Source organism: Aulonocara sp. 'chitande type north' Nkhata Bay, linkage group LG4 (genome assembly GCF_057382095.1).
Source record: "Aulonocara sp. 'chitande type north' Nkhata Bay isolate Kocher_YH1m ecotype deep benthic linkage group LG4, A_spYH_male_GT1.1, whole genome shotgun sequence".
Lineage (NCBI taxonomy): Eukaryota > Metazoa > Chordata > Actinopteri > Cichliformes > Cichlidae > Aulonocara > Aulonocara sp. 'chitande type north' Nkhata Bay.
Window position 1 is genome coordinate 21444931 of NC_141347.1, and position 60948 is coordinate 21505878.

At 39.4% G+C, this 60948-nt stretch overlaps 1 protein-coding gene across 1 annotated transcript; it reads left to right on the forward strand.

The window, feature by feature from the left end:
• Positions 1-8180: 8180 nt before the first annotated feature.
• fam20ca (FAM20C golgi associated secretory pathway kinase a) lies at positions 8181-60253 on the forward strand. The gene is made up of 10 exons (XM_086289089.1): positions 8181-11543; positions 11990-12174; positions 15723-15801; positions 50696-50788; positions 53259-53374; positions 54761-54941; positions 55075-55184; positions 55267-55348; positions 56168-56227; positions 56817-60253. The coding sequence occupies exons 1-10, from the start codon at positions 10993-10995 to the stop codon at positions 57073-57075; spliced, it is 1716 nt and encodes a 571-aa protein (XP_086145215.1). The 5' UTR covers positions 8181-10992; the 3' UTR covers positions 57076-60253.
• The last annotated feature ends 695 nt before the right edge of the window (positions 60254-60948 follow it).

Sequence of the window (60948 nt, forward strand, 5' to 3'; positions counted from 1 at the left end):
GAATCACTGAATGTGATTTTCAGTGATTGTTATTTTTATTTTAACAATATGCATTATAAAAAAAGGCACAGCTGCAACAACAATAAATCACATTCTCCTATGTCCTCAAGTGCAAAGACACAAAACTAGTCTCTGTGATAAGCATAATAACCAGTGAGTTGAATGGAAATCTTTTTACTATGTGTTCGTATTTTTTTTTTATTAGAAGCTTAATAAAGCTTCTAATAACGCTCTCATTTCTTTGTGGTGAGAAATAGGATTCATAAACAAAAGTATGCACACACAAAGAGACAAAAAGGGTGAAATCTGACCTCTGCACACCAAGAGAACAAACACTGTCAAACGTTATAATGAGACGTGGCCTTCATTGTCATTAGTCTGCTTCTCTTCAGACACTTGACGTCAATAGAGGAAAGATTATCTTCTATCTCAGATCTTGGCATTGTACAGACTCTGGGCCACATCCGCCCCTTTGTTTGTCCCTGCCCGTCCCACATTAGGTCAATGAAAAATTAGGATACAAGCGTAAATAACTGTGCTTAGTTTGTGCAGAGCAGATTGCTGTGTTTCAGGATTACAGTTTGAATGGTCATTCTGAGAATAAACAAACAGAAAAATACAAGAACCTTTCCTATCAAAGCTTTCCACATTGAGGGATGGAGCACTCGAGACCAGCTTAGGTGATTTCCCACCGAATCACAAAAAACAGTAAGCCATCCTCTGATGGTCTGATGGGGACAAGCAGACAATTTTGAATATTTTTTTCCATGGCTATGGACAACAGCTGGGATGTCTTCGGAGGATTACGGAGGAGCTGGAAACAATGTTCTCAGTAAGAGAGACTACAACAGACAGTGAAGGCTGGGCCTGAAATGGAACAAACTACAAGGTGTTACAACCAGAGGTGGGACCAAGTCATTGTTTTGCAAGTCTCAAGTAAGTCTCAAGTCTTTATCCTCAAGTCTCAAGTCAAGTCTCAAGTAATGTCAGGCAAGTCAGAGTCGAGTCTCAAGTCACTGGTGTAAAAGTCCAAGTAAAGTCACAAGTCTGAAAGTTTGAATTTCAAGTCCTTTCGAGTCTTTAAAAAAAAAACGAAAAAAGTATGTTGCAGTTATGCTAAATGTAAATATTAGACCATGTAATTTTAAAATCTGTGTTTTTCTCAACACATGACAAAATAGTGAACTTAGAAAATATACACAAATTGTGAAATTGCACCTCTTTAAAATGCAGCTCAATTAAACTTAGCTCCAAGAATAATTTTCACCGACAGTTCTGAGATAAGCTGCATGTTATTCTTGGATGCGGTTGTAGGACCGGCTTTAAAATCGCATGACAAAAATATCATACACATTAAAAAAAACTGTATCACCAACGTAGCCTGGACAACATTTGCTAGTTAGATGAAGTCAGCTATCTCATCGTAGCATATTTATATGCATATTTATAATCATACGGTTCTTGGAGTGAGTGCATACACTCATGAAGTTTAGTAACTTCAGGTCACTGCAACAAGCCCAGGTACAGTTTACCGACGGATGGGTGCAGGACCTTGAAATGCACCGTGTAGAACGAAAGACCATCGTACGTATCATAAGTTTACCAGTCTCACAAATCGTCATCATAAATACACATTCCTTAACCGTTTATTAATAGGACCTTTGAGCTCAACGGTAATTAATTAGTAGTGGAAATAATTTCTGGTACCCATCACAGAAATGTAGCAGTGACAATAATACTGTATGCTGTAATCGTACTGGGCAATTAGTGATACAAAAAACAACTGTTTTATCCTGTGAATAAAAGTATATGTTCTTGTCAATGTACCATAATAACAGAAGCGAAACGCAATATTGTGTCAGGACAATTCACTATTTATGCACAATAAATAAAGGAGCATAGCGCGACCATTTCTGTTCAGCGCCAGACTTGCTTGTAACCTATATCACTAATGATGTTATGAAAATGACGTATTAACTACTAAAAAACACTGACCTTCGTGTAAATGCTTGGAGCAGACTAACCTGTGAGCTGGAGTGTTCTGGGACGTTATATTTGATCTTTGAATGGCTGCGATCCAGGCCATCCGTCGCGTCTTTGTTACTTCGGAAACACGGCTCGAACAATTTCTCTTCAACGACATAATCCGATAACAACCGATCTCTTTACCCGTCGGCTTCCCGTGGCTGTCATGCGACCGGCTATTGCAGTTAATAATACAACAGCTTCTTGACATTTTTGTGTTTCTTTTTATTGCTGTATAACTGATTTTAATTGAAAGCCTGCGTGCGCTAGTACCGCTTGCCACGAGTTCCCAGAATCCTTTGCGGTTCTACCCGAGAATGACGTCACATTTTCAATCTCTATATAATATGCATGTTAAATTTTATATTTGGGGTAAAATATCAAGTCTTTTCAAGTAAACAGGTTCAAGTCCAATTCAAGTCCCAAGTCATTGGTGTAAAAGTCCAAGTCAAGTCACAAGTCTGAGAACATTTTTTCAAGTCAAGTCTAAAGTCATAAAATTAATGACTCGAGTCTGACTCGAGTCCAAGTCATGTGACTCGAGTCCACACCTCTGGTTACAACCAATAGATTCCCAGATCTGACAAGGAAAAATGTCTTGGTCTTTGTTTTGTTTTGTTTTGTTTTGCTTTGCTTTGTTTGGGGGAGGGGGGGGCATTATAATGTACAACTGCAGGTGTTGTGTAAGTAAAAAAATGTATAAAAAAAGATAAACCATGCTGTTGATGTTGAAATTAAAATAGTTAACTTTAGCAGGGAAAGAGCACTGAATTACAGACAGCTTGTTACGCTTTTGGAGGAGCATGAGATTAAACATGATTACATAGGCTACCAAACACCTGTCCAGTGGCTCAGCCTAGGCAAAGTGCTAAAGAGAGTGTGTATCCTGAGAGCAGAAATTTGAGTTTTCTAAGAAGAATGGTAAATGGCCTGTATTTATATAGCGCTTTACTAGTCCCTAAGGACCCCAAAGTGCTTTACACATCCAGTCATCCACCCATTCACACACACATTCACACACAGGTGATGGTAAGCTACATTGTAGCCACAGCCACCCTGAGGCGCACTGACAGAGGCGAGGCTGCCGGACACTGGCGCCACCGAGCCCTCTGACCTCTGACCACCACCAGTAGGCAACGGGTGAAGTGTCTTGCCCAAGAACACAACGACCGAGACTGTCCAAGCACAGGTCCAAAACAAAAAGAATTCTCTCAATGAACAAAAATAAAATACTGGGTAACTAAACTACAAGGAAAAACAGCAATTGCACTTTATATAAAGTTAAGTATTTGAAATTTTGCAAAACCATGGACATTTTGTTTATGATTGTTTTGGGGAATCTTAATTAAATTGTGGTAAAATGTTTGCTACTATGGATTTTTTGTCTCATGTTGCTCCGTGGAAAATGAACTGCCCACCCCTGCTCTACCTGGTAATTAATCAGGTATTGGACACAACATTGAGAATTGCAATAATCTTCAGTCAAGAAAACTCCAGCCAACAATTGGTCTTTAATTGCCAAGGTTGTTGTAAATATTTCAATTAAATTATTTATGAAAATAAGTAGGGTTGAAGTTATCAAACAGTGAGAGCAGAGGTATTGTACACCAACAAGAAAGAGCAATTCAGTTTCAAATTCAACAGTTTTATTTGCACACTTTGATATGTGTGCCAGGCAAGGTCATGGATAGATAGTAGGCATGCAAAGTACAGGACACCAGAGTTGGTATTCGTATCCTAAATGTAGGTTTAGCCGACAAAAGCTCTGTGGTCACTTAGAGAATGTGTTGAATCATCAGCAAAATATTTAAGCAAGCCACTGAAAAGAAAAGAATACAGCAGGCTTTCTATTTCTTGTACAGTTAGGCCCAGGTTTTGTTATTTTTCTTCTGTGCATGCCAACAACAATTGTACATTACTGTAACATCAAAAAGGCCTGAAAGACCACATAAGACTACTAAAGAGCATGATGACAGAATTATTTTCCTGGTTAAGAAAAACCCCTTCACAACATCTAGCTTGAGTGTTAGTACTGTTTACACTGAAGAACAAGAAGGCCAGAATAGCTGCCTGAAAAAAAAGCTTTTAAAGCGTCTGCATAGATAGCACCAAAATTAGTTTGTATCAGAATGGCAGAAAAGGTATGGAGAAGAAAACAGAGAGAAACAGCTCATGATCTGAAGCTTACCACATCACTACGAGAAGCAGCAGAATGAATTCTGGCCTACAGAACAGGGCTATACTCTCTGCTCAGAGTCAGCCAGACTGATCGGACAGCAGTTTTTACTGACGACCCAACAGTATAACAAAAAAGAAAGGCCAACCCAAGAATTTTTCAAGGCAAAGAAACAGAGTAGTTTTTCAAGAGCCTGATCAGTCACCCACCTGATCTCAACACTATAGAGCTTGTTTTTCAGTATTAAATGTAAAACTGAAGGCAGTGACCAATGAATAAGTAGCAGCCAAAGGTGACGGTGGTAACGGCCTAGCACAGCATCTCAAGGGAAGAAATGTAGCATTTGATATCCACGCACACCTTTCATCACACTGAATTGAAACTGAAAGTCTGCACTTTAACCTTGATGTTTGATGTCAAACTACAAAAAAGTGTGTCCTTGAAGTGTGCCCACTTCAAGAACCTCTAAGTGAGGTTGATAAGCAAAAGTGTGCTTATGATATAGTATCTACTTCTCCCTTATTCGAGCATCCAACAGTGGAGCATAGAACCTGTCAAAACCAGAAATGTTGATTATTTGCCCCGTTCTAGATTTCTGCATTTTTGCATATTTGTCACACTTAACTTCTCGAATTTTAAATCCAGTTATATCTATAAAACTGCTATTAATATGCTATTAATGAAAAGAACATAATACCAACAGTTAAAAAGTGTGGTGCAGGCAGTTATTATGTTTAGGGGGCAAATACTTTTTCAAACAAGTAGGTTTGGGTAGCTTTTTCTACTTAATGAAAGAAATCAACATTTAAAAAAAAAAGATTATTTAAAAACATGTGAAATAACTATTATCATTAAAACTGAGTATGTTTGATATTAATAAGTATAAGTGGAAAAAAATGGAGACCTTTCAGCTGGCAATGAAGTGAGACTTTAAGTAACAACAATACTTTTTGATGAACGATGGACAGTTGAGAGTTCACTGGTCAATCACTCTGCTGCACTCAGATGGACCAGTGGCTGTTGTTACCTTGTCAAGTCTATTTTAGGAAATCTATCCATGTACACCTACCAGTTCACACAAAACATATATCCTTTCTATGACTCATTTTCAAGGTCACACCCTTGTGTTTTTCAAATTGAAAATCCCTGAGCTCAGTTTTACCCTGTGAGTCTTTGAGATAAAGAGATCAACACAGCGGGACCACTGTAGAGCTGCTCATGGCATCAGTGGTCTCATTATTCTAATTCTGCAGCGTGCTGTGATTAGCAAAGGGTCCAAATGAAAGATGTAATGTGACCCATGTGGTAGAGTAATGTTTTATATAGAAATCCTGCACATTAAAACGACCATAACATGAATGCATTCATTGTATTCCATTTGACATTATTGTGCAGTAACTGAAATTGAAAGCATGTAAAAGGGTTCAGTTTAAGGTCACGTACTTAGACACAGACACACAAACACCCTACAACAATATATTACTGCTAAGTTAGAGCAAAAGAATTTTAATAAAAATGGGTCTGACCAAAAACAAGTTTTATTGAGTTAGTAGGTGGAATTATTTTAGCCTGAAGTACAGACGCCTAGCCTCATTAATGGGCCCTTTTCACACAACTTTCCTCATATGTCCCCAAAGAAGACCATTTTCAACCTGTTTTCAGTCATGTGAATAAATGTGCCATTACTCAGCACCCACTCTCACAATAATTTTCTCTCTTTCCATTTCTGTCAGTAGCGTTCAGATTCCCTCAGCCACGCCTTCCTTTCTTTTATCCTGGCAGCAGTGTTGACACGCCATTTGTCAAAACAGCGCTTTTATTGCTTTTACTTGGTCACATTATTCTCTAATTATAATCTATACTTGTGACATTTGCACAGCCATTTCTCCCTCATCTTGATATTAGCTGTGCAACAAATCATCAGGCTCATATAACTGCCTACCAGGTTTATATGTGACTGAACCTACCTGTGCTTCTATGGATAGCAGTAATAAAAAAAAAAGATGTATATTTATATAAATGGATCAGAAATGTGTTTTGCCTTCATCCAGTACTAAAGTTATAAAACCTATGTTGTTAAATAACCAGATTAATTTGATGTTAGTGTAGTCTGGAAGCTCAAGTTGAACTTTGGAAAGTCTACTTCCAACCCGAGGAACAGCCGAGCCCTACGGTCAAATATTCAGACACACAGACAGAGAAAAAAAATATTCATCAGTGGATTCCAATGGACCCCACTAGACCAGACTATGCATTGATTTTTTTTTCATCTGTTCCCTTCCTCTCCTTCCCTTCATTTTAAACATAAGGCGATTCATTCTTCAATTCCCAGAGCTAATCAAAATGTTATAAGACCAGCTTCCACTATGAAATGCAGCATGACTGCGGATCCCCATGTAACTGAACTTCTCCATCTTCAGTCACTTTTCCTTCTTTGGGTCAAAGGTTACCATTATTTCCAGAAACAAATTAGATGCAGAGAAACTGCACTGGGAATGATGCCTCAGGACCAAGAAATATCGTATGTGTAACCTGAAAAAACTGCTGCAGTATTAGTAGCTTTAGGAATGAAGTATTAGAACCTTAAAAAATGTAACTATTATAACCTAACACAATAGGCCATGTGAAAACCTGAATAAATTGCTGCTAATTCTTATTATAGGTCATTCAGCCCTCTTGCCTTTCCTTCTCATATCTCATGATATTATTGTTGTAATAAGTATATTAATAAATACTATATCACTGGGAGTTATTTGAGAAAACTAATGTCACAAAAGCCTGGATGTGCTTGTGAAACTGGATTGTTTTATATAGCAGTACACAGACTATTGTTTGCTGTTGGCCATGACAATACAATGGTGCAATGCTTTTATAAAATGTTCTAGGTGCAAAAAACAAAAAAACAAGGGGCGCTCGTAGCTGACTGCTACTTACGTCATAATAAGCTGTATCACATATTACTGGGCTTTTGTGGATATAAATGAGAGGCTATTGTTGTGAAAGTAAAATGATAAGATGTTTTCGTAGGTGCTGTAGGTGCGTAAAAGCAAAAAAAAAAGAAAAGAATATTAGCTTGTTGCTTCATGGTTGCCAGGTAACGTGATGGCATCATGATATATCATGAATAACTGAACTTTTGTGGATAGAAATTAGATGTTCATGTAAAAAATTATACTGTGCTTTCATTAGGAGCTAGATATACATAAACGCCCATTGTTAGGTGGTTGCTAAGCAAGATGATAATGTCTCAAATAGCTGATACACTGCACATGTGAACCTTTAAGGACCAAAGATGTGCCTGTGTGCAAAGTTTTCAAATTCTGATCATATACAAGGACTTTGCAGCCACAAAAGCAAATAAACACACAGCCAAAGGGATTTCCTTTATTACACTAAGATACTGAACCAATCAGGCATAACATTATGATCACCTGCCTAATGTTGTGCTGGTTCCCCTTTTGCTTCCAAAAGAGCAAAAAAAAACAACAACCAGCAATAACTTTATTTGGCAATTTGAGCTAAAGTCTTTTGGATCGGACCACAAGAGTCAGCCTTCGCTACCCACATGCATCTATGAGCCTTGGCCCGCCCGTGAACCCATCCATGGTTCACCACTGTCCCTTCCTTGGACCGCTTTTGATAGATGCTGACCACTGCAGATTGGGGAACATCCCACAAGATCTGCAGTTTTAGAGATGCTCTGACTGAGTTGTCTAGCCATCACATCTTAGCCCCTAAATCATACATATCTATATGCTTCCCCATTTTTCCTGCTTCTAATGACAAAAATGTTCACTTGCTCCCCATTATATCCCACCCAATAAGAGGTGGAACAATGAAGAGATAATTAGTGTTATTTACTTCACCTGCCAGTGGTCATAATGTTTTGGGCAATTAGTGTATAACACATCAGTGTGCATCAATTACCGTTTCTTCAAAAAAAGGTGGAAATTTTATCTTTTTAATTAGTTTCTTGATATTATAATTCCACATAATGTTAGGTTTTAAAACTGCTTGCAATTTGAATATCTTCCTAATTTCAGTGGATTCTTATCATGTGTGCACGTGCCAATTTGTTTTGTTTGGAGCATGAGATGAACTGGGACAGCAGGCCTGCTTTGGGGGAACAATTTGTTTGCTTGTTAGCTTTAAGATCTTGTTTTATTTAGATGCACAAATCTGGCAGTGGCATGAACTCCAGCTCAGTGCCTCTGGGAAGAGGGGCACACGCCAAATGAAGCTCTTCCAATTGAGCCCACTTGGTGAGCCTTCTACACCATTCAAGCACAAGCCAAAGAAATATGTTTAATTTGTTCAATTTATTACTTTGTGTATTTTTTTTACTGCTAAGGACTTTACTTTTTTCTTTTTTAAAATCATATAACAAGGTTAAATAGAACATATTTCCCTTTTTTCTGTCAGTCAAAAAGTATAGATTTTACAATTTGAACTCAATAGCACCTTCGGAGTTGGGGAGAAAGTCTAGTCCCAGATATAAGTGCCAGCTGCAGAAATTGCTGTAAATCTTTTGTCCCTGTGAAATTATAAATAAAATATGTTTCACTAAATAGAAAAAAAAATCACCTCTGAGAAGACCAGCTGGTGTGTTTTCACTGCACAATTTCCACAGCTGTGAGTTTTTACTTCTGGACAATAAATAACCAAAACCTTTTTGAACATAACAAATTAATCAGGGGATGAAAATTGCTGCTCTCTAAAATAGAATTTAAGGGAACATAATGGAATAAGAACAGGCTTGGTTACTCCTTTAACATCACAACTCAAAATTACCCCATTACAAGTCAGAATGACATTTACATTGGTCATCAAGGGAGGATCTGTGAGTGACCCAGCAGGGATCTTCCACTGATCTGTACAGAACCTGTGATGAACCAAGTGGAAATCTAGTTAATTTCCTTTTGATTCATGATTCGTGTGGCTTACATGTACCTAAATATGCATTAAAATAGATTTCTGATAATCAAACAAACAATCCATGTAATTTGAAAGCCTAAAACGTCTGCAGCTCTGTGCAGCGATTATTTCTTTCTTGTGATTTTATTTATATATAGTAGAATGTACAAATCCTGACAAACAAGCTATTACTTGCTACTTGCTGTTTGCTTCAAAAGCAACATGCTGTCAAAGACTCCAAATGTCCAAGCGCATTTAAAAAGAAATAAACAAGATGATAGCTTGATAAATATGCCAACACATTTGGGCATTATGTGACTTTTATTATGTGGGAAGTACATTTCCTTCTGAAACAGAATTTCGAGGAAGCATTTTGGGTTGGATTTATTTTTTTCCTCTGATGCCAGTAACCAAAAACAGAGTTACAGTAAATGACGACTTTATGCTCACGCTTCAATTAAGGTTAAGGTTTCCATGGACACCGCTCCAGCTCCATATTACCCTGTGACTCTTGGATGTCAAAGCAGGGATTTACAAGCACCTTTTCTTGACTGTAACAATGCCACTGAAAGACTTCTGACCTAAATGACAATTTTCCATGTTTCTATAAATTTTATAAGAAATAGAAAGGACTCACCCGCTACCACCTCAACAATAACAACAATAATAGTCATGGCTAATTCACAATTAAAATTAATTTCTTGTATTTCTTCAGTTCGAATAATTTTTGTCTAAAACACTCGTTCCTTCATCCCTCTATTGAATGTCCCAGTTTAATTTACCCAATTCCTTATTTTGATAATGATCTAAAAGAACACTTCAAGCACATCCAGTATGAATACATACCCATTGCCCTCCGTGTGATATAGGATGCACAACGTTTCAGGTAGTTCCAACGCCCTCTGGCTGTGTGCAGGGGACTTGCAGCCTTACAGGGTTTCAGCATACAGCTTTTTATCCCCGAAGCTCGCCTTTCATGTCACTAGTGCTACTTGTATGTGCAGACGCAGCCAATCTCTTCCTCATGACGCCACCGAGGTTGGGCTCAGAGGGCTTCGATCATAATATTTAACACACCCACTCTGGATGGACACTTGGAAGGAAGACAAAGCAGTGCTGAGAGGAGAAATCACAACCAGGATCCCACACACCTGCCGGCCAGCCTGCCAAGCCAGTCTCTGATTTGACTTCAGCGACGTTTGCAGACAGCAGCAGCTTTGTGAAGAAGCGGGGCAGCATCCAGGCATCTTGCAGCGGATCACCTGTTATTTGTTTTTTGGTTTTTTTTTAATTATTATTATTATTCCTCTTTCTGTTTATAAATTGATCGTAAATGTTAGGAAACCTGTGCTTTTGTGGACTACGTTATATCAGTGTCATCCTGTTACTTTCCTCTGAAGACAGTTATGACGCGGTTGACATCTCACTCCGTGCTGGCAGCGACACAGGGAAGCAGATTTGAAGAAGACTATTGATGCTTTTAGCAGGACCCCACTCCCTTCTCTTAGCCTAAGATACATCTTCAGTGAGATTTATTTAGTCACTCGTCCTCCTGACACTATAGGCTATCCTGCTCAACAAGGCAATGAATGAAGAGCACTTCCTGAGCCAGCAAAGTGTCCGGGTTTTTACAATGTCTTGGTCTTTCCACCTGTCTGGGAATGAATCGTTGGGACTGTTTTAAATATTAAACACCGCACATAAAATGGGCTTTTTAAACATAGGCTGACGCTCATTATGTGTGGAGCGATCATAGAGAATTCCCAAAGTAACATCGTTGTCTCGTCCTCAGAAAACAGTGTTAGACACCAATGTCGGTGCTGTAGCTAAGGTGCGCTTAAAGCTTGCTATAAAATATATATTTATAGAGGCTAAACATGATCTTGTTTCGCAAATTCAGAGTCTTGATACTTATGGTGTTTTTGGTTGCGTGCACCATGCACATCATGATAGACTTGTTACCAAAACTAGAGAAGCGGGCGACGGGAGCGGAGAGCGGGGACGGCGGCTGCCAGTGCGCACACCACACGGGCGGGGAGTCGCAAGGCTGGGGGAAGCAGCGAGCCAGGACGGCGGCTGAAGCCGGCTGGCCTAATAAGCACACGCTGCGAATCCTGCAGGATTTCAGCAACGAGCCGAGCTCCAACCTCACATCGCATTCCCTGGAAAAGATCACCACCGCCGGGGACAGGGCGGACTCTTTCCGGCGGATGAAAACGTCGGCGGGGAAGGCAGATGACCACAAGCCGCTGATGGGAGACGCAAGCGGGGGTCGGATCGTCCCTTCCCGTGCTGTCTCACGACTTTCTCGCCTGTTTGAGCATCCTTTATACAAGGTTGAGCTTCCGCCTCTCACGGACGATGACACTTTGTTTAACGTCAACAACGACATCAGGTTTTATCCCAGAGCAACAGGGAACCAGGGATGGTAAGCCGACGAGATTTAAATTAAACTTGTGTGATTTAAACGAGTCCATGAACAGCTAGAGTGCTCTGACTTCAACATGTTTGCTCTATTAATAAGTAATTTTGTCACCCAGGTCTTTTACTTTTATATAAGGTTTAAAATCACTCCTGTTCTATTCTATCATGTCCATTCAGAACAACAAATCTATTTTATTTCCTTATCAGTCTTCACCTCTCTCTCTATCTATCTATTTTCTTTGTTTGAGCACCCAACTTGGCCTCTGCTTTCCATCATGCTGGATTTTGTTTTCTTTTCATTGTCTTGGATTATCCATAGCCAGCCAGGCAGCATTTTGTTTTTTGTAGTTTGTTTTTTTAAAAACCATCTGTTATAAGCTTGTATTGTTCTTTGTCTACTCCTTCACCATTACTTATACCTTCCCACTCTTCTCCTCACTTGCTTGTCAGGCACAATGAGGACGGAAACGAAGACGAAGAGGAGTTCTCTCCAACTGAAGAGGTGACAGCAGAATCCTACCCCAACTGGCTGCGATTCCACATCGGGATCAACCGCTATGAGCTCTACTCCCGACACAGCCCTGTGCTGGATGCCCTGCTGAAGGACCTGGTCACACAAAGGATCACCAGCGTAGGTGAGTCAGTCAGCTATGCTGAAAAGGTGTATGTGTGGGTGTGTGAAGTTGAGGATTTGATGGGGTCTGCAGTTAAACTCTTTTATCTGGTCTGTGTTGATCAATTTCTAACTGTTAGATTCTGTCCTGTCATTTTGGCCTACAGCAGCAATGTCCCAACTAACTTAAAGATATTTTCCCTAATTATACTCAAGGTTCAATGTTATACTAATGTGTGAAAAATGCAACTTGGGAAGGCTTTTTCACCTTGGTATGAACAAAAAAAACCAACTTTGGCATAAAATTTGAAAACTGTAAAAAGTGGAGTGCCTCTGGACCTGCTTGTTTTTGTAATGACTCCTAAATTATTTGAAGTGTAACAATTATATAATCAGGATTTTTGATAGAAATTCATTTGACACTCTTACACTGGAAGGATAGTGCTGTATTCAAATTCCCTTTTGTTTTTTGTTCCATTCAATCACAGTATTTCACTGAGATCTGCATTGTGTCACTAAAAATTAAAGTGGAGCACCAGGAATTTTTTTATCAGAGAAAAAATAATAAATACAAAAGTTGTAGGTTTTTTTTTTTCATCTTAAATCAGACAAGCTTAATAACTGGGAAAAACTGGAAGAAACATTTGAGGAGAACTTCCTCCCCATCAACTCTGAATGTCACAACATTGTTTTCATTTCTAAACACCCATTACTCTCTTTTGGAAATGCTTTTCTTTTAAAGCAGATTATAAATGAGCGCAACAGTAAGAGCTGCTAAAAAAGTTGTTGTTTTCTCTATGTAATGAGATCAGATGTTATAAGGCAGATGTGCATTACATTGTTACCACTGTGGCCAAACTTACTTTGAGTAAATGTGAGTAATAATCATGACCACAATCCCAAACTGAGACCATTTGTTCCCTTTTAGGATGAAAATTTTTGTCGAGGTGTTTCTGATGTTTTTGTTGTTGTTCTTGTGGGGAATGTTAGTTACTTATGCCTATTTAGCCTCCAATACTTGTTGTATTTGTCTGGTGTCTCAATATTATTACATCCTCGTTCTCTCAAAGAACACTCACAATTTCTCGTTCTACACATCTCCTTCACTTTAGCACTCTCTCTACCTTTAACCCTTCTTTTCTGTTTTTCAACAAAAGACAATATAATTGCTCACGGCCAGACATACCTACAAAGATACTGTTTGTCTGCAGTGAAGCAGTGCTCTATGTCTGTGTGGCTTTATGTGTGTTTATATGTCCGTGTGTGTGTTTGTGTTAGTGTGCACGCCCTGGAGGCATGCATTAAAACATTTGTGCCCCATAATTAGCACAAACACTTAGCTGTCTCAACAAAATGACAAATCAGACACAGCATTAGAAAGTTTTCTTCATCAGCATTTTCTCCTCACTAGTGCCCCCCCCCCCCCCCCCCCACCCCCCCTTTCTTCCCTCCTTTGTGTCTGTCTCTCTGTTGGGGCAGGCTGTGGCCTTTTGTTCAGTCTTCAGCTGCACTCATAAATCATACGCACAGTAACATGAGGTGATACAGGTGAGAGCAAGATGGATTTATCATTGCTGCATGAGAGGGGGAATCTCAGAGCGTTGGGCGAGGCCTGGAGCATATCTGAAAGACCTGCGAGCAGGAAGGTGTAGAGAATAAGACAGCGACATCGATTCACTTGTGGTCTCCTGGAGAAACAGAGCAAGATAGATGGTTAGATCAACACAAATGCATACTCTCGGGAACAGCTGAGACAGATGGGAGAATCTTAAGAATGTTTTGTTGTGGGTTTGTTGCTGTTCAAGTCATGTGTGATTGCACGTCAGTGCAGAGACAATCCAGTGAAACAATCAGCCAAGCTTTAGCGGGATTTTTCACTGCGGATTACCTTTTTCTAGTTCTCGATTAGAAGGTGGATTTTTATGAAGGCCTGCGCTGAGCAATGAATTCAAGAATTGTGGCTTATGTGTTCAAGGTCATGGCATTAAATCATAGTTCAGTCATTTGCAATCTCTTAAAGGTTTTAGATCCGTTGTATAGCTGCACCAAGTTTGAGGATTACTCTAGGGTGCTATTCACTTGACCTGGCTTCAGCAAATCTGTCATATGTGAAGGCCAAATGCTCTCAGTGTATTTTTTTTTAGCTTTGCATTCACTCAGCATTCATCCTCTGTCATAAAGAAAAGGCACTGACCTGAGGTTATGTAGGTTGTACTGTTGTGTGCAACAGTGTATGTAAAAATCCAAAAGCTTTTGAAAATGAGTCACGGTAAATGGAGAGGCTTGCCAGCACTGAGTATGATGAATTCAGACAGACAGAGCATAACAGAGAGAATGTGAATACAAGGATGACATATCCAACTAAAAAGAGAGGGGGGAAAGCAGAGGAACACACCGTGAGAGCTCTGAGAGAAACAACAAGAGAGTCAATGAAGACAAAAGACAGCTCGGTGCAGGGGGTAGAGTGCAGTCAGCTACTCAGCCAGCAATCCAGTCAGTAAGTGGGTCCACTACAGGGGGCTTATGTGGATATTGGGGTTAGGCAGAAGTGCTGTGTTGTGTAATATGATCAAGTTAATGCGCTGTAATAAATGGGCAAATACCCGAAAGCTTGTCCATTGTGACAGAAACACAAAGCAGTTGGGCAGGCCTGGCGGTCTCTTTGTTTGAGTCGAAGGAAAGCGGGAATCTCACAGTGAGCCTCCATCACCCTCTGGGAGACACCATGGACATGACTGATAGTCAGTGACATATGCCCTGGCTCATCTCCCTGAGTACAGGAGGTTAATTTGTCTGAATGAAAAAGGAAGTCGCTACAGTGAATCCAGTGTGCACAAGAAACTTGCTGACAATGTGTTCAATTCATGAAGGCTTACAGACAAACATCTGGTGAGACTCATGTTTCTTATATTATGTAGCTTGTAGCTAAACACGCATGGATGGAAGTCTACATTTAGGTCACTTTATTGGACAAACGGACAGATAGTGAGGGGTCGATTGAAATGGAACAACAGGTTCAGGCATCCTGGAGTCAAACCATAATAATGTGCTATGTGCCTAAAATATTCTCAGCAATGTGCTCCTGTTGAGGCAGCGTGTGTGAACTTTATGTACTAAAATTGAAGGGGCTTCTTTTCCTCAATCACTGATATTTTGTCATTCTCAGAGCACCATGTTCTTCTAAAGTTGCATGCATGCTGCGAGAACACACAGTCGCTCTTTTCCATTCAGATAAACTGTCCGTTTCATGTTCAACCCTCTGTTAAATCCAGAACTAGCCAGAGTTTTTAGCAGATGCTCTTCAGGCCACTTTTTGCTCTCGGTCACACCCAGCTCCTGACTGGCACGATTGCATTTACAGTGTCTAGGAAATTGGCCAGCAGATGTGATCGTTCTATTATGCATTCATGCAAAATTGCATTTTTCCATAATGGCAAATAACAAAACAGCTGTGCATGTTTTGTTTTGTTTGTTTGTTTTGAGTGCATCCATGTGTTTGTGCATGTATGCTTATGCCTCAGACAGTTTAGTTTAGATGCTGATCTAACAGCTCATTTTGTTTCCTCCCAGCCATGAAATCTGGAGGCACCCAGCTGAAGCTGATCATGACTTTCCAGAACTATGGACAAGCACTGTTCAAGCCTATGAAGTAAGTAACACATGAAGTGACTGCATGACAACACAGGTAAACTACATTTTATATACGTTAGGTGTAACAATTGTTCCTGGAACTTTCTTATTAAACATCTAACTGCAGATTATACTCTTATACAAGTTTTTCTATAAAAAGTCTGTTTGATACACTCAGCTTGATTTACCAGTTGCATATGTTTTAAAGAGGGCAACACGAAGTCTCAGATGAATAAGTGCCAAGCACTGTCATCGCATCTCACTGCGTGTTCACCTACACATCTCCCCTCCTCCCTCATTTTTTTGCGATCTTCTCCTGATGGGGAATTGTCTGTCTTCTTTTTTAATTAACATCAGCAGGCTTATGTGTTAATTAAAACGAGCATTGAGCCATCGTGAAAGCGTCTTTGGGGAGGCATACATACTGGCAATGGCACATTGCATTTGAAAAAGAAATACCCCCACCCCCACCCCCTCCCTCAGCTGTCTGAGTTTTGCCCAATGAATTCCCATGGCGACATGGATAAACAGCGTCCAGGCCAACTGGGCTGCGATCAGAAGTAATTGCTCACGAGCCAGGTTTGATTGCTATGAAACGCTGAATGGTTTTCTACATGAGAGCCTCAGTGGAGAGTATTAGATTTTGAGAGAGAGAGGGACAGAGGGAGGAAGGGAGAGAGGTAAAGCTTTATAAGTTCATAATGTCATAATTCAACAAATCGTACAGGTGTAGTTCAGGATGGTTCTTTATTTCAATTGTACCAAGCCCTTTACCACATAAGCCAAAGTCACATAAATAAGAGGAACAGTGAAGGATTAGGAAAGCAGACGTGTGAATGCAGTGCTGGCTTGACAATGAACTGTGAAAAGTTTGGAACTGTTTTCTTGGACTGATTTATGGTGAGAGAGCCTGCAACATGTTTTCAAAGTTTATTCAGCGAGTGCAGGTGTTCAAACTCTTCATTTGTCTTCTTTTTACATTAGGGTAGTGGCACTCTGTGTGCTCAAACAACTGGTCATTGTGTCCCAGCTTGCCAAATTATTTCAAGGTCAATTAGTGGATGAATTTTAGAACATGTGGCACTGTTTGCAAAATTAGCGTCAGAGAATATGTGGTTCAAAGCACAGCGGTCTGAGGATGTATTTTAAACACAGCAGGAGCCAACACCCAGCAGGCATCATCTAGTCATAGTCAAGTAAACTAAGTTTGGTGATTACCCTGGGTTTCTATGTGTCTGGCTGGGTAAATCTGATATTACTGGTCTAATCATTCAGGGGCTGCTGCTAGGTAATACGGGCGCTTGCATGGGTAGTATCTAAGTTTAATGAAGTAATAAGTCAAAGGAAAGGGGAAGCTTAAATATTGTCAGCAGGGATTTGAAATGTTACACCATCCACCAAACTTTAAAATGCTAAAGAATCTGTGATGTCTTAAAGTAGATAAGTAAAGCAGTCAGTTGCCATCAGAAACAGTTTTGACAGTTTCGGAATCACATGCTACCGATTCCCACGGCTCCTTATTTAGCCTGTCATATTTTTTATTCAAGCCTCTTGCTTTGACTGTCACAAACTGTCTCAACTGTTTACAGATGTTATACAAAATTCCACAGAGCGAAAATACAAAAATATCAGTGCTTACTGAGAGTCGTAATGTAGAAACATAACCTTTGTCTCTGCTTTTGTTCAAGCACGGTGTGGCATTTTGTTGTTTCTGTCAGTGCACTGATGTGTCCCACTTTTATTTTAGGAACCAGTGCATTCTGGGTACAGTAGTTCAGTGCTTTCTTGTGTCGACTTGTTTTTCTTCACCTGTCCCTTTGTGCAGCATCAAGTGGTGCATCAGAGAGACTTTGATGTTTCAGGCCTCCTTTGAGCCAAATGCAAATTTCTACACTGCCATAGGCCAGGAGCTTGCACAAGCTGACAGCTTGCCAGACACCTCCACAAGATTTTCTTTTTCCTGTGCAGAAAAATTGTCAGTTTTTTGGGGTTTTTTTAATCTGTCTAACTGACTTTATAATTATGTTTGATGATTTAAAGTATGATCCCAGATTGGAGTAGAAGGTGCTAATTTAGTCTTCAAACTACAATTTGTTTTTCCCCACAAAAAGATTTCATTACTTTTCCCTTTAAAGAGACAAATGTGTGTAATATCCTGCATTACCAAGCATGTACAGATGTCCTTGGTTTGGGTTCTTGTAAATCATATCTAGAGCCAAACGGATATGTACTGTAAGGCCGGAGTTTTAAGGCTGATATCAGTATTGGGTGATTCCAACACATCGGGTGATATTTTATTCTTTAAAACATAAACAGATTTTTGTAACATTTGTTATGTGTAGTTATTTATTTACTTGTTTACACTCTGCTTGACTATGCTCAGCTGGTTGTTGTGTTTATACAGTAGCATACCAGGCAAGTTGCAGAGTACCCCCTGGTGGAAAGACTCTGCAACGTCAGCACTAATAACGTGGTTGAATGGTGTTTCTACCAACTCATCTTTACTTTTTAAATTTTCATTTATCAGTCATTTTAAATGCCGATACCAATAGATCAACACTTAGTCTTTTATCATATGCAAGACATACTTGTCTCCAAACAGACATGTCTCCAAATAAGTATGAAATGTATGAGTCAAAAAGAGTCCAATTTTGGTGGTGTAACTTTGTGGCCATCTTTCCTGTAGCCAGTGAAAATTGATAGAAAATAGATTAAAGAAACTGAAGTTAGGAATATAAGATGGTTGTAAGATAAAATGTTCTAAGGCTGTTATGGAAATAGGGGAAACTGGCTTGACGGAGTACTGACAATGAAAGACAAATGAGTAGTTGTGGTAATCCAGAGGGTTGGGGCGAATTTGTAATGCCAACCTGTCAAAGAACTGGGTCCTCCAGCTAGAGCCATGTTTACAGGCTGAGAGAAAATACTCCATGCCAAACCTCCATGTCTGTCTGGCTTATGTCCCTGGTGCCTATCCTTCCTATTCCCTGTCAAGATCCCGGTTACAGTGTGTATACAGAGCTATAATGTTTATGTAATGCTAAATAGATTTGTCAAATGGAGGTTTGAAAGTTTGAGAGAGGAGGTAAAAGCCTCTGATATGCAAAGAAATAATTGATTTCTCCTTCACATCCTATCTGACAGCTCTGTTTCGACTCCCTCCCTTTGATGTTGTTGATAGTCTCACATTTCAGAATGGTTTCAGAATTGCAAGAATGATACTGATTACCTTTGATAATGTACAAACCTCAGTCCTGTTGAGAGCTGTTTTATGAAGGTGGGGGGGGGTTTGGGGGTGCAGTCCAGCTCCTGAAAAGGTAAAGTATTTTCAACAAATGCAGGTTAATAGATTTGTTTATGCTTGCAAGCATGAACTCAAAGTGCACACCTGTAACTATGAGCATAAACACAAAAAACCCTCTGCAATTCAACACCATGACTTAACTGAAGCCTTTTCAACAATTTTGGTGGAAAAGGCAAAAACTACTTTTGAGATCTTATCAAGTTTTCTTGGTCTTGGGTTGTTCCTTTGTAAACATAGCCACTGTGGGCTCGAGAATACTGCTGGCTCTAATAAGATGGACAGATATTGAGAGGTGCCATCTGAGCTCAAGGTTCTGTGAACAAACACAAATCAGGCATGTTACTACAGACAGATGTTCAGATAGCTGTAGCGCACACACACGCACATACGCATATTTACAGACAAGCTGCAAAGAGAAGGACTCTTTGGGGGTTATAGAGTTCGTGCTCCTGCCATCAGGGACGGCTGGTACTGGAAAATCCGCGAGCAGTGAGCCAAGCTGCAGCTGTAGCCACTCACTCAGAGCTGTGGGTATATTACAGAGAAGGTGATGACTGCAAGGCCACACTCTGCCTGCACACACAAAAGAAAACTAGCTCATTCACTTCCTACCACTCACCATTTAGCACTCCCCTAATGATTTTCACTGTGACAAGTCAAAAAGCCTTGAAGCGCAAAGAGAGACTTTAAATGTGATGAAACGTCAAATCTTTTCACATTAACACCCCTGTCGTCTCGTCCGTGATGAAGTTTTCTATGATGATTCTGACCTCAATCTTGCATATTATGAAAAGCTTCAGCTGAGTTGTCAAATCTATCTTTTCACTTGCTGATAGGTTATGTAAACTTTAGCTGCATGATTTAGTGGCTTTATCAGCCCTTTCATATGAAGGGCACTTGGCGGGGAGGGATTCATCAGGTTTTCAGCTGCCCCTGCAGCACTGTCTTAGGTGCCAGGGGACAGAGCAGCACCTTGGGATGCCAAGTAATTTGTCTGACTGGGATGTTGCAATCAATGAGAAACTGAAAAGAGCTACTGTGGTTAGATCATAAGGGAACAGAAATAGAGGAGGCTATAAATTTCAAGTGAAGTGTGACGTACGCCCACTATGTAGTTTGTTCTGGAGGTTTCTTTCTTTGCTAAGTGTGTGTATGTGTCTGTGATTGGATTGTTTTTAATGTAAGAATTTATCATTCATTCAGAATTATTTGTGCATCTATAGAATATTGAACAAACTGATATTCAAACCGTGTGTGTGTGTGTGTGTCAGAAGAAACACTATGAAAAATAATGTAAGATTTATGTGGAAAAGCTGATTGCATTGTGTCCAGCCAAAGAAACGGTTATATGTTGTGCAACATTATTGTACAACATTTCCTAGTTGTGTTGACATTCATGTTGACGCCATTGCTTTTTTTGTAATGTTGTGAAATTGGTTAGTTTTTTTTAAGACACATTGGAGTGCTATTAGTGTACAGATTCGGTTTTAAAGTGAAAAATTAAAAGCACTGAATCTCATTGTTCTGGTTTATTGTGCAAGTATTAGGCAAGAACTAGCTTCTGAAACAGATTGAAAAAACAATAGTAACTATTTTAGCACTTAGGATCTGCTGTAGTGAGATTTAACGATGCATGTTACCCAATTTGTGTATGATCAAAGTTCCATTTAATTTAGCAATAAATCAGCTTGCCTCTTGCTGATTGGCCACAAAGAGGCACAACACAACACAACATAATAAAATACAACAATCACAGTGTTGCCCTCTGGCACATTTGCATGATCACAAAACCACTTAGCTCTTCGCTAATTAAAAGCACAAGTAACTGATCAACTTTCTCCCACTTCAAGCACTAAATTGGAAGGAAAATGCAAAGCTCCACCTAGTGGTTGGAGGTATTATCAGAGGTATCACTCCAGCTGCAAGCAGCCATCTACTGTAGAAGTGGCACTAAGTGTGGTCTTGTGCTGCTGTAGCAAAACTCCATCAAGGTTAATTTAGAGATGCGCTTCTGCATATCCTGGTTATAATGAGTGGGTATTTGACCTCTGACATTAACATGGCATTTTCACCAGAGAACCGCTGCTCACTGGATATATTTCTATACCACCCTGACCATTCTCTGTAAACCATAGAGATGGTTGTTTGTGAAAGACTCAAACTCACCTGGCACAACCAACCATGTCAAAGTCACCTAAATCATCTTTTATCTAACTTTAAATATCAGCCGGCTATTTTAACCATGTCTGCATGGCTAAATAAATTTAGCTGCTGCCATGTAATTGGCCTATTAGACATTTGTACTAACAATCAGTTGAAAAGGTGTACCTAACAAAGTGGCCATTGAGTGTATATATGGACGTTTAGGAAACAGTGGCATAGGACATTGAAAAAGATTGCAGGTTTTGCACAACAAGCAACGGTACTTGGAATAAAATGTACTTTTTAAGCCTATTTTACCTTTAAGTGACTGTTGTCTAAATGTAGCAGTACCACTGAAGTAGTAAATGTACTTGTAATTTCTTCTCCTGCTATAAAACTTTACATTATTCTGTGTCATAAGCTGAGGAACTCAAACACAGAGAAATATATTGTACTCTGCAAACGACATCTGCAATCAAACGTTATCTGGAGGGTTCTAACTGTCTTTTATGTTTCATTGTCTACACACACACAGATATACACGCTCAGTATTACCGTGTCAGGCATTCACAACATCTGTTTTTCATGCAGCTTTGTACTCGCAGCCAGGCAGCCTGCAAGGGCCTGAACCCAGCGACTCTTCTTCAGGCTCTGAGCATGTCTGACTCCTTCTGTAGGTCTTTAAGATTAATTTGTTCTTTAAGCCATTTTAATGTGGCTCAGGATTGCTTATATTACAGAGGCTTTTTCTCCTTTCCCTTTCTCTATACACCTCTTTTATCCCCTATCCCCCCTTTCTTCATTAGATGTTGTATCAAAAACTTTGTGTAGTCAAGCTTCGGGCTGATACTATCATAAAAGTTAATACTAAACACGGATTTCTATCTCATACATACATTTCCAGTATTTTTCTTTTGCACTCAGATGTGCTCTGATTCATATTTTTCTTTTCTATGAAAGCAAAACCCCTTAAAGAAATTCTCAGTTTCTCAGCTACACACTGTGTTGAAGCAGAAAATGTGGGTTATTTATATTTAGACGTTCAAATTCAAAGTCTCTTTCTCGATGTGTGTCTGTGTGCTGTGTAATCAGTGTGTGGGCTCTTTGATAGGTTGACCTTTTGTAGGCTGTGAGATGAGCTGGTTAATTAGTGCTGTACTTTAACAGCTGTACAGCCACCTGCCTTCAGTAATTTATCACATTTTCCTAGTCATCAGCACACACTATAAGCGCTGTTTGAGTTGGGAATGTAAGATAGCTTAGTGAGGTCTTAGCAGAACATTTACTGTGAAATGATTTGATTGAAGTGTCAATCATTTCTGTGTGTTCTGTTTATTATCTAACTATGTCCCACCAATAAAGGAAGTGGTTGGGTGCCGCAGCACTTGCGGCTTTTCTGCATAATTACCACTGAGTCACTTAGTCTTCCATTTGTTTGCTGGACGTTCTCAAAAGAATCCACTTCTTTTCATGTCCCTCGTTTCTTCTCGTGTCTCGCTTACTTCTGGGTTCTGTCTCACTCCGGTGTCTGTTCTCGATTCGAGAGGTCCGCAGTGTAGCAGCTGGCACCAAGCGGGCCTGCATGTCGTCTCAAATCTCAAGTAACTTATTTATTTATTTATTTGTTTTGACAGGCACACTCTTGTAGGCTCCCAACACAGACACTAAAACGCAGAGGACCGTCTTATTTTAGACTCCCGAGTCTTAAACTCCCTCCCCTTCACGTCCTCCCTGCTCACGCACACAAACTTCACATAAAGACTTCTCTCATGAATGTTTTACTAGGTCAACTCCTGAGGAAGTCTTGTTTTCATCACCATCTCTCCCTCCCTCCCTGTCCATCCCTCTCTCTGTCTCCACCTTCCATCCGCGCTCCTTTTTGGACTTGTTTGTTTGATTCGCTGAGGCAGTACTAATCCTCGGCTTGTCACTCGCCTCTGTTTAGAGCCTCGCTGCTCTGTATTTTTAGGTTCTCTACATTTTCTCTCTCCCTCTCTCTGTTTAACAAGTGTTTAGGCACTCACAGCGTAATGAGGCAGAGCTGCGAGTAGCCTAATCGTAATGCGATTACAGGCCAGCCGAGTTGCAGGAGATGACTGATGTTTGATTGCTTAAATGGTCATGTGTTGTTGTTTTTTTTAACCACATTGCAGCAACAGCACATTCTCAGCTGTCAGCAGTTAACTCAGTGACTACAATGCATTACCATCATCCAAAGCCACGCTGTGAACACATTTACTCACTGTTACACTTCCTCATGAGACAGACCCTCATTTTTGACAAATAGGTTTTAAATTTAATGTGTAGATTTAAAAAAAAAAAAAAAAAAAAAAAGTAAATATTTGAATTTCAGACCTACTACAAGTACTTTTGCATCCTTGCCTCTAGGTTCAGCCAGTGCATGTGCTATACCACGTACAAGCATATCATATTTTTGTAATTATGTATTCTTGTTGTGGCTCCTGACATTGCCACTGCTGTGCATGGCAATGTTGATCATGTGTGCTAGCATATCATTATAGTCCAAAATACTAGATGGGGGGAATTCCTAAGCTTCCCGCTAGGAATGTCGCTGCCGCATTTGTCCTGAACGCTGGAAATTCATTTCCCTTCAGGAGGTGATTTCTAGACATTCCAAATAAACATTTCTTCGTGAAGCAAGAAAAGCAGGCCAGGTGCTGAGTTCCTGTTGGGGTGCTTATTGTGCTATGAGCAGGAATAGCTGTTGAAATTACACAAAATTGCATTGTTTATCTTAATGAGTATGCAGGAGCATGGTGTTTGATTGAGGGAGCTTTGCAAGAGCTGATTGTCAACTAAATGCTTTGGTGACTCCACAATCTGAGACTAAGACCCAGCATTTATCTTAACACAAAAGATAACCACTCGCTGTGTGACATAAAATCTTCCAAGCCTTAACATTTTTAATCTCTGGTTTTGCTCTAATAGGAGTAATCGTTCAGGCTTAGATAGAAAGAGGACTATTCTTCTTCTGTTGTTTTCTTTTTTTTGTTACAGCTGTTGGTGAATGACACAGAACACTTGCTTCATTCTTACTTTGTCACTAACTCAACTGTTGCCCTTTAACAATGGGACCACATGCATCGCACCACCCCTTACAACCGAGCACCGTGATTAGATAACGACCTTTCCCAGATAGATCTATCACAGTCCAGCTGAATGCCTCTCCGAACTCAATGAATGAAACAGTTCTTCAACAGAGAGACAGAGAGAAAGCACTGTAGCTCTGTAACTTGGGCCTTTTGTAATAGCACACACAGAGGTAATGCATCCATAGTGGGTAAGGCCTGTGCTTGTCTGGGCCTCTGCCATCCAAGGTGGCAAATAGACCATGTGTGACTCCTCTGTTCTACTGACAGAGGTCAGGAGAAGAGGAGAACACAATCATTGTTTATCAATTATACTAGAGGAGGGAAGGAGGGTTCTCCCTGCCTTTGCCCATTGTCAGAGCAGGAAGTGGGAGGGGCTGCAGCCAGGTCTGGTTTCACCAAGAGGCAGGAATTTGATCCAGGGGTTTCCTGGGCTTCCTCCTCCCTTCTCACCCTCTTACCTTCCTTTTTGCAGCTCTGGCAGCGGTGATGCAAACAGAGGAGTCTCTGTGCTAAAGGAGTAGGGAGACTGAGGCAGTGCTGCTGCTGCTGCTGCTAGAAAGATTATTCACACAATGACTGCAACCTTAGATATCTGAGATCAGTCACTCTGATGTTTGTGTATGTGTAAAACTTTTTTTTATTTTACTTTTGAGAAAATAACATTCACATCTGTTTAATCTCCTCATGTTATACAACTTTTTGGGGAACAGAGCATCAGTAAATATAGACAGAGACTGGATGTATCCACAAACGGGGGCAGACTTACAATTTCACATGACAGCTGACCTCCAAGTGGACCCATCAGCTAGTGGTGCTTTGAGCCATGTCAGCATCCTAACAAGTTCATATTGACATCATAAGATGCTGACATAAGCTGCTGATAATTGGCAAGTATGGCATGGAGCTTGAATAAAGACACTATGTAACCAGCACAAAACAAAAAATACAGCAGTGGCTGATGAAGGTCATATTTTGCCTTAAAATGGCGCTAAAGGAAACTGAGTCCACCCGGAGGATGTAGTAATCACTATGAATTCTGTGGAATTATGTGGACATTCCGCTTATAATGGATGTAGTTGAGGAAGAATCCAGGGATAAAGTGATTAGGATTCCTCCTTTAGGCACCTTCTGCTGGGTTTCCCTATTATCCTTCATGGAATAGTATTGAGTAGTTCTTAAATAACAAAAATGTAAAAAAAAGAAAAATAAAGAAAAGAAAAAAACCCTGATTATGGAGGAGTTGATTGACTTTGCTGTCTGTTTGGCCATAAATTTTGCAATTTATTCTCTGCATTCTGTGCAAAAGTACTTTTTCAGCCTGGGAGAGAGGTAAAGCAGTAAAGCAGGGTTCTTTATTGAACTTAGTAAAGGCTGTGTTTTGGGGTTTGGTGCTTGGTGGTTGTGTTATTAAGTTAGTAAGGAAAATGTATTTATATAGGATTTTTCATGGATGAAAATCACAACGTGCTTCACAATAAAAATTATGAAATAAAGATATAACATATCCTAACAATGTAAAGCACCAGAATACAACATAAAACAACAAATGAAAAGGTTTTCTGTATAAAACATTTCTTCAGATGCTTTTTATAAGAGTCAGTGGAGTCTTTAATGAGTAAAGCCCAATCCCCATGAGTTTTGAACTGAGTGTATGAAGCCAGCACCAACTTTTGATCTGTTCTGATCTTTTGTACCTTCTTCTAAGCTATATAGACAAGAAAGACCAATTAATGCTCAGAGAACACATCATTATCACTAAATGTTGCATTTGAACACAACTTGCAATATGATGCATGAGCAGTAATAAATAAAAAGAAAGTTTTAGAATATCTTGCTGTAATTCTTTCATTTTTATGTTTGACCAAGTCCTCCACTTCTTTTCTTCTCATTTTCATTAGTCTCATAAACCCATCGATGTCTCATTGGTGCACTTAAATATTTTGTTGTGTATCCTTTGAGCAATGTTTTCACTAGAAACTGAATATACAGGGGTCTACCCGAAACGCGTCCTTGGTTTTAGTGTGACATCTCCGCCTCACTCCTTTCACATATAAATTAACTCTTTTTATCCTCAAGTGTTTTGGATTTGGGCCATCCCACTTAGCTCGTACACAAGGATAAAATGCAGCCCTTGGAACTGTTTTTCCAGTCCTTTCCCCACTTCCTCTTTTGCGCTGTCACCCACTCATGACCACAATGACATCTCTCAGCCACCACTTAGCCTCTGATAGATGGTTTCTATTTAGGAAACGACATCTGACCACAAACCACTAAGCACAACAAGACTGTTGACAGGTCTAAATAGAAAAGTTCAGCTGTGGGAAAAACAAAGCACGCACACTGTTGGCTCGAATCGGGGGCCTCACCCACAAAATAGCTTTCCGGATAGACTTTTTTGATTGCTTTTTTCGGCGTAGGTATCAAAGTTTTTAGCTTTATGTAGTTAGGTTTCACTCTGTGGTGGAAAAAGCACTGAAAATGACTGATAGGACCCTTAAAAACTGAGCTGTTTGTGATGAACTGTTGGGGCTTGTAACTTTTAGCTCTGAACAGAACAGGTTGTTGTGAATCCCCCAAAGCTTCTCGAGTAATTAACAGTCACATTCATTGGGGAACTGAAAAAAACACAAAAAAAACATGGGAAAAAACCATGGGACTACTTAATCAAATCACATTCACGGTCATCCATCACTAACAAACCTCACATTGGACTAATTAGGAGAAATAGTACCAAATCCTTCAAGCTATTATAGACCAAAGTCTTCAGAGATTATCAAAAATAAACCGATGCCAAGTTTCTCTGTCGGTCTGCTGCTGTGTGCATGCATGTTTGTGGCTGCTTTAGTGTGTGTATATATGTTATCATCCAACAATCTTTGCGGTGTGTTCACATTCAGTTTAAGTAAACACAGATGGGAAAGGGAGTGACTGGCCGGCAGCCACAGTGTCCTTCAGGATAAAATCAGAAGACGGAGGATGAAGAGAAAAAGAAGAGGATGATGGAGATGTGTTTGTGGATTCATGGATATTTGGGTTATAGCTAGAGCACCTTAGAGGATAATTACATTTTATTTCAAACCCAAGTGTATTTCCCACTACCAGCATGTGGCTAATGAGCCAGCATAGCTAGTGTGTCCAAATTTAGCCCACAGAGCCATAATATCTTGTGGGTCATGCCAAGTTGAAGTAAACTCATTACCTTTTAAGGTCGTCAATTTTGCACTTTGACTGATAACCAGTAGAGAGGAAGATCATTTTGGGGCAGTTGAAGGAAGATCTGCAACTGTAGCAGGTGATATCAAATATAATTTTATACAAAGAGTGAGTATGAGTGTGTATTCTTATCTTTGGGTCAAGATAATGCGATTGCTTTGGATGGGACATCTCTAGATATTCACCCCTACAGATGATAAGATAGTGGACATCCAAAATGCTTAGACAATCCAATTAACTTCTCTTGGCCAAGCCACACAGGCATGTCCTAGATGAGCGAGTGCGTGCGTGGATGTGTGTTTGTGTGTGTGTTGTTGGGGGGGTTGTACAAATGTGATGGGGTTGTGTGGCTTCAAAATTAATGCTTCCCAAGATTTAACATAATTTTCTCTAATTGCCATTTGCTGTTGAGCAACTACTTAGCAATAATCAAATAAGTTCTTAATGGTTTGTACCGCAGGCTACTCAGGAGGATGGACCAGCTTGCCTCTAAGTGGATGATTTATATGGTTTTGGAATGTATTCCTTTCACTGCACTTTTTCTGACTCCGTCACAAGCCAATTTGCAGTCAGGGAGTCTGCCTTGAATTTTGTCTGTTTCTATTCTGTCAGAGACGTTTTCTTTCCCCTTAAATAACCTCAATTTGTTTTTATGAATGCTGACATGCAGTCATCAAGACCTTTCCAGTAAGACGCAGCATCAGGCAAAGTAAATAGGAGATAATTCACATGGTGAATTGTTACTGCTCCCTGTATCTTTCTCACTCTTTCTTTTTGCTAACTCTGCAGTTTCTGCACCTTACTGTCACTCTCAGACTTCAGAGCTTCAGCTCGTATGTCATGCTGAATACTGAGGCTTGTTACTCACTCCCTGTGAGATGAAGACTTGGTAATACCCATTGATTTTTTTTTTCTTTTTTAGTTGCCAGCATAAACAAAATCTTGCGCACACATGCATACAAGCAAAGCTCATAAAATCCTCATCGATCCCACCAGGCTATCCAGTTTGTTTTGATTATAGAAGTAATGTTGGGCTTTGCTGTTAGCTGACCTTTTTTTTCCTTAGTAAGACCAGAGTGTCAAGACTTTACCACATCACAGAGTTCTTTGAAGCTTCAGTCCCTCCCTATTCTCATCTCCTCTTTCTTCACAATTTCTGAAGCTCTGAGGGATAGAGACAACTGGTAGAGGCTTGAGCGGGAATTTTCTGCTGAAAGACTGTGAAGGGTCTGTAAGAATGCTCTTTGTGACTTTTTAGAGTGTGGGTGTGCGTGATATTTGCAGTGGTGTGAAGGGACTGTTCTTACTGTTCCTAGTCAGTCTTTACATAAATCATGTCATGGTGGATACACATGCAGTTAGGTATAGCTGTCAGTGTCTTGAAAATGTTTTTGAAACAGGTGGTTTTGGAGCTGCCGTTCAATATTCAGCAAGCCTATTTATGTAAAAAACATACAGAGGAAGGTGAAAAGCAGACTGTCAGTATGCAATATCAAAATACTCTGGCATATTATGAAGCTTATTGTTCTAAACCTTCCCACGCTCATGCTTTTGACATCTAATCACTGTTGACCCAAGAATACCCTTGGTGTTTGTGTATGTTCTGCATAATTCATACTTCATATTCTGTGCAAAGCCTGTCATAAATCACACACCCCGTGAAGGATTGCCTCAGACTTGTGCTATTGAAAAGAGCTAATCCACTGTAGATGGATATGTAAATATAGCGAAGTGTGGCCCTGTGCTGTGGGAACACTGCTGATTGTTGAGAATTGTTGTGGGTGATGGTGTGGGAGAGAGAGGAAGAGAGGGACAAAACAAAATGTAACTATAAGCATAAAGACCTGTCCTTTGAGTAAATAATCCACATAGCTAATACGCAGCCAACATACATAGTGTACATGAACAAAAACAGTCTTACTCCAGTATATGAATCTACAGTAAGAGCAGAGTAAATGTCATGTTACGCCATTAGATTTTCTCTTTATAATCTTTATATTGTTTTTAAAGACATATGCACAGGTGATAGTTGTATTTAGGTAGTTTTTGGTCCTTTTAGTCAGTTATTCCATTAAAACAACTATGGAAATAAACTTCCAAGAAACGAGGGGAAGGGTGTCTCAACCATAACAAAACTTGGACATGGTTACAGGATGCAAACATTACAACTGTTGAGCAAATTCTGAATATAATTTGAATGTGACAACTGATCAGAAGCACGTTTTATACTCAAATTTCCTCTGTGGGCCATAAAGTCTGTGTTGCCCTTTATTGAGTGTCTCACCTAAATTTTAAAGTCGTTTCCCTCAGTTTTTGGCCTTTTCAGTCCAAACTACACCTCATGTAAACAATGCAAGTTGTCTGTTACAAGTTATATTTGTATTGATAAAACTGCCTTTCTTGTGGGATTTGTGGGTTGTTTACTGTCAGTCATCATCGACCAGTTGTGTGTTGTGCACTGCTTGTACTATTGCAAGCTTAATGCTCATTCCTGACAGCAAAAGGTTTGAAGAAATGATCTTTATCTGTCTTTTAGGTTACAGCTTCTCTTTGATTTTCTTTCAGATACCACTGACTATCACTAGAACTTTCTTTTTTGACACCAAAATTCTGAAAATGCAACAGTCCTTGTTTTTAATAGGTCAGCAGCATATATACAGAGGCTGCCATTCTTCTTCTGGTGACTAATTTGACAGTCATGCAAACTAGAGAAAAAAATGACTTGACTAATCAACTCTCAGAACACATATAAAGCACACACACTTACTTTAAATGGATAAAAAAAAAAACAATGTTAGCTAAAGAAATTGGAGCTATATGAAACTGATTAGGTTTCTAGTAAATTCAATCATGTTTTAAATGTTACTAAAGTATACACAGCGTAAAGTAGGGGTGGGTTTTGATTATCGATTTATTGATTAAAATCGATTCTAGCTTGGATAACGTGATATCGATTCATTAAAATCCTGTATCGATTTTTTTAATATAAATTTATTTTGCCCAAACACCAGCATCTCAGGTTAAACCTCACAAAATTTCAACAACCACCAAACAGCTAAAACAGAAAATGAGAGCAGGTACACGGATTCTGCACAAAGACATAAACACAAAGCGCGACCCGCTGACAGATCAGAATCAGTGAGATGTCGCCTTTCTCACCCGACGGCACGGACACGGTCGGGGCTGAAAGCCGACAGCTTGCTAATTCTGATGTTTCAGCAGGTACGCCCTTTTTGCGCCGATTCTAAAGCTGCAGGTTTTATCTCTCTCCAAACTATTTGACTGAACCAGCAGCAAAAGAAGATCCAAACTACGCTTCACATAAACATCGTCATGAATTCCTTCTGACTTTTGCTGTTTTGATAAAAATCACACTTCATGCACAGCTCTCTCGCTCTCTCTCTCTCTGTACTTCAAGAACAGTTTCCCGTCTAAAAATCTGTTTTCTACCTTATTCAGTTGCTTGTTACGCTCAAGTCTATCGTTGTTTACAGCGCTGTCGGCCACTGTTTTTTTTCTTATACTTACTTCCGAAAAGAAAGCCTCATTTCTGTTGTTCAATAAGCTTCTGAACAAATTTAAACTTTTTAGAATTATGCAGAATTGCAAAACGCTAGCTAACTGCTAGCAGCAGTAGCTTTGGTTTCTTTCACGTTGAAGTCCACAGGCCTGTACAGAACATGGTCACGCATCTGCTTGGTTACATTCCAATTTATTCTAACAAAGCAGACATACAGGTGGTAATTCTTTAAAGAATTGTAGAACAGCGCTGGTTAACACAGCTGTCATCTGTTTGCTTTTTTCCTGACTTAGTTATAACTTCCATTCACAGACAGTGCGTAAGAGAGGGTTGGTGTAACACCTTTAAACTGGTAACTGCCATCGTATATTACTAATATAGCATTGTTTAACTGGGTATTTCTGGTGCTAGCTAGCAAAGGAGCAGCGTTTAAAAATGTAGTCAAACAAACACATATATCTCTAGTCTATGCTTGCATACTGAAGAAAAAAAAAAAGAAAGATGTCCACAAGAGCAGGAAAAGCTACTTGTGGAAAATGGGGACTAATTCTGCTACTGCAACAGCTCATCCAAGACTCATTGATAACAACAGAAAGTCAGGCAGGAAAGTACTTTGTGTTTGAGGCAGGATTAAAAAAGGCAATATGCAAACAATGCTTTCATGCTTTTCAGCGCAAGGGCGGAAGTACTTTCATATAAATATTAATACTGATGTAATGCAAATATCATTATACCTTGAAGTAACATTAGTCGGCTACTCAGTAACCACTCTAAGGTTTAGATCTGTTTCCTGTCAACAAAATATAACATTAACATTTTTGTACTATTTTTGTTTTGTACTGTAATTTTGCTGGTAATCGTAATGACTACTCAATTTCTAGCACTGTGACATCTCTTGTTCTCATCTCAAACAGGAGAACCTCCTAATTATAGGTCATGATGCCGTGCATCATGCCTACAACACAACATGCAAATTTTACGTAAATCTGATGATGCCACCTGCCCTTTTTTTCTTTTTTTTTTCAAAGCAAAAGTTCGAAATTCACTATCTCCACAATGAAAAGTAAAAATATTAACAGTTCTGAAAAGGTCAAATTTCCATGAATGATATATTTGAATTTACTCTGGTTAATTTTTTGGGATAAATCTGTTAATGTGCAAAAACTTCTGTGGGGGTTAAAGTATGACTTCAATAGTCTTTTTGTAAGTCTGATATGATTCATGTTCCTGTAGAAACTGGTATATTTGGTTATAAGTTCAACTTTAAGGTTTTAGAAGGGGCACTAATGAGCTGTTTTGCTACATCTAACTAATACTCATGAAGCACTTCTGACATGTAAGCAGAGAAACACATTCATACATATTTCAATCAGTTTTTTCAAGCGTAGAAGAAAAGAAGGAATCCTTCAGATACTACCAAAGATACAAAGGGAAAATGGCATGTGTTCAAATACATGTCTTTGACTAGATTCTAAGAAATCTCTGAAAAGCTGTAAAAATCTGTTAAGCAAAAATTCCTAACTGGTGTTTAATATTCATCATGTAAAGTGATATAACGAAAGAAAACGGTGCCAATTATTGCTTTATGAGAGTGACAAAAATATTCTTTTATCTCCGATATCTGTCACTGAAAAAACAAAAACAAAATCTTCTTGATGTTGAGCTGTGTTAATATGAAAAAAAACTGTACGTAAATTATTCTGAGCAAATGAAATGCAACTGAAGCATTTGAGTCATCAAACATTTATTCCACTGATATCACGAAGCTGCTATTTGGTGGTGTTTCTTATTGAAAAGCACCAGTGAATATACTTATCCATTAACAAGTACAACAGTTTCATTTTGACACAGAGAAGCGTTCCCTTAAAACGGATTTATGAAAACCAAAATAACAAAGTGATACTAATAAGATTTACTTTTTTTTCCCATATATGTTCCAAGTCTGCTTACAACTCAGGGGAGCCCGTTAAGATGATAGTAGGGAAGAGATCCCAAAATGCTCAGATTTAATTTGGCAGCTTTGCGTCGGTTCTTCAGTGATTTCAGCTCTTTACACACTTGAAGCACTATGAAGCAGTAAGCTCAGGGGAACAAGGCTGAATGTGTCGTGCCAGTCAATTAAGGTTGGCAGTTAAAAAAAAAAACTCATGCCCAATTCAAAAATAGCTCTAAAAGTAATGTGTAGCAGAGTAGACACTGAGACTCAGAGACTAAGAACATGAGGAAAGCCTTGTTATCCTCTATAGGCCATTTTCCACACCAGACACTATTTGGCTGTTTCACAATAATCCAAACCTCTGTCTTGGTATGAATTTTTTCAGGACCTTTTTCAACACTACAAACTTCAGAAGTAGTTTTGGTACCCCTATCGTACCCACTGGACCTTAGTACAGCAACAAGTTTTTTTCTGATCCCGTTTCTGTTACCAAGGTGTTTTTTAACCACACACGGTTGTTATCTGTGGCCTCTCCCCCCGGACCTGTCCAACATGGGTGACCCTACCAGGAGCACTAGGCTCCCACCAGTATAGCGCTCAGGTTCATCAAGGCATACGTGCCCTCTAACCAGCCCAAGGTTGCGATACTCTAGAGAAAGCAGCCCTAGAGGGAAATAAACCCTTGAAAATGTTAAAGGCATGTAAGATTACTGATTGGTTAAACTTTGAGAAAGGCCATCTTTGTGGCAAAGAGCAGCAGGCTGGTCTCTCAAACACCATCAACACAGAAAATCTACTATAGACTAACAAAACAAAGACTACTACAGCAACCTTTTTGAACATCGTTATTGGTGTCCTTGTTGACTTTTGGGGAAAAAACTTTGTGTTCAAGACTTGTTTCATATTGTCCTTTTATTGATTTGAAGAAAAAAAAAGAAATAAAATACTGTACTTGATAGAAAAAGAAGCAAGCAAGGTGCAGTTTTTTGACAGTTTCACATATTATATATTAAAACACTTACATAAATAAGCATAAATGGCTAAGAAATGTTGCTTGTATTTAAGAAAAATAGGCTCTGGTAATACTAGTATGTGGAGAAAACAATGTGTGGCTATCTTTTTCCAACCATTTAGCAGCCAGATTCGCTGTCAAGCAAATATGATTGTATCACAAAAAACAGACATGCCTTTAACTTGTTCATAGTAATAACCTGATTGGTATTTGTTGTTGTGCCTGACTTATATGTGGAAACAGTGTCAACATCTGCCCATTTGCAGTTCAGTTTTTGATGTGATGCTATATCCCAATTGGGATTAGAGTGCAAGACCAGCTGAAGAATATCAACCAAACTGACTTCACATTGCTTCCAATACTCACAAATTTACTACAAATCAACCGGTTAGAAAGCAATGTGTGTTTTTACAGGAAATGCACAGACCAAACGCTGGTAGAGAAAGGGAAAAAAAATAAGGAAGTTGGAAAGCTGACTTTTTCAAATGTAACAGCATTGCAGATCAGACATGTTTTCTCTGTGCAATCTATGCCACTTACATCGATTAAGATGAAGATTTCATTCCATCTATCTGGTCCATTAAAACATAACAGTGATTTTGTACAATTATTATTGGAGTCGAATTTAGCTCCCTACGAATATGAACACTCGAAGTTCACTTTAATTCATTTTTTTAAATAGCACTAAATCACAAGAAAAGTCCCCTTGATGCACTTCATATTGTAACGTAAAGACCCTGCAATAATACAGAAAACACCAATAATCAGATAACCGCCTTCAAGAAAACACTTGGCGAGAGTGAGAAGGAAAAACTCCCTTTAACAAGAAAAAACCTCCAGCAGGGAGGGGCAGCCATTGTGTAGGCTCTTTTTAGAGAACCAGCTCTTTCGGCTCGACTCACTAAAAAGAGCCGGCTCTTTTGGCTCCGAACCAGCTCTTCAGGTTGTTTTGTTGCTTTAATTAATTTATTATTAACCATAATATAAAATTATGCACAAAAGGAATTACTAATGTTAAAAAAAGTGGTTTTATTTATATATGTTTATATATAAATATATGCGGTGGCCCCCATAGACAAAGCACGTACAAACTCCAAATAGCACGTACAAACTCCAAAACACATTTCTAGTGTTAACTGAACTTCCAAAACAGAGCTACCTAGATCACTTAAATTACACAGTTGAAAGCATATGTGTATTGTTTGTGTATTTATACACAAGCACTCATATATATTCAAATAATCAAAAAAAAATGTTCATTTACCTGTTACTACCACGCACCAAATCCGGTCCTGGCTTGTGTAGCCACTAGGTAACAAAAGCTCAACACTGCGCCTAGCATTCTGGAGCATTTCTGTTGTCTTTTGTACGTGATTTGGAGTTTGTACATGCTTCAGGGTTTTTATCTGTTTTGGAGTTTTTACGTGTTGTGGAGTTTGTACATGCTTCAGAGTTTTTACGTGTTTTGGAGTTTGTACATGTTTTGGAGTTCGTACGGCTTTGTCTCTAGGGGCCACCGTAAATATACTTTTATTTATTCACTCCACATAAAATGTAATAAATAAGTCATATAATACAAAAACCAACTATTCACATTTCAACTTTTAACCATTTACATTTTCAGCTTTGTCCTTTTAAACAAATTTAAGGTGAAACAACACAAAACACTGCAAACCACAACACAATTAAATATAAATTAAAATGTGAAAACAAAAAGAAGATGCACATTCTCTGTCATATATAGTGATGCGCGAATCATGAACGAATCGTTCAATACTCGAGAATCACTTTACTGACTCATGAATCATGATTCACAAGCCCAACTGACTCACTGACTCATCCCTGTTGCTGTTAGCAGTAATGTATCTAGCTTATAATTAAAATTGTGGAGAAAAACACAACATCCAGTATCTTACCAAAATAATTTCTGCTCTGAACTAGAAGAAAAAACCCTGAGTAGAAGCTCACATCAAGAATATAGCTCCTCGGTTCACAGTAGCATCGCTCTGCTAACATGCTAACAGCACATTTGAGCTACTCACCCCCTCCCTGCTGTGCTGAATCATAGAGCGAACGAATCACTCAGGACACACTAACCCCCTCCCTCTTGTGCTGAATCATAAGCGTAAGCGAATCACTCAGGACTCGCTCACCCCCTCCCTCCTGTGCTGAATCATAGATGAACGAATCACTCACTCACTCACCCTCTCCCTCCTGGCTCACAGCTTCTTCTTCTTCTTGGTTGGCAACCAATGTTAAGGCGCATCACCGCCCCCTGGCTCACAGCTCAGTGGACATTTAGATGAGAAAATGTATATTTAACACATTTAAGGAAAATACTAATAAAATAAAAAGAAACAAAATAAATGTTTATTAAGCAATTTTGATAGGAAATTGCTTAATTTTAGAAATGTTTTTGCTCATTTTTGCTCTATAAAATAGTTGGTTTTTTTTAGAATCATTCATCTTAGCAGTAGGATTTACATGAAAAGAGAAACAAATTAAGTTTGAGTGAAAATGTAAATTTTTTGCACTCTCTGGTCAACTGACTAAGTGAATCAAATGACTCGAAAACCCGATTCACTTTGGTGAGTGACTCATTAAAACTTGATTCAGTAAAAAGAATCAAATTTACCATCACTAGTCATATAGGCCTGCAGGAATACACTTTCTGAATCCTTTATCATCCGCAACTGAAAATAGTTGTGGATCATTACTATACCTTTCTAATGTGACTTTGTTGTTCCTGGCTCTTTTTCTCTGTCTCTCCATCCTGCTCTGTTCCCGTGCTACTGCGAGTGTAACTACCACCCCTCCCCCCTCTTCCCAGCGCAAAGCACAAGGCTCGCCTGCGGAGTGAAGCGGAAAAAAAGTGCGAGAGAGAGGGTGAGAGAAAGAAAAAAAACCATGGCTCCCAATAAGGAGCCGGCTCGCGTCGTTCACTTCAAAGACCCGGCTCTAAGAGCCGTTTCGTTCGCGACCGACACATCACTACTGACGTGACTGTGAAGCATGATGCATTGGCCTTCACAGTGGAATAACAGTTGTACATTTGAAATGAAGAATACTTAGCCATAGACCTGACCTGGTCAAAGATGATGATGGAGTAGAAATTTGGGGGGGAAATACATATCAGATGCAAAAGTAATATAGGTATGTGACCCATAGCAGGACAATTGCTTAGCTTGTTTGTTAAGTTACTTTAAGCTGATGCCCTGATGTTTCCGGAACATTTTCCTTTCTAAAACCTCAATGCAAAGAAGTTTCCATTTGACATATTACAGTGAAAGAGAGAAATGTACACCATTTCTCTCTTTCACTGTAAAAAAAAAAGTCTTTGAGAAGAGAAACTGTAGGAAGGGACTATGATAAAACTCATTTTAAATTGATGAAGTACGTTGCTGTTAATGTGCTTAATGTGCCCTTATTGTATGTGTACTAATCCTCCTCGGGGCATTAAAAGCTTTTCAATCATTGACTGTCAAATTTTGTTAAGAGCTTTTGATAGATATTAAAGTTGTACTCCTGTGGTTAACCCTGATTCTGAGTCTTTCACACAATAGTTTGTGTGCTTTATTTACACGCATCTGTACTATGTTTGGCCTGTCTTGTTGAAATGAATAGCCAGAAAGTAGTTAGAAAGCAGCAGGACTTAGCAGACCTATAAGCCATGGTGCGATCCCTGACACATAAGCCCCTATCAGAGATGCACTCCTTTCTATTAATCTGGCAGCAACTGAATGTGTCTGCTTAATGTCTAAATGAGCAGCCTTTTCCATAAAGGTCACAGTAATCAGCAATTAGGTTTGAACAATATGGTCAAACTTTTTAATCAGTCCATCATTGCCGATACAGTCACAGAGGTGTGTAAAGTTTTTACCAGGACAAGCCAAAGGTCAGCAAGAAAATACCTTCTGCTATTTTAAAGAACTAATAGTTGGGATAATATATGCTATTATATAATCAGTGTGTACAGCCTGGTAATTCGCGGCGGTTAATGTAGAAAAAAAATAGCAACACATGGCTAATTTGCCCAGCATGATATCTGAGATAGCTTGTTAGGTCAGTAAATTATCCTACACGGGAATAAAGATTTACACATGGGTGTTTTCTTCTACAGTGATCAACACTGATGTCTGAACTGCATCCACAACATGATTGTTTGCAGAATGCCCTTAAAACTAATCTCTTTTTATTTTGCAATAGACATTAGCCGTTGTGTGGAACATACAGAATGACCCAGTTCTTAGTGGCAATGTGCAGATTACTAAATGTGGTGTACTTGTCTGTAGCACATTTGTCACATATTGCGTTGCGTACAGTGGCTCTCTCTTTCAATCTTGCGGAAATGTCTGAATGAAAATGTCAAGAACATTAACGTGACAGTGACCTACGTCCGACTGATCGAATGCTGTCACTTTAATAAAGTGATGAAGCCAGCGATGTTACACATCCTCTGTCTGCAAAGGGCTGCACAGACAGAGATTTGCAGTCATCTGGTCAGATGAGATAGTCGGACAGACGCATTCACTCCCTGACTCTTGGTCGTGACTCAACCGCACACTCGTGCAGACACACGCGCTCCCTCTAACTCACAGACACGATTTACACTGGTTCTGAGGGGTTCTGTCATCTATCTCAAGGGTTGCCAGTGAGCTCTGGTGGTCACAGATAGTGACCTAGCCCAGAGCTATGCAGCTTCCCTCAAAGCCCCACATTTAGAATCTAATTTCAAGGGCTGACTTCATGCTTGCAGCTTTTAATGTAGACAGAAGGTCAGACATCGATGAAAGAATGAGGAAGGAGACACGAGATAAAGTGAAGACACAGAATAATACACACTCTATAACTTTAAAAGGTTGCATTAAGATGTCATGCTAACATTTTAAAACTTAATACTTAATTAGACGCTCAGTAACATACTTTAACAACATACTTTTAGATAAGAAATTGTTTACTTTTCAAATCACCTCAGTCACCTCAGTGTTTTTTAAGAAATGTTTTAAGCATGTCGTTTGAGCACTTATAAGTATTCTGAACTACGGCAGACATGTATGCCTGCTAAGTAACAATTTGTTGCTCGCGCTCTCAACATTTTAACCCGTGCGCGCTCAACTATTTCTCTACACCGTTATATTTGTGCCACAAAACCAGCCAATCACAGACTTGGATGCAAAGAAATCTGATTGGCTGTTCTGGTCTCCAATCAGCTCGAAATGACGAAATGCAATATCCCAAAATCCATTTCGTCCAAAACTTAAACGAGGCAGTGGCGGAGGAACACAGAGTGGCAGAGTTTGAAATATTACTCTTTCTGGGTCACAAAATAAACTTTTAAGATATTTTCATGCGAGAATGGTGCTGTGTAAACTTCAAATATCTGCTCGATTCATCAAGACATCACATATTTGCATAAGTGTTCTGATGTTTTCGAAGATGCCTGTTACCCACCAGCTGACCACACAGCTGGACTGGCCATTGGGCATACCGGACATTTGCCTGGTGGGCCGATGATAATTTTTCATTTTTATGTTTGTTTTTGTAACGGTATAAACAATGAAAGGTGGTGGATTAGCCAATTCGTCATGATCAACTCTGGACTGGACCAATTACAATACATCCGTATTGAGAGGAAAAGGAACGCGATTAGTCCTGCACTTTAGCTAGAATGAAAAAAAGACAAAGCTGGAGTTATTCTGTCTTTACGTTGCACAGCTGCCTCTTCTCCCCCCCTCCCTCTCCTGTTGCTATTTCAATCATGAAACTGATCAATGATCAGCTGATCGTCTCTCTTGTTTGTTTATCTCCCACTTTGCGCCAGAAACAGGAAACCAGCGGATGTTGCGCTAAACAACAACAGCAGCACGTTCAAACTTGATAAGCTGTTGTTATAATTTATTTAAAATTAATTTCTAGTATCAGCTGATGTTTGCTGGAGCCACAGCTGTAAAAGCCGCTGCTCATGATATCGGTTTGGAAATGAAGATGATACAAATCATACATATATACCAACAAGACAGTGTACGTCACTGTCACAGCAGCGTTTGTTTTAGTTCAAAGGCTTTATGATTTTTCCTATAATACCTGGTGGTGTAGTTGGTGATTTTTTTTGTCAGTTCAGCTTTATATATTATGTTTAACCCGAGTGACCACCCGGTCAGCTGGTGGGTAACAGGCATCTCCGAAAACGTTAGAGCACTTATGCAAATATGTGATGTCGTGATGAATCGAGCAGATATTTGAAGTTTACACAGCACCATTCTCGCATGAAAATATCTTAAAAGTTTATTTTGTGACCCAGAAAGAGTAATATTTCAAACTCTGCCACTCTGTGTTCCTCCGCCACTGCCTCGATTGAGTTTTGGACGAAATGGATTTTGGGATATTGCATTTCGTCATTTCGAGCTGATTGGAGACCAGAACAGCCAATCAGATTTCTTTGCATCCAAGTCTGTGATTGGCTGGTTTTGTGGCACAACTATAACGGTGTAGAGAAAGAGTTGACCGTGCATGGGCAGAAATGGTGGGAGCGCGAGCAACACATTGCCAGCGAGTGCAAATGCAAAAACTGAGCGAGAGGGGCTGCTATTGTGTGTGTGTGTGGATAATAGCAATCACTGAAAGCACAAAAATAACGCCATAACCAAGCAGTATTATTTGTTGCATAATCCAGTTAGCAGAAGTAAGGGTACAGCTCTCTGTCCACCTGTCACACGACTGTTTTCAACCCTCACAAGTATCCAAACAGGTGAGTTCACCCCACAAACAGTGGTTATAAAGAGGGAAGCTATGCATAGAGGCCAAACCATTTTTTTCCACCAGCTGTAAACCACCTGTAAATGCTGTGCATTTGAGCATGTTAACACTTGAGTCTACAGGGAATAGAGCCAGCTTTAAGTGGCCATTAGAGGAACTGCACTTTTTGGCACCTATGCACTGGCTTCATTTTTCTGCCCTCGGGCCTGCTGCTTGATCAACTTTACACTCCCTACATTTAAAAACAGAAGGAAAAAAAAGACAAACACATACACAGCTTGAAATCACAATGACTTGGAAGCAAAAATATTGAGTTTTATCAATCATCACTGCTGATACAGAGCTAGGGTAATAGGGTAGTATTCATATGACTTCCTTGCAAGAATTTTTGATAAATGTATAAATAAAAAAACAAATCTTAATAAATGACCTTTTTTTTTTTTTTTTTTTTTTTTTTTTACAGCTGATAGGTTTAAACTCTGTCTAGTAAACCACAGGCTGAGGAGCTTTTGACCAGTTTTTAACACTGTTCTCTCAGCCCACATAGCAATACATGTCCCATGGTAAACATTTTACAGACTGCAGTAGATGGTGATGCATATTTGAGTTCAATAAAAGACCGTTAAAGGTAGCATAAAGGCGGCGAAAGTATGCTGTGCATGCAAACAAGTCAATTTAACATGCCTGTAATATATTTAAAGAACTTTTTAAGAAGCAAACATGTAACTGTTAATCTTTAGGTTTCCTCCCGGTGAACGGCATATGCCAGTTTGGACAACTTGACAAATAATATGCATCTTTCCTTTTGGTAGTTCAGTGGATGTTTAATAAAATGTGCACTATTTGAATAACCTCTAACCCTGCATCAAAACTTTGGGCTCCAGAAACCTGATCACTGAGAATTTCAGTCTTTGTGTTAATTCCACGCTGTCCCTGTCACAGTCTGGCGAGGGCAGACTGTAGGTGTTGGCAAAAGGACCCAAATGCAACTCCATAAACTGAACGTGGCGTAGATTTAACAGAAAATAAGCCGTTTATTGAGGCCAGCAAAAGGGGAGTACAAACAGCAGGACACAGGTGAACACTAAACCATAGCCTAAACTGGGTGAACTAAAGCTAAACATGAAAAACCTTAAACGTGGTGAACTGACATAGAATGCTGAAGTGAGGGCATGGATGAGCAGACGACCTGACAAATGACATGCAAAAACAGAGGACTTAAATACACACATGAGGTGATCAGGGGAAGTGGAGACACATGAGGAAACAGCTGACTAACATGAACCTAATGACAGGAGCAGTGAAGCTAAATACAAAGAACCAAGAACACACGACTCCTTCCAAAATAAAACAGGAAACATAATGAAACGCAGACATGACAACCAGAACTTGACAACGTAAGACACAGACATGAAACACATGAAGAGCAGGGGAGACTTAACATGGGTTGGAAACACAAGGGGGAATTAATAAGAACTAAAATCACCTAGGCATGGTAACAAATGAACTTAGAAAACCTGAAGGGCTTAACATAAACTATAAACATCAAAATGAACTAAAACTCAAAACACTGGGTCATAAGACCCAGGACCGTGACAGTCCCACCTTGCGAGTATCTAATAACTTTGAAAATGAAGCACTGCTTTCAGGCTAACATCCATCTTCTTCAAGTCAAGTCTTTTCCCCAGCATTCTTATGATAATACATACCACTTCCCACACATGCAGATGACTTGCCTTTCCCTCCTGGCAGTGTCTCACCCTGTGTGTTGAAAATAGCTGAGGCTGGAACACAACTTGTGTAACATTGATTTGAAATTCAATCTAGACAGCTACCTTGGCGCCCTGGGCCGATTCTTTACATCTCTCGCCGATAGCAGTGGTGGAGGAAAATAAAGAGAAAAATGCAGACACTGAGTCAGGAATGCTCAGAAAATGTATATATATCCATAGAGTAAGCTGCTGTTTGCAGATGTAAAGAACACACACACAAACAGAGCCTCGACAGTGTTCTGTCTTCTGTGTGCAGTGCTGCTGACAGACGAGCACACTCTGACACAAATCACCAGGCTGAAGAGGTTTTATCTCCCAATCTTTCATTCTGGTCCTACATTCTTCCACCTGTCTGTCACCTTGAGATGTGTTGTGAGTACTCTTCAAGGTGCCATTTACCCAGGTGTGTCCTGAATACGTCACGCTAATCACTTGTATACCTCGAAAAGCCTCGCATACTAAAAATACTCTATGTGGACTATTTTCATAGTGAATTAGGCATTTTGTAATGCAGCACTTTTTGAAAACATAATCCAAAGAGGGATGAAAAATAAATGTGATTTGTTCAAATTTGTTTGTGAAACATCAAAATAGGAGGAGAAAATAAGACAAATAGCAGAGATGAGATGAAACCATAGAAGTGTATGTGGAAAAAACATGTTAGGAAAAAGGAGAAAAGCTGCAGGATCCTTGATAATTGGAGTTAAGTAGGGTCAGGATAGCGAGAGCGAATTGGATTTGGCTGCATGGTAACCAAACAATTGGTAAATGAAAGCAGGTTAGAAAACACTTAGCAGGGTCTTCTTTCTACTTTTCTTCTTTGAAGCACTTGAGATCATTCTTAGGTGAAGTGATTGTTCGGGTTTTTTTAGTCTTCTTAGTATATCCACTAAACTACTGCACATTCACATCTGACTTGGAGGATTTCATAGTAAGTACGAAAGCACACAAAACAAGCAAAAAGCAGCAATAAGTTAAATCCATGGAACAAATAGGAATCTAATGAGTTAATAATCAAAACCAATAACAGACCAGCAAAAATGTGAAAATACAGGTCTTAAAACCCTTAAAAGAAGTATAAATTAAATCTTTTTTTTTTTTTTTTTTTTTTCCTCCTCTTGGCTTCAGGAGACGTGCATCCTCTCAATTTTTAAGATTAGGCTTCGAACGTTGCTTTTTGATAAAGCTTACAGTTAATGCTGGATCGGGTGATGCTGAGTCATCTTTTAATTATGCTGCAATGGGCTCAGACTGCTGGTGCACTTCTCCATTTACCGCTCTTGTTTTGCTGCACATCATTAACTTTTGTCTCATCTCGTGCAGTCTGTCCTGTTTCTTTGGTCTTGCTGTGCTCCTTTTTCTCTTCTCATTCACCTCACACCCCAGATTTCAGTTCTTTATCTTCATTAAATGTCAGTTTATTGCTCACTACAGAGATTTATCACAGTGTGAAAAGAGCAGACAAAATTCTGCTGAAGTCTCAAATTGGCTGAACTTCGAGGATGCACTGGCAAGAAAACAAGATCTGTTAATTTTCTCCCCAGTTCTTAAAATGGAGTTGTGCAAGCAAAGACACATTAGACACAGCCAGTATGTTTACATAGGTTTCAATTTTATCAGGTCTATTTAGTAAGATGACTATCTACTGTATATATTTTAGTTTGGCCAAGATAATGCACTGTGGGATTTGCCAAGCCATTAAAAAACAAGCTTGGTGATAAGAGCAGTTCTCTGCATCACTGTAGCAGTTTCACCTCAGACATTCCTGCTTTAACGTACTGTAGATACTGAGATATCCTTCTGTGCGTAATTTATCTCGCCTCTTTAATCACTGCCTGTTTATAATTTTGCATTTAATGATAACAGGGAGCAAAGAAATTTGGGTAGCGTTAAGGATCAAGTATCATTGCTCTGTATAGTTACCAAGTGTAAACACCCACTGTTCGGTGGATTGACACTCCTCATGCAGCCCTAACAGTGTACATTTATTCAAAGCTCTGTCAGGGTTCCCACTGGCATCCTTAGAGTGTCACTGTCTCTTTGCATCAAGCTCAAAGGGGACTGGAGGCACCCAGGAAAATGCAGCCGAATGTTTATGTCAGTGCCTAAAAGTAATCCATGCAGCTTAGTTGGCTTGCTAGCTGCCTTACTGCACTAGAAATCCTGCAGACCGCATTATTTATCAACATGAATCCGTCAGTGATGTAATCTGACCCATTCCTAACCGAATTTTCATTATGTCATTGTTTGTTTTTATAATTGTCCATTCTAAGTATTTAATCCTCTCACAAAGATTGATTGTGTCAGCTCGTGTATTTAATATTGGTAAACAGCAGCTTCATCTTTAGTTTGACTTTATTTTGTGAGATCCCAGGATTGAGTCAAAAGCAGCCTCAGTATGTTTGAAGCATTAATAAACACTGATCTTCATTACTGGAGCAGATGAAAGATATGAAGTTATTAACACCGAATAATTAATTAACAGGTCCTGCAATGGAAAAGCTGTTGTAATCCTTAATATTTAAAGATTGGCAAAGTTTGTTCATCTCAGGCTTGTAGTTGGGTTGTAAGTTTACTATCCAGTGAAAATAGAGATAATGTGGAAGGAGTGATAATGCATCTACAGTCACTTTAAAATGTATATAGATATATTCAGATTTTGGCCTCCTCTTCTTCACAGCATTGTTTCTAATCATTGAGGTGTACTCACACTTTTTTTTTTTTTATATATAAATTAAATCTAATAATAATCAGTATCACCACCACCACTACTTACCATAACCACAAAATTAGAAATGTAGTTTTGGCTGCTCCCCTATTTCCCAAGAGGTCCGCATATTTGGTTTGGCAGAGATGAAACGCTGGATGTCATTCCTGACGTATTTAACCCGGCTTGAAAGAGCAGTAGGAGAACAGAAGCTTACACCCCCTAAGAGTGTGCTTATGTCTCCCAGGGGCTCTTTTGCATGCAAAGAGAACATGTTAACCTCTCAAAACTAAACCAAAATTTATAAAACAAACAGAAATTAAATGTAATGATAATTAAGACTACGAGCTAGACTACCAGCCACTATGCTGGCTGTGGTTCAGGAGGTAGAGAAGGTTATCTACTAATCAGAGGGTTGGTGGTTTGATCCCTGGCTCTTTAAGTCTGCATGCTAAAGTATCCTTGGGCAAGATCAGGAACTTTGAGTTCCTGATGCTTTCACTGAACTGCAAATGTTAGAGTGAAAGAGAAATGATGTATAAAGTGCTTTGAGTATCCACAGAACGCTAAGGCCAAAGGGATCTAGCTTGTTTATACATAACCTATATGTTTACAGGTTACATAGATGTAAGAAGTATCTCTTAATCATGCAGAGCTTTAAAAATTACCTTTAAAATTTAAAAATCAATTCTAAATGTAACTGGAAGCCAATATAATTAGTCAGTACAGATGTGGTATGATCATATTTAAGCTAAAACTGATAGCTGTCTTGTGGAGTAACAGAAGTTGAGGTGCTTATGGTGCTTTTTTAACAACTTTTAAATATGCTGCTGATGTTTCCAATGATGACACCAAGGTTTCCAACCAGTGGTGTGGGACATTTACAGAGACAGTTGTACCAATTTATAAAATATTTCCAGTTTTCTTTATTGCTAAAATATAGCTCCCTTATTTACAAGGAGTCACCACCATGCTGGATGTCCTTCATGACACAACTCCAAAGGAATTCGTCTCCTCACACATAAACTGTTATTATTCATAAAGAAATAATGTGAGATATTTGAACTTGACACGTACCTACTGAGTCTCCTTTCCTGTGTGAACTGATACTTTTTTACTCTCATTCATAATCTAACCATTTGTTCTTTACTTCTGCACGGACCATTCACTCGGAACTTCCAAAGTTGATAGCCTCTTTAACTTTTTTCCATTCAGTAGTTTTGATTTTCTTTGTGAGTCCAGAAGAAAACCCCAGAATTAAATCACGGTTCTCTGCTTTGCATACTTAGGGCGATGTTTGGCTGTTTTTCACACCGCCATGTCTCATAAACTTGTGATGTAAACAGCATCTACTTCCATTCATAGCTAAAGAGGGGAGGCCTGTGCATATGGACACAATTTCGTCATGACTGAGATTCATAAAAACAAGCACGTGTAGCCATATTTAAAGAAATATGACCAGAAATAATATGTGTATGCACATTACTTGTCTGCTAACAGTTTTACTCTTGAATCTACAGTGTTGTGCCCCTGGCCCTACAGTATAATGTTTACTTTGGGCTCTGCAAGACATCCAGTGTGTAATATAATTGACAGCCACATAAATTTCTGTTTTATTAAACATTAATATTGGAGTATTATGACATTTTTTAACATTGCATCTCTATTTTGTGTACTTGTATGTTTTAATGCCATGATCACGTTTCACTGGGATCAGATATGATGTAAAATGGTAACTTTAACACCCAGTGAAACCTTTGATTCAAATATAATCCAACTACTATGAATGTTTGTAGTCTGATGCTGTCAAATGCTTGCATCTGACTCATACATACATACATACATTACATTCAGTGTAATATGTGTGCACTGTAGCATTAATCCCAGCGTCATATTATACATTGTGTCTCAATGGCAAAGCCCCGTCCATGTCTTCTTAGCCACCTACCCACAGGACAAAGGGCCAGACAGACAGACAGACAAACAAGCCTGTCAGAGGAGGGCTGAAATCTGCTGTGGGTTACGAATAGATGACAGATCTCTCTGTCTCTCCTGCTCCTTCTCCTATTCTCTATTTTCAATCAGAATCCAGCTAACATTACAAAACCAGATTAGTGGGGGTATATGTAACAGTTGCAGTTGTAAATACAGGCAAGTTATTATTGTGAAGTTAACTCATGTTTGTGTAATGAAAGCATACATATCCTTAATACCTAGATTAAGTGGTTTTCTCACAGGTGTCTCACAGCCTCTCACACACTTTGCCATTTTACAGCTTATGTGCAAAATATTTGAGCTTATTAAATATTCTGTGATTTATGTGCTACTTTCTTTGAATTTCACTGCTTTAAAGAAAGTGTGATTCAGCTGTTCAGGTAACAGTTTCTGAACTGAGATTTGGGCTCAGAAAAGTGTTTTATCCTTTATATGGTGCTGGCATTATTATGTTGTGCTCTACTTTCTAGAAAAAGGTCATGCCTAGGTTTTAAATTTTATCAGGTCCAGTTAATCCCAAATAGCTAGGAGAAATTAAAAATGCATCACAGTGAAGAGTGCAGACCTCAGGAGGATATAGTTTCACAGAAACATTCATCACTCAAAAAGATCTTAAATCTATCCCAGTTTTTTATGTTTTCATCAACTTTTACGCACTCTTTCTGCAATCTGAAGTCTCTTAATGATTCTGTACTTTTTGTTCATGCCTTCAATGAAACCTTCTATTTTTTCTCACTTGTTCTTTTCAAACATCTGATTCCCCTTTGATAAATTTCTCATTCTTTCATGCCAAGAGTCCTACACTTGCATATCATCTTTTATATATAAATGTGAATCATCTTGCGTTCTTATTTCAGCTTCAAGATACCTTTCAAACAATTCAGATCGTGAAAGGTTAACTTGATTTTAGAACATTGCGGTAGCTTCACATAACCATAAGTTATCAAAAAAAAACCAGCTGTAATAAATATGATTTAAATCATGACATAGCCATTTTGCAAACTTAGGTTTATGCCCATTTATTAATGTTCTTAGAAACACTCTATCTGTAAAGCCTTACACATGCAAGTTTGAATAATTTTGATTGTGGCTGCATGTGGGGTTTTTTCTATTTCTATCTGTAGGTAGGTGATGAAGATGAATCATCCCTAAACATCCTTTTCACTTTGCCTACACCTGGCTTGTAAAAACAAGCTAAAAACTCTTTAATCTTTATTTCGCAGGAGAATATGAACAGAGCTGTTTATTCCCTCATCAGTTTAATGGTGCTCCAGCCTGGCTCTGTGTGTGTGTGTGTGTGTGTGTGTGTGTGTGTGTGTGTGTGTGTGTGTGTGTGTGTGTGTGTGTGTGTGTGTGTGTGTGTGTGTGTGTGTGTGTGTGAAAAGAGTCTGGGACACAGCTGTTCTTCTCACCCCTCCCTCTCCCATCTTCCTCTAATATAACCCTCCACTGTGCAGGCCTAAGCTCATGAAAGAGCATTAAAACGGTTGAGTCAGCACAAACTGAGTCCACATAGGCAAGCAGTTCAGCTTCATCATGCTCACACATTCTGCTGAACTGCATACAGTAGGTCTGCTGTAGCCTAATCACACAAGGCTTCAGATAAAAAGCCTTTTTTATTATCAAGGACACTCACTGATAAAGGGTCTACACAAGTGTGAGAGGAAATTTGTTTGAGATTTTGAATACTGTTTGCGTATGCAGATCTGTATCGGTGTATTTGTGCCCTGTGTTATAGGTTTTCCATCACACACCTACCATAGCCTTTTATCAGAAATGGTTTTGCAACTCGGCGATGAAGTAATACCCAACAGTCGGGTTTATATCACAATCGTTTTTTTACACATGGCGGAAAATGAAACCAGAAGCAGAAATATTATGCATGCTTAAAAAGCTTGGAGCAAAATATATCTGCACGGCTACTGACAGAAGACAAAAGGCTCCCTCGCTGACTGCCGATAGAGCAGAGCAACTTACTGTAGTAAAACTTATCATTTACATCTCGGAAGCGCAGTTTTCTGGATTCCCAAGCTGTGTCCACAAACCTGATTATCTATGATTTTATTTAATCCATATTTAGCCAGGAAAAAAGTTAAACTGTTGAGATTAAAAATCTCTTTTACAGTAGTGTAAGTGTATGGATACCCATCCGAACACAGAAACAACCAGAATATACACTTAAGTATAATTAAAAATGAATACTTTTGGAAAAGCAATTGTCTAATGCCAGAAAAAAAGGTAATAATATTATTCCCTTTGGTAATTATAAGTGCATTCAAGTCATTTAAGTCCGCCTCAATTGCAAACTATTTAATTGATGTCACATTGAAATCACAGCGGCTTGCAGTGCGATGACTCACAGGGTCACCTTTAAAATCCAAGACTCTTGCTGCTGTTTATTCAGCTCCCTCTCCACTTACACGGTATCTTTTATCCCCCACCCTGCACCCTGAAAATGAAAACACCATTACTCCCCTCCCTCCTCTGGGTTGGAAAGAAAGGATTACAATGGCAGCAATTGATTTATGGGTAAATGGCTGCTTCCCTGAAATGTAAAAGAGAAGGAGGACAGGTCATTTTCTGTTGTCACCGCTTTAGATTTTCAAGAAAATAGAAAGGGTGGAGTGGGGATAATGTGACACTCTGCCCTTAAGTCTGAGGAGACGAGACGGGGGAAAAAAACAACAAGGCAGGGCAGAGCAGAAAGTGTTAGCATTCACAAGTATGTGCATGTGTGGATTGTGCAAGCAGAGGAGTTATAGCACAGGCTGTTGTCAGGTGCGTCAATATATGTGCGGTTTGGGAGAAAAACAAAGAAAGTGAGTGAAAGTGGAGAGATAATATTCTTCTCCCAGACGGGTGAGCAGACAGTGAGAGCCAAAGACAAAGACCGGCACAAAGAGGCTTCTAGCATTTCCTTACTTGGCAGAGATTCCGAGTTTCTTGTGTTTGCTGAGAGGAACTGAAGGATGCGAGGGAGAATCTCGTGCAGCTTCCCTTCAGCAGCCTTGTCCACACAGGCTTTACAGTCGTATGAGTCAGATTCTGGCCTAGAAAAGGATGCAGAGGCTTAGATGAGTTTGGCCCTGCAGGAAGCAAAAATCTGATGAAAGTTGAAAAGATTTGCATAGACGGGAAGAGAATGTCACGAATCAAAAGGCTGCATAATTCAAATTAAAACACATCTGATTCATAAAATGACTTGTTTATAAGATCACCCTCCTGATGAATTATCTTGAAAAGAAATGAAAGCAGGGGTTGATTTTTTGTCGTTCAGAATTTTTAATGCACATCGTCATGTTCCTAAGCAAAAAGTAATTATATATATAAAGTATATGTGTGTGTGTAGACATATATGTATATGCAAGGAAATCACATTAAAAAAGCAACTGCTTTGATTTCTCCTGATGATGCGGTGCTTTATGCTGTGTTTTATCTTTCAGGCAGACGCGGGAGCAGGAAACGCCTCCAGATTTCTTCTATTTCTCCGACTTCGAGAGGCACAATGCTGAGATCGCTGCTTTTCATTTGGATCGGTGAGTTTTCCATCTTTTACCACTCAACTATAAAAAAAGAAAAGGAAACATACATGTGGTGCCAGAATGTGACCCATGTGCTTCCCTACTTCGCCCATTTTCTAATCATCCCTCACAGTCTGTTCCAGAAAGAATGACAGGTCACACCGACCGCGACTTTTACCCCATTATAAACCGGAGGTGTGCCATAATGGACTTAAACTGTGAAAATCTGAAAGGGATTAAGTACACGAGGGATTAGATAACACGCCAAAAGCAGGGATCATCTCCTCTAGTTGGTGCTGAGTATACTGATTTCAGCATGATCCCTTGGCTCTGAGGACTTAAGCTGACAAGGTAGAAAAATATATCAACAGAAGAGCACTCAGATTTGATCATTTGGGATTCTGAGACAGGATGATAAATGGACTACTGGGCATCTTAGGATTTCTTGAGGGTGCGGTAATTATCTGACACATGCTCACAAACACGCAATCTCGCTCTCTTTTAGATGAGATCGCCAACACATGTTCATGTGGGTAGGCAGATAGAGCCAAATAGGAAAATCTCAAACATGCCATTACACCCAGAACATGGTTATTTGCTGCAGGGAGGTGGTGCCTGTGTTACCCCTAAAGAGCTGTTTGTTTTTAGGTCACATTCACCATGTGGGGGTGCCTGTGAGTTATAGTGCAGCTGCCCGACCACTGCAGCCTCTGGATACCAGACTGAGCTACTACTGTTATATTACTTCATATTGATGCAGAGTAGGAGGTTGTTTGGCCCTGCTAAAACTAGACACTTCTTACAAATTGTACCACCCTGTCTTGATGATACTAGGAAAAGTAACCGCTTTCCAGTGGTTACTTTCAAACCCGCTTGTTCTTTGCCTACTGTCGTGCCATCTGTTTTGAACAATGCATGACTCAAGGGCGTGTAAAAGGTGGAGTGCACACGAATAAAAGCCTGAGTGTGCTCTCACAGAGACTACACACTGGCACACACATGCATGTAGAAGAACAGGTGCTCTTTTGTCGTCACGGCCCAAAATGACGGTGCATTTTGTCGCTCCTGAATGCTCTCCTCTGTGGGCTTAAGTTTCGCCAACTCTGTTCCACTGAGCCTGTCTGTGTGTGTCTGTCTGCTCCCAGGAGGCTTAGCTTTAGTTTCAAATAGATCAAGATCTATTAGACGGCAAACATATAATGGGAGAGGCTAAACAGGGGTTGAATAGGTGCCTTATGTGACATAATATAAGAAAAGAAGAGATTGAAAGGCGGAGACAGAAAGGAAGAATTGGGCCAAGGAACATAGAACTACCCTGATCTGAATACTGGTGGTGAGAAACGAACGTGATCATGTGAATGGTCTGTGTAAATCTTGTATTGGAAGTTAAATAAAGACAAAAAAGGTGTCAACAGGTTCAAATAAATTGATTTTGTTTTGGTGCCATTCACAGAGGGAAACAGATTGTCCAGTAAAGATGATTAATTTATTGCTACATCTTGAATGCTGAAGTCATAAAAATGATGTCATGTAGTGTAAAATTTAACTAGAAGTCACTAAATATAATATCAAAATACAGAAAAACTCCTGATGTCTCACTTTGCCAGTCTTTATTCATTCACAAATGGACTTGTGTGAAGGGGCAGAGCCATGGAGTGTCTCTCACAACCCTCTGGTCAGCCCCACACAACCACAGGCCCATTAGGGACCTTGTGTATATTCTTAGAACCAGAGTTACATCTAGTAACAACTTTCTAGCTGAACTTTTTTTACAATGGTTTTTACAGCATGTATAACACATTTTAACCACCCATCTCAGTTGTGTTTAAAAACAACTGTCATGAAGTGTTTCTTATTATTATATATTAATATATATGAGTCTGCTTCTACGAGACATACCTACGTAAGCAAACAATACGTGTGAGTGAGCCTTCAGCAATTTGCCATGGAGAAAGAGAAAGAGTCACACGTTTATGCACACAAGTTGATCCAGACTGGATGAGTTTTATTAAATTATAGTTTTTTTATGTGTTTTATGGCAGCAGTTTATAAATGTTTCCACCTTTTTACTTGATCGAGCACATAGTATTAATCTGCAGAATGACGCCTTCTTACATGAAAATATTTCCTTTTAAGCCTCTGTTGGCGTGCGTGTATCAAAGATAAAGTGCAAGCAGGATAAAAGAGGAAGTTCAAAGCTGTTTGTTAAAACAAAGCAGGTGCTCAACGTTCAGAGCTCTCTTGCTTTGCTGGAAATACTCAGCCCTGCCTGGAGCACCACAGGAGAATGAGCTGCAGGCTGAAGTTGCTATGTAGCATCATCTGTTCAGTACAAAGTAAATTTTGTCCGATGGTTTAAAGGCAGTAAAATGTGGACCTAGTCTTCCAATTTGCCACTATAGCAAAATCTGCTTCTGTGCATCATCACTTGTGTTTAAATACTGAATGATTCGCTTTTTCTGCACTTCTTTCTTTTGCTTTATAGGATTCTTGACTTCCGGAGAGTTCCCCCAGTAGCAGGACGACTGGTGAACATGACGAGAGAAATCAGAGACCTGACACGTGATAAGAAGCTGTGGAGGACCTTCTTCATCTCACCAGGTAGAGGCTTAGGTCTCTGCAGCTTAGCAGAGAGATGCAGCTACTTGACTGCATCATAAATCCAACTTGGAAACAGCACAGAGCAACCCCAACTCACTGACTTATCTAGTAAGACTTCAGTTAAACTGTAAACTGTAATTTGCAAAGTGGAGTATGGACTTGTAGCTTAGGGTAGTGTCAGTCACTGTGTCCTGGTCTCCTCTTTAAAGTAATAAAAATGCCAAGTGTGGAAAAAAATTAAGTCATATAAAGCTATAGCCAGAACTCTCCACATGGTGGCACTGCAAGACAACACACAAACCTCATCAGTGCAGGAATTAGGATGTTTTGGGATTTGTTTGTTTTTTATAGAAACACTCCAGGTTCTAATAATAATAAGATCTTGAAAAAGTCAGTTTTTCTGACTTCATTTAAAAAGATAAACTTTCACATTTTCTGTGTTCATCACATGTAAGACAAGTATTACACCACTTTTCTGAGATAGTAAGCTAGGTTTGGAGTACGTGGTTGTAAACGTGCACAAGCAACAGAAACGAATGCAGCCTTTAAAGTCAATTCAAGAAATTTCACAAGGAAGACTGAGATGCTGTCAGTGGATCAAGAGCCACCAATTCACAGATGCCTTCCAGAAAGGAGCTATCATAATGAAACTTACAGTGTAAACATAGAGACCTTTGTGTAAAACAGAAATAAGAAATAAGAGGAAACTACATGTACTTCATACGGTCTAGGTTTTAAATACCTATTATAAGTTTTTGGAGCTTGTTCAGGTCTTATGAGGCAAATTAAAGAACCAACACATGTGTACTTCAGATGTTTGGTCACCCAGCAAAAGTAAGTGTTTTTCGGTTCTGTTTTTTCCTTTAATTTGTCAGTCCCCTGTATTTTGGTTATAGTTAATGTTAAGTACTTTAAAAGTAAATGGTTTAGATTAGAAACCTTTCTTTAGTAACTTCTTTTCAGAAAACTGCATGTAAGGTAAAAAAAAACCAAAAACATCACACTTAAGTGGCTGAAATCAGAAGTTGTGATGCATTGTGTGTAACGTGTTTAAGATGGATTAATCTGATGTAGTGTAAGAAGTCATTTTCTGTTAAACTGCAAAAAGGCTTTCTTTTGAAATGTAGAATGATTTATTTCTCCCGTTGTGTTCACTGAACAGCACACACGGATACAGTGAAAGCAATGTGGCAGCCTGTGGTCTAATGCTTATGCTTGTTTACATCCTCTCAGCATGAGGGCGTGAATAAAGTTTTCGCATGTTGTCTTTGATTGTACCGGGGTCAGCGGTTCCTCATCGCCGCCATTAATCATTTTCTCCTCTGTGTCTCCGTGTGAACTAAATCAGCATTTCTAAATCCGTGCCTTCACCTTTTCTTTTGTCAGCCAATAATGTCTGCTTCTATGGTGAATGCTCTTACTACTGTTCCACCGAGCACGCTCTGTGTGGCAAACCGGACCAAATTGAAGGCTCACTCGCAGCCTTCCTCCCAGATCTGAACCTAGCCAAACGCAAGACCTGGAGAAACCCCTGGAGGCGCTCCTACCACAAACGCAAGAAAGCAGAGTAAGAAAACGATACTGAGACACAACATTCATATATGTTTGTGATCACAGTCATGCCTTTAGCCAGCCCAAACATATGAGTCATTAAAAACAATTACTCATTAAGTATTAAGTGATTTTCTGCATATTCACAGGTGGGAGGTGGATCCAGATTACTGTGACGAGGTGAAGCAAACACCCCCGTATGACCGAGGCACTCGACTGCTGGACATCATGGACATGACCATCTTTGACTTCTTAATGGGTAAGAGGAAAACCAAGTAAACATTAAAATGATAAAAAGGTGTGTTTGTGAGTCTTCTAATGTGCCATTTCCCCCTGTACAGGTAACATGGATCGCCATCATTATGAAACTTTTGAGAAGTTTGGAAACGACACCTTCATCATTCACCTTGACAATGGAAGAGGGTAAAGATATTCAACTAATTTAAAAGGGTCTGTCTTGGTAACCAGTTTAGGTTTGATCTACTTCGGCACCAAATGGATGAAAACGTCATTGTTTTGCTGTTAGTAGCAGATTATAATCAGTAATTAAGATACATTTGCGGTATATGTAACTTTGCCCAAAAAGTGTGACCAAACACACGAGTTTACAGCTTCCAAACCCGACAGTTGTGTATCAGGTCAGGAGCCTAAAGAGGAGGATTCCAATATTTTTTTCTGGATTCACTGGATCATGAGCAGTGAATAGAAGACACGCTGAAGGAGATACAGCACAAGTGCACAAGGGAGTCATCTAAAAACTGGAAGCAGTGGAAGCAATACAGCTCCACCCTCTGTGACTACCTAGGGTGTCTGCAGAGGTAGAGCAGGTCATCCAGTAATTGGAAGGCACCGGTCTGCATACCAAACTATTGTTGAGCAAGATACTGAACCCTCGTTGCTCTCCGGCGGATTCATCAGAGTGTGACTGTTAGATAGAAAGAACTTGGGAATAGAAAATAGTGCTTGTGTGAATGAGGCATGTTGTATAAATTGCTTTGAGTGCTCCAGTAGAGTAGAAAAGCCTATAAGATTTAAATCAAGTATGTTTTGTTTTTATTGTTATGCTACTAGCTGCAGAACTTTGTGACCTTACCTCATAATCGTTCTTCTCATTATAGAGTATTTTAAAAACCATTTCAAGAGGACATTTTCACAATTAATAAGGAAATAAACTCGAAATTTGTCTAACAAACTTAATCCTTGTGATAATTCATTCTTTTTTCTTTATCCCCACACTTGCAGGTTTGGAAAGCATTCTCACGATGAGCTCTCCATCCTGGTACCTCTGAGTCAGTGCTGCAGGTAAGATTTTAGTTAGTTAGTGAATGACAGTTATTTTGATAGGTTCCTTCTCCTCTTAGCTTTAGGACTAAAGGAGGCTGATCGCCCCATCAAACAGTCATATTGTGGATAAAAACAAACAAGTATTAAGGTCAAATCCAGAGATCAACAGTCCCCGTGGAATAAAAGTTCAGTTTTGGACACACCATATGATTTGGTCTAGTGGTACGCTGAAACAAATAGGTTTGTTAGTATGAAATAAACTTTTCACTTTTATTTTTCCACAGCATGTTTTTGGGCTTCTTCCTGTTAAAAGGGAGTTTTTCCTTCCCACTGTCGCCAAAGTTGTTGCTCACAGGGGGTCAGCTCATTGTTGGGGTTTCTCTGTATTACTGTAGGGTCTTTACCTTAGAGTATTAAGCACCATGAGGAGAGTGCTGTTGTGATTTTGTGCTATATAAATAAAATTCATTTTAATTAAATTGAAAAAAAAGTACTAGTTGGTGGGTTTACTAGATTCATGTGTTTTATGATCATCGTGTTAAACACAAAAAGTTTCTATTTTCTTAAGAGATGGACAATAACCCTTTTTATTTTCCACCATTTCAAGGATGAGGAAGTCAACTTACCTGCGTCTCCAGCTGCTGGCCAAAGAGGAGTACCAGCTGAGCTCCATGATGGAGGAGTCGCTGCTGCGTGACCGCCTATCCCCTATTCTAATTCAGCCTCACCTTCAGGCCATGGACCGCAGGCTCCGGCTGGTGCTGCAGGTCGTGGCTGGCTGCATAGAGAAAGAAGGATATGTTAATGTTGTGGAGGAAGATTTAGTTGGGGACACAGCCACCCACAGGGGCCCTGGCCACAGGTAGTGAGTGCGAAGAGCTGACACCAATGGACCGTGGCTGTTCAACTAATGGGATTAGACACACACACAAAAATAAATAAATAAATTCTACTTCTGATATCAAGCTGAATTCAGTGAATTCCAAGACTTGCCATCTTTGCCTATATGGAAACTGCTTTTAAGTGTGTTTATATGGAAGAAACTGTCTACAAATACCACAAAAGACTGTCCACACGCAGCACTTTGTATTTGTTAGATACAGATGTATTTTTGTTCTACCAGATGTTGTATGAGACATCAAGGAACCACTGCTGTGTTCTGACTTTGTCCTGTTTGGCCTGAGTATGGAGGGCATCGGTTTGCTTTGTGTGTTTTATTATATTAGAACATAACCAAATGAGAACCTACACTGACTAGGGAATATATGGTCAGACAATAAGCTTTATGAGTTATGACGATGTATGAAAACGTTTCATTTTTGCAAAATGTGTCAGAATTCAGTGTTTTGCATTGAATGTTTTCAAGTTTTAAGTCATTCCTGGCTCAAACGACGACCAGGAGAATATCAAGTTTTCCAATAATCTATATTTATAAGGTTTTTGTCTTGGCACAAGCTCGACAACATAAGTGCAAGTATTTCACACTGTAGTTCAAACAGTACCTTCACATTGCCTTATTTCAGCTTTGTGTATTTTTTGTCACCCCCTTCCTCCCACGAAAGTTAAGCTTGCACTACGTACAGCACATCACTACAACACCACGATATTTACCAAAAAACTTCAAATGTTAAGACTCGGCACCACACTGACATGATGGTCACGTACATCAAATGAGCCATTCATTAGGGCAACCTGATGTAACATCACAGTTTCTGTGATGCAGACTTGTTACAGATTTTGTGTCCAAATAGCTCCCAGAGCATCACAAAAGCCTGTTTTTTCCATCCTGGTTTTGCTTCCTGTTGCATTCAGTTGGACAGGAGGATACTTTTGAATTTGGATCCTATTTAAGTTGCCATTGTGTATATTTTTTATGTTTGAAATGATAGGAAAAACCAATCAAGTTGCTGACATGGGACCAGTAGAATTTTCTCTTTCCTTCTAAGAGTCCTCTGTATTGGCTAACCCAGTACCTGTGCAATGACAGAAATACAGTACTTGAATGTTTTGGGGTTGGCAGTACAGACCGGATTCACAGAGCAACAAAAGTCTGAGTGGCTGATGTCAAGTTTGGAAAACACTTGGCAGGGATAGCGACGTTAAAATGCCAGGGATAGACACGGGGACATCGAAGTCCTTTTTTTGTATTTTCATTGTAAATACCGATAAATACTTTGAAGATCTATCAAGCTGCACTGCACAGTGGTTTGCTTCTGTTTTCTGCTCTTGCATTGTTACTGTGAAGACCTGTTTACTAAATGATTTAAGTGTGCAATAAAAGCAAAAAGTGAGGACAAATCCCTGTGTGTCAAGAGTAGCAATGGTGAAGAGTGCACCATGAAGTGCAGGAGGACGAAGTGGAATGAGCCCTTATTGGCCAACAGCAACAACTATTAGTAAAACTAAACTAAACTCACAAGGAAACATGCAGAAGTAAAACAGCAACATGGAGTGAGCCGCTAACTAACTCAGGTAGCCTAAGCAGAAATCCTAACAGAGGAAAAGACCAGACTATACACAGACACAGGTGGGGACACTTAAAACAGGTATAAACAGTGAGGACGGACCAATCACAAAAGAGGCACATGCAAATAACAAAACAGAAAGTAACCAAAAGACTGAAAGATCCAAACCAACCGGATACCAGGATCATGAAAGCGTGCGCATGTGTTTGCATGTTTCTGCAGATGTGTGATTTATACTGTTCTTTATTTTACGCATGGGTGGATGTAAATGTGTTTGCCCGTGAGGACTAACATCCTCATAGAAACGAGGCTGGGATTACTCAAGAGTTTCCAGTCAAAACACTCTTCAACCTCTGAATATTAAATGAAAAAACTGCACATTCATCATGGCTGTTTGATCACTTAGCCTTCAAGTTACCAAGTGGTGTCATTTAGGACTCGAGCTATAAGGATATTGCCATATAAATAACTGGCTATTGTGATATTTAAATATTAAAAAAAAACAACAACTTACATTTTTATGTACGTCTACAAATTGTCATTTTTACTTTTACAGAAATTGGTGTGGCATAGATAACAAAAAGCTGTGCTGGCTCATCTATGAGTCTTTGTTTGTTTGTTTTCTTTGTCATTATATTCTTTGATTTAAATGTAATTCATCATTTCTAATAATGACATTTTAATGTTCGCAGTGAACCACAGCTAACAGACCTCAAATACCAATATTTACTGCTGCAGAAGGCTTGAGGCAAGCTCTAACTAATCATAAAAATGATTGAAAACTATAATTAGAACCATTAGCACATTATAGAATATCTGTCACATGAAGAAAACAGATTGACAAACACAAATAGAACCATTAAAAAATATTAGTAGCTCATAAAGTGGAATCATAAATGACCCCACTTGGTCATTTCCATAATATAGGCTGGCAGCTTTAAGGGTGAGCAGAGTCCAGGCTATACACACAACTACAAACAATTCAATTTGCATTTTTGACGGCAGCATTTCACCTACAATTTCCTTTTATCTTTTCTGATACAAGTGGCAACACAATCCAAAAAATAAGTGCCCAAGTGTTCGGGATCTGTTGTTCGGGGCATGTTTGTTGTATTTCTTTTTACATTGAATAACGCACCAAATGTTTTTAATGGGTCACAGGACTGAACTCGAATCTAGATAACCCCTCTCTTACTTACAGGTTCATGCGGCCAGAGTATGTGTAAAGGTTTGGTGCTGAAATAATACAATATATGTCCCAAACCTGAAAATAATGTTCACCAATAATGGGGACTTCACATGTTACGGGCACTAGGTTTACAAATGCTGACTTATAAACTGTCCAGATTTCCATTTTATCTCAGTAAGTCTTAAACGAGACTTGGCACAGATCATGTTGGTATATGTTATGCCAGTTAACCAGATTAATAGTGTTGTTCCTCCAGCAGCATTAAAAAAGTCTATCTGGCGCTAAATTCAAATTATGCTTTGCCTCTCTTTTTTTATGTAAGCTTCAATTAATCTGCAAATCATTGTTTTTCACAGCATCCTAACTTGTTAACCAAAATGTATATAGCTGTATATAACTCTGATGTAATAAAAAAAACAACAACTTCCGTTTATTTACGTCAGACAAACCCTGAACATCACATAATTTGATGTCACGTGTAAATCTCGGCTCAGTCTTTCATTCCATAGAGCCTGATTCTCGGCCTTTCACTTAAACCTTCAGTTAGAGAACGCTTTTAGTCCTTAAAGGCGAGAATATCGAGCTTTGCATTAGTCGTCCGAGCATACACACACATACATGCACATATCCCAGAGCGCTGATGGTGTTAAAAGGTACTAAATTAATGGTGTGCTTAATAATGGCGACCGAGGCGCTGTCCGTGGTGCTAAAATTACTGCCGGTGTAATCTCAGCAGTGCGGCGAACAGCACCGCGGACAGCGCCTGGTGTTTGTGGGGCAGCGGATGTGCAGCCACACTTTTAGGAGGTGTGACGACTGGAGCCTTCTAGTGGCTGTGAGCTTTATCTCTGGACTTTTCTTTTAGCTGTTGGTGTTTTTAAAAGTCGCAGTCAAAGGCAGATGATGGCTTTCGTGCCCGTTTTTTTCGATGGCTACTTTTGTGCGCCGCTTTCCTGCTTCTCATTAAATAAAAGTACACCGATTACTCCCCAGCAGATGGCGCCAGTGGGTAGTTTATCTAATCAGCTCTTCCCGGACACATTTCAATAGGTGGCGCTCGAACCTCGCGTTCACGTTTGAGTTGT

Excerpts from the sequence above, each read along its gene's own strand:
- fam20ca (XM_086289089.1), top strand. The coding sequence starts at position 10,993 with ATGATCTTGTTTCGCAAATTCAGAGTCTTGATACTTATGGTGTTTTTG. Across the intron at positions 55,185-55,266 it reads CATCTTTGACTTCTTAATGG|GTAACATGGATCGCCATCAT; the intron begins GTAAGAGGAAAA and ends CCCCCTGTACAG. Across the intron at positions 55,349-56,167 it reads CACCTTGACAATGGAAGAGG|GTTTGGAAAGCATTCTCACG; the intron begins GTAAAGATATTC and ends CCACACTTGCAG.